General features: G+C 42.3%; 3 protein-coding genes across 3 annotated transcripts; 2 read left to right on the top strand and 1 right to left on the bottom strand.

Annotated features, from left to right (window-relative positions):
• Positions 1-1,809: 1,809 nt before the first annotated feature.
• LOC308141439 (RING finger protein 222) lies at positions 1,810-2,685 on the top strand (the record flags this gene model as incomplete). The annotated part of the gene is made up of 1 exon (XM_080511604.1): positions 1,810-2,685. The coding sequence occupies one exon, from the start codon at positions 1,810-1,812 to the stop codon at positions 2,422-2,424; it is 615 nt and encodes a 204-aa protein (XP_080367730.1). The 3' UTR covers positions 2,425-2,685.
• Positions 2,686-7,034: 4,349 nt separating this feature from the next.
• arhgap44a (Rho GTPase activating protein 44a) lies at positions 7,035-29,511 on the bottom strand (the record flags this gene model as incomplete). Its single annotated transcript, XM_080511750.1, has 22 exons — positions 7,035-7,189; positions 8,906-9,307; positions 9,410-9,555; positions 11,808-12,320; positions 13,519-13,707; positions 13,814-13,831; positions 14,704-14,887; positions 15,364-15,455; positions 15,540-15,653; positions 16,213-16,293; positions 16,469-16,550; positions 16,987-17,098; positions 17,322-17,449; positions 17,764-17,845; positions 18,015-18,083; positions 18,232-18,346; positions 18,475-18,551; positions 18,725-18,836; positions 18,966-19,042; positions 19,123-19,242; positions 19,980-20,019; positions 29,459-29,511. 22 exons carry the CDS (start codon positions 29,509-29,511, stop codon positions 7,035-7,037), a joined length of 2,961 nt encoding a protein of 986 aa, XP_080367876.1.
• Positions 29,512-39,061: 9,550 nt separating this feature from the next.
• Positions 39,062-46,384, top strand: LOC308141503 (heparan sulfate glucosamine 3-O-sulfotransferase 3A1-like). Its single transcript, XM_080511688.1, has 2 exons — positions 39,062-39,658; positions 44,696-46,384. Exons 1-2 carry the CDS (start codon positions 39,201-39,203, stop codon positions 45,315-45,317), a joined length of 1,080 nt encoding a protein of 359 aa, XP_080367814.1. The 5' UTR covers positions 39,062-39,200; the 3' UTR covers positions 45,318-46,384.
• The last annotated feature ends 15,652 nt before the right edge of the window (positions 46,385-62,036 follow it).

Raw genomic sequence — 62,036 nt, 5'->3', positions numbered from 1 at the left:
CTATTTAAATTATATGGAATGAATAAAAATCTTTTGAGAAGCATATGCAATATCCAAATCCGATCTCAGATGATGATGTGTGAAGGCACTGGTCAGGTCACTAGTCCATTACAGGGCATATACAGTACAAGGAGACAGACGACCACACACACACTTCAAATGCATATTCTTTGGACAGTGGCAAAAAACCAGGATATCTATGAGAAGATATGAAAAGAACATTCAAACACAGAAAGGCCTCCAAGCCCAACTGGGATTCCAGCTGGGGATATTCTCACTCTGAGACGAGAGTGATAAGACTTTATTTTTACACTCCTATCAAGACCAATGACCTGCAGTAACTGAAACAAATTATCACATCAATGATGTGAAAATATCTTGATACATTTCTTATTTTATTCTAACAGAAGCACAGATACATTTAGTGTAAAAATCTTATGTATTCTTCACCTTCTGTTATCCAACTCAGGGTTACAGACTTTCCCACCACAGCTCGTTGACTCATGGAAAGATAAAGTATATCCTGCCACTTGATGGACTGAGGGAATCATTACATGTCATTTCACTATGTTCTGCTAGTTTTGAGTCTAACAAGGCAAGAGAGAACAGCATCCCATGAAACATAGTCCATGACCTGCAACCTGCTGGGTCACTGTGAGTAAATCAATCCTATGTAAAAGCAGGTCTTTAATGTCTGTATCTTCACTTTCTAAGTATTTCAATTGATGTCTTTTTGCCTGTGTAAGATTGGAATGGAATTTAAGATAAGATACAGACTGTGCTTGTTCCTGCTATTCCTCAAACTAATGCCTACAATTCCAAGAAAGATTATTTCATTTGGTGTGAATGTGCTTTTCTCCTTGATAACAGGCTCTGCATTTGAATTAAATGAAGTGGATCAGCTTCCTGCTGAAGCTCTTGCTTGTTGTCCTGATGAGCATCTTTAATGAGGCTTTCATTTTACCCATACATCTTTGCTAATTCATTTATTCCTGCTCAAATATTGTTTTATGTTAAAGCTGCATTATGTTTTATGTTAATGCCCACAAGGTGGCGAGATAGAGCAAGGAGAGTGATCTTGATTTTTTGTTTTTTTGCAATGATCTCTTATCAGGATTGGTTTTAAAATATGTATTATTATGATTACTGTGATGATAATGATGATGATAATGATGATGATGATGATGATGATGATGATGACGACGATTATTATTATTATTATAATAATAATAATTATTATTATTATTATTATCAGTGAATACAAATTAAACTTACAGGCTAGGTAATTTATCCAAACAGATATGTTTAGACCTGAATTGAGATGACAATAGGAAAGACTTTTTTCATGTCAACGTTCACAATATTTACAATGGATAAGAGATGTTGAAGCACTGCTGTTTGTAACTTTATGAACATAAAAAAAGACATTTGGAAACACGTGAGTTTTACAAATGTTCAGTTGACCTGATTCATTTTGCTCTGAGATGCCTTCTGCCTGGATGAATGAGAATATACACTTATTTGAATAAATTGTCCCTTATACAGCATAACTTACTATGGGTTCATAGCTATTTTTTTTTTTTTAACAGTGAATGAACTGACAAGTTCATGTGTGTGTGAGAACAAGTATCTCTGGTGGATTTGGGGAATCAGTCATTTCTGCTGCAGGTGGAAGACCCTGTTTTACCAGGCATCAGTGAGCCTCCACCCACAGCCAAACGAAAGCCATGAGTCGGAAGGACAACTTGGAGACGACCTGAGTCCACGAAAACACAAGCAGGACTCCACCTGGACCGACTTTCCCGACACATGGAGATGTACAAGGATGAGAACCAGCAGGACGCACACGAGTGTCCGGTGTGCTACGAGAGTCTTCTGGGGACTGAGCGGACTTTGAGCTGCGGACACGTTTTCTGCCACGACTGCCTCGTAAAAACTCTGGTCAGCATCAACAGCGATGGGAATATCAGAGAGACGATCGCTTGCCCCATCTGCCGGCATCTCACGTTCATCAGGAGACAAAAAGAGTCGCTCCTGTCTCTCGTCGCAGACAAGGACCCGGGTGAAGGTCAGACCCTGGAGGTGCCGCTTCCCCTGCCGCCGGAGCCGCTCCAGAGCGCACGGCGCGCCCCCGGGAACAGGCGGAACTGGATCACCCGCTGCCTCAGAGGCGTCTCTCGACGAGTCCGCAGACAGAGGCTCGTCAGTCCCGGACACAACGCATCACAGATCTTCATCATAAGCGCCCAAGGGAGGCCGATGGTCGAGGAAGACTCGTTCAGCGTCGTGATGACCGTGGTTCATCCACAGCGCAGGCGAAGGCGCAGGGTTTGTACCACATCACAGTGCCTGCTCGTGCTGCTCTCAGCATTCACCATACTGGCTCTGGTGGCTGTGATTTTACCCTGGATTCTGCTGGGGTAACTCAGTGGAACAAACTTCTATTGGGAGATTTAAAAATGACTTTTAACCCAAATGATGAACAACTTCTCAATTCATGTTAAAATGTGTGAACAATAGTTTATTCGACTAATTGTTACAAGGAGTAGGACTGAAAGTGTTACTAAAGGTCCCATTGCATAGTTTAGATCACAAATAAGCACGAGTTTGGAGACGTGCAGACACTCATTTCCATGACTTTGTTTTGTGGACAAAAAGATTGGTTCACATGCTCATGCCGTTTAATGTGCATCACCAAGCAACTGTCCAAGGCCTTGAATACAAGGCTCTTTGTTGGACATTCCTGTCTGTGACATGTTGGACTGGTTTTATGGAAAGTACATGTTCAGAAATAAAGGAAAATGCCCATTATTGTAGGAGTAAATACTTTAAGACTTTGTAAGTTGAAAAAAGAAAAAAAAGAAAAACTGTACTAAAATGCATTGTTGATGAAGTTGTGTTGATACCGTTAAATCCTGTTTCCAGGAGATAATAATTTGGAGCAAAGCCACAGAGCTACAACCTCGAACTCCACCCTCCAAATAGTTTGTCTGCATTTGTCCCTAAAATAAAATGAATATGTTACAGTTTAAGTGCAAGTAGATGCACTCAGACTCCCTCCTCTTCCACATTAGAGGGCGACTGACACTTTAGCAATTCAAAGAGGAAATACTTGCAATATAAATAGTTGAAGTCAACGAGATATAATAAAGTCCCTTGCAATACCTTATATGGGAGATTCCCATTGTTCATAGTGTAAAAGAGCTGCCTTTAAAACTGTGAGAAATAATTGATGCGCCTAGTAGTCTGAAGGAGATAAGTATGACCTGTGTCTGGTTAATTGCTGTAATGAGAGCTGCTACTGGGCGCTCATATTAATTCACCACTAACTCTTACAGATTTAAAGTGGAGAGACAGCCTTGTTTTAAATACAGCATACAAAAACTTGCATACGCATTCAAATCAAACCAACAATTAAAGGGATTTAGTTGAAAACACAAAAGGACTGTTTTTGTTGAAGTTGATTAAGTTTAACTGTAACAGAGTTTTTGTGTCTTATTCGTGGTTGTTGACACTTTACAAATCAAAGACTTCCTTACACATCAAGCTTTGTCAGTGCCGAACTATCATAAGTTATATCATGCGTGTGTGTACACTCCCAGTTTCCTGCAGGGGCAACCCCCCCCCCCCCCCCCCCCCTATCCTGCTGAGCCAGTCACACAGGTTCCGCACCTGAGTTGTCAAATCCTTTGCACTTACCTGATTCACTAAAGTTACATACCTGTCTTTCAAGCCGTCGAGTCACTGAGGAAATAGATGTGTCTCAATTGTGACAGGATCACAAATGTTAAATAAATAATTCAGTTCCTCACATTTTACAAGTTTACATAAGCCATTGTATACATTTCCAAGGTGAGAGTAGAGTTGTACAGCATCAGAGCTGTAAATGTATTAGTGTTGAGGAGAGGAGTTGTTGAAAAGGAAAAAGTTGTAGACACAGGAGCTATACACATTTCTTTTAAAATGATGTCAGATCAGTGTAATATAGTCATCTTGCATCAGTTAAAATCTGAAGAACATGGAAATATTCACGTGTACAAACTATGCATTGAAGACGAGACTTGAAACATGCTGAAATAAAACCAACACTATCCAGATGAAGTTATTACAAATGTAGAGTTTAATATATATATTTATATATTTATTTCTGACATTCTGATTAGGATTGCAGGTAGGCTTCACAGTACACACTGTGTTCCACTTGATATGCAGAGAAGCAGAGGAGGAGAGGGTGGGCATGGTGGGCTCGAAAAGCGGCAGGTTTGAGTTTGTACATTAGTGAAAGCAGAAGGAGGCAGTACGTCCACAGGCAACTTCCACTCCTCCACCGTATTGCTCAAAAAACCCACAAAGGACCACTCGGCGTGATCCACATTCGGGAGAATCCATCTCTTCATTGTATTCATTAACCCTTCTTACAATCCCTAAAAAGACAGTGATTGACACAAAACATGGATTATCAAAAGACTATCTAAGCGCATGCATGGCTCTTTTTGATCTTAACCTTTATTTTTAACCCCCCTCCCTTACACAGAAAAATGTAAACAAGCTTGGCATTAGCACTGACCAATATATTTGGTGATGAGGCGAGTCAGAAAAAGTAAAATAGTGAATATTAAAAGCATGGTAGAAAAAGTGGTGTGTACCATTTTGTGCACAAAAAAGTAATTCCTACAACCATGTGTATGAAAATAGTTAAAGTGAATTCTAATGACTGAACTCAGATATGCCATGAAGTTATGACTTGTGTTATGGGGGAGTACAGACAACCCTTTTTTTATTTTCTCTTTTAGCAGCATAATAATCACACCTATAATGAATATGAGTGCATGCGTTAAAGTGGCGGTAAGTTCCAGTTAAGGTGGATAAAATAAATTACGGTAACACTGTGCTGTACTAGTAAAAACACATGCCAACAAGCCCCAGTTAACATTTTTAAGTCAAAATGCCAACTTTTCTGCCCTGGTAGCCTACCGTGAGAAACCTAAGTCGTCACATTCAGAGAAATGTCTGCCTCCTTGTATAAATTAATGGATCCAGCACAGAAAAAAAAACCAACCAAAAAACCTCTAACACACATTAATTATGCCTATAGTTCCAAAATAACAGCCAGTGTGAGGGCACTTGCAATTGTTGTCATATAATTACCACAACTATCGAGATAATCAACATCACTAAAATCTTCATAAACATAGTCCATTGAAAACACACACACCGAGGCATACCACGGATCACTTTTGGAAAGAAAGATTACTTAAGAACTCATTTAGTCAGCAGTTAACTCGCACAATAAACAAACTTAACAATTGTTTTGCAATGAAATGAATGGCTTGTTTTCAGTCAGGGGAACGGTGACTTTGACCATTTTTGAACTGAGGTGGATCAGTGAACGCTGTAATTGCACTTTAATTGACAAAAGTATTGTCCTAAGGAGATTTTCTGTGAAATGAAAAAGTGACACTGCAGCATTTTCTACATGAGGAATTAATTTTTTGATCAATTGTTTAGAGTGAGGATACCAGCAAAGGACACGCAGAATTTAGAGATGTGTCTGTTTTCAAATTAGGACTGCATTTATTCTCATTAGGATCAATTTGAATGGTCAAAGTGGGCTTGAACTTATCCTGAAATGCTAACAAATAGTTCAACAATAATAAGAAAATAGGGCATCAGTATTATACTAATTAGTGCTCTGGGATGTCTAAAGTCAAAGTTAAAAAAGTCCAAAAAATGTATTTCTGTGTATCTGCTGCAGCTTTGTAGTTACCTGGTGTTAATGTGGAAAAAAAAAAAGAATCTACAGTAAACCTGTTCATCGTGTGCAGGGACAAAAATAACATCAAATTTTAATCATTACATTTTCTACACGATAAATATCAGCACAAACATTATTATTATTATTATTATCATATAGTCAAGATATGCATTTTACATATACTTTTCCTCAGCTTTTATGTACATTATTTTATGTACAGTCTTCATATTTACATTTGGGTCAAAGTTCACTGAACCTGAAGCACTTGAAACAAAGTTGAGAGAGAGAATTATATGAACTTAAAGGCAGTGTCGTCATCCATCCATTGTTATCAAAGTGTAACAGCACAGGGGCGGGGTCTAAACTTCACCTACAGTAACACTCACACTAAATAAAACACTGCTGTTCTGAGGCCTTTGATTAGAAGCAGGTCGGTCCTATTGGCTTGGTCATGCAAACACGTCGTGGTGCTTTCTTTCAAACAGGATAGCAGATGCAAGTACAAAAACTTGAACTATAATAACATTCTTCTCATACTGTGCTGGTATAAAGTGAGTTAAAGTGAGCTTACCTACACAAAGGTAAATGTCAGATAAAGAACTAGAGTTGTAACTTGTGACAAACGAGAGGAAGAAAGGATGATGTGGGTGACACTAGGAAGAAAACTGCATTAAAATCTATCGTCCTCACATGCAAAGCCTCCCTCTGGGGCTCAGCATGCTCCTAATGTGCACAAAGCTTGATTACCCTGTGAGCAATATAACCAGACTGCACTCTCAGTTTGTGTCTCGGTTTCATCCTGAGGACGGGCTCTGCTCCTTAACCTCGTCAGGCTCTGAGTTTCCCTAAAATAAAAAAGTTGCACACCTTGTGAATATCATATTGCAATTTGATTGCATGTTCTAATAAGGCAAAACAAATAAATACATTGGAAAAAAGACATAAAAATAGAGAATCACAGCATTAAATACAAAGATGTACAAAGCAAAGGAAAACAATATTTCAATGGAATACTCATTTATAATCCAGTCTTTCCTCCTAAAGGCAACTGTTCCTCCTCAATGGCATTTGGTGTTTCTTTTTGTAGTAATGTACTAGCGAGCAGTTGTAAGAGGTGAGAGATTTTTGCAGCCTGTAGCAGATGTGAGGGAGGGTTCATGTTCTGGTTTCAGGTGGGCATTGTTGCGGCCGGTTTGTGTTCCCGTTAGGCCTTGGTGGCGACAGTTTAGAATATGTACAACCACATGGGTGCTGGTAACTGATGCCTTGGGGTCATAGGTCATAGAGTGGTGCTCTGGGGCTCCTCCTCAGGCCCAGCGTCCCCCTCCGGAGAGTCTGTCACTGCCAGGGACCTCCTGCAGGGGGCACCGCTGAACTCATCGATGAGGCTGTCCAGATTGACATTGATGGAGGGGATTTCATAATTGAAGATATCTAATGGTGAGCGTGATGGGGAAAAAAGTGAGTGTGATGAGCAGAATAGTGGAGATGGTGACGATGAGCAACAAGAGGAAGAGGAGAGGGCATATGATGGATGATGATGAGGTGTAAAAAAATAGAAGAGAGCAGAAATAATATTAATCGTTTTGAGTCTGGACTCCTGGTAAGTGCCATATGATGTCTACCCTGAAGGAATCAGTACATTACATCTGCTTCACATTCTACACAGGGATACTTTCAGTGTGGTTCTGGTCACACCAGCAGCTACTGTTGTATGTCACAGCTTTTCTTCGTCTTTTCAGACGACAGCAAGAGATATTTTGTCAGATAAAATACAATAACAGGTCAAGAATGACTGCACAATGACACAGTACACGTTTACAACACTGGTCAGGTAAACCAACACAGAGGCAACAAGATGTGTGTGGAACTCTGTGGAAGAAATGGCACCAAGACACCAAGTGGGCTTAAAGTAACAATGGAGGTCTCATGAGGATTGGAGATAGGATTTGTTCAAACTACACGTCTTTTTAGTGTGCTGCTCATTTGCTGGAAGCAGCAGAGACTGACTGCTACTCCTGTGTAGGAATGAGATGGAGCGTGGCAGTGTAGTAAGAGGAAGCGGAGGTTATAAGAAGCCATGAACCTGCCAAAGAAAAGAGTGGGAGGGGAGGTTACCTGCAGCCCCTTGATAGTGACGGTAAGGACATTAGAGGGAGGCGTTTGCCAATATAGGACTGAAATGGGGAACGAAAGAAGGGGGCCTTTAAGATGGACCTTTGTAAGCGATGGCATCTGCAATGTGAGCTCAGTGTGGTGCACTCTGGGAAATCCTTAAGCCATGCATTGTCGGTTGAACTGCAACATAGCGCAGAGGGACAGTTATGTCACCTCACTAAAGAGGAAATAGGGAGGTTGTCCTGATCGAGAGATATGGGTAGCTATGTTTGAGACAGGCTGCAGGAGACCCCAGAGGCATCCACAGTACGAGGCCAGGCAGTGAGATGGAGTGCATGGGGCGGGGGCGGTCTGGCTTACCCTAAAAGTCCCCCTCACACTTAGCCCACACTGAATCTCTGGCCTCACACAGCTGCAAGGTACACAATAGCAGCAGGGGGAACAAGAGAATGATAAATATAACAAAGTGACAAAATGACTGGTATATATTGACAGAACACCTCATCATCAGAACATCATACAATGTGGGGTTTGTCTGGCTACTTTCCCCACGCCTGCTACACAGACTGGCGTGAACTGTGCAAGCCTCTGACCTACCTCTGCCGACTGGGGGTCTGGGTAACACAGATAAACAGAGAGCACATGATGAATCTAATGGCAACTTCCATACAAGCAGGACGAGCTATGCTTCTCTGATGTTTCCACACATTACCCAGAAACATCACCACATAACACAAGCAATGAATACTTCGGTCAGGAGATCTACTCACTATAGTAGCACGGAAATGGTTCTGTTTACATCTGATCATTTTCAGGCATCTGTGTCTAAAAGGCAACTTTTATTCATTCGGGAATTAGTTTGGGGACGGTCATAGAGGGGAGAGGTATGTTTTACGTCTACAGTGACAAGTCCTACAGAGTCCTACACTCGTCCACCGTCTCCATTGGACAGAGCCACAGCGAGTCTGAGAGAAGGCCGCTGCAGCCCCACCTGTGGTGGCGGTGGTGGTGTTGATGCCAATGGCTGATTACCTGTAGACATGCTCTCCCCAGGAGACAGTCCATCCAGGAGGCCCTGTTCCAGGGGTTGGGGGATTGGGGCCATGACCGGTCCACCGAGTACAGGAGGAGCTGTAGGAGGCTGAGGAGGTGGCAGACTGGGTCTCTGCCTTGGCTTAGGGGCAGGTCGCGACTTGGTGAGTGTTCCACTGAGGGAGGGTGGGGACGACAGGGAGTGGGGTGCCCCGAGTGGGGTCTGCCCGGGGGAGGATGGGGGTAACTGTCCTGGAGGACAGACCAATCCATAAGGGGAAGGGGTGCTAGGAGGTGTGGGGGACAGGCTAACTGGTGACGGCTGACCTGTGGACTGGTCAGACATCCCTCCAGACTGGCCATAAGGGACCTTTGGAGGCACAGGGGCCAACTTCTTTGAACCTAGAAACAGACAACATCTTCCTATTAGAGGATCTTATGAATTGGGAACATGCTCTGAAGCTGAAGTAACTCAGTGTCGGCTCAAATGGGGCAAATACTGACCTTTGCGCAGGTTGTGCGGACTGTGCTCTGTGGAGTGGGGGGACTGGCTGCTGCTCTGAGGGCTACAGCTGAGAGGGACTGTTGGACCTGCCACTTGGATGCCTTTGTGCCCAATGACAGGGGAAAGCTCTTTACTCTTCAGTGAACTGAAAAAGACAGGCATACATTAGCACACGAACAGCAGAAGACACGGCATGTTTCTGAACGGTGAGTGTCTTGGACCTGCTTGTATACCACAAGAACATTACCTCAGTACCAAAACAGCCAGGGCCACCATCATCACCATCACGTATGAGAGTTTAAATAGGTTTCATTGCAATGTTACAAAGATGATACGATCTCAATCCATTACAAAAGAATTCAAGCAAATGCTCATTAAGGTGAACAAGTGAGATCCTCTGTAAATAATATTGAGTCCCATTTATATTATGTAATTTTAAACAACTATTCTATAACTATTCTGCAGTTTACAATGGAAAAAAAAACCCACACAAATACAAGAAGCTGCAGGCAGAAGTCTTCCTGCATGTTTGAACTTGAAAACTAGCCTCTCTCAAAAATAGAAATTCCATGACTGCATATTTCAGTATATAACATATTTACGTATCATCCTACTTAGGCAAAGTATCTGAATATCTATTAGTTTTAACAGTTGTTACATGCAAGGGATTATAGAATATTTTGCCAATATTGCAAAAGTGCAATTTGAATGTGCTCGATTACACATCCCTTCTTCTATCAAATCCTTTTTATAGCAGAGAGAGTAAAGTCGCTCTCGCTCTCATAGTGATTAAAGTCAACTTGCCAGATATCAAAAGTGTACTGGTTAAAGGATGATACTTTGCAAGTAGAAGTCTGATCGCTGCTTCCTGATAAACAGGTCTGTAACTGTTGTACCTTTCATACCAATTGTTTTTTTTAAGTACATTACATTGACAGTACAAATAGTTTTATCCTTTTAGTTATGCTTTTATCATAAAAGACTTTAGGAAATACTTCATGCCCTTCATTCCCATCCTCTCTGGTTTTCTTCACAGGTTGCACACTGTACGTTAAAGTTGTATTTGGCATTTTTTTTGTGGGGAAAAAGAAAACTATACATTTTAAATTAACGTAAATATATTGTAATCACAGAATTACATCCAGGATCACTATGTGCAAATATTTCTTTTCGCCAACAACAAACTGTAAAATGTGGGATTACCAAAATGCCTCATGAGTAAAAGGAGTCATGGATAAGTTGAATTTGGATTAAACACAAACAATGGTGAAGATACACTGAAAAGGATGACACACTGCATGCAAATGGCTAAAATGTAGTCTACCTCTATAATAAACGTTAGAAACATAAAATACAAATTGATAACAAAATACTTTAAGTGGATGTGCCATAGAGCTCCAACACCAACATCTTTACCAAGTTTTGCATATTTGAATGAATACGTTACAGGGATGGCTGTGATTACAGAAAACAAAACCCTGAGCAATATGCATTTAATAAATTATATTATGTATTGGATACTATCATTTCATACACATGGTGATACTATTTTTCAAAAATGAGTCCCAACCATCTACTGGCCATTTGTTTCTTTGCTCTTATGTCAGAGAACGTTGTCTCCAGTCTCTCCACAATACCACTCCATATCTCAGATTTTATAAATACATAACTTAATACATGACATGCATCCACTATGCAGTTATGTCAACCAATATAGCATCATGCACTGTTAAATTAACCAGAATACCCCACAGTGGGAGATCAAAAACTATAAGCTGTATGAGAGACACATCAAATTTCCAAGTTACAAGAAGCAGAATTATGAGGCGAAGTTGTCTGACCACTGACAAAGATTTGCTGCAATGATTCACACGGTCCAGTGTGGTTGTAACACCAAAGACTTATGAGTCAGGAAAACGCCGGAGTCACTCTGCACAAGCGCAGCAGTTTGGAGCGAGCTGGAAGACGCTTACACTGTATGAAGATATCTTATCATTTGCTCTTCGACTTACCACAAGCCACACTGTAAATGCTAATGGGTGCTAAATAGTAACCTTAAGCAATAAAGCATTCAAACCTATGTTTCAAGGCTGAGAAAACAATAAACATTAATAAGCTGATCGGAAGTCACGTTACTCTCTGACCATGTACTTATTGTTCGCTCAATAGCCAACCCAGCACTATGAGCGAGTAACATCACTGGTTGCTAGGCAACCCCAATGACAGACATCCCCAGAGAACCTGGATGTTACAGAATCAGAGGGGTGTATTTTGAAGGGGGAGGGGGAAAAAGAAAAAAAAAGAAGAAAAAAGAAAATATGAGCCAGCGAGCTAGAGGAGAAATACAGCTGCCACTCTGTGATGCATCCATAGTGGCTATGGGTGTGTTGTATTTACCTAGTCAGCCTGGGGGGTCCTCTCTCTCGGGCACATGGACAGGCAGCCCACGGCGGGGGTGGGGGCGCGGACGAAGGGAGGCTAGGGGGGTTGCCAAGGGTCTGGTCATGGCGGGTTAGTACCAAGGGAGTTTTGATGTAGAGCGGCGAAGCGTTAGCGTCTGGCGGGGGGGCATGCGACATGTCACCAGGTGGGCTGTGCTTGGGGAAGTGCAGACAGCTAGGTTTGGGGTTCGAATTAATATCAAGAGACGAGGAGGACGAGGAAGAGGAGGAGGAAGGTGGCGGGGCGGGGGGAGTGAAGCCAGACCAGCGCAATGGGGGTGGGGGGGAGCCGGGAGGCTGTGACTCTGGGCCCGGTGCCACAGGGCGAGCGCAAGGTGGGGGCTTGGGATAGAAATGGTGTGGGGCAGTGTGGCACGAGGAGGTAGGGTAAGGAGGGGGCGGCCGGTCCTCCCCTGGGGGTGGGTGGGCATGAGAGGTGTCCGGCCGATTGGGCGATACGTTGTCTGAGCTGTAGATATTAAGAGAATAGACAGCACAAAAGAAACATCTCTAGTGATTGAACAGGGAAACGCACTGGAGCGATATAGGAAAAGCTGCTTTGATGATCAGGGTGTGTTAGTCGGTGTGTTAGTTTGTCCGTAACCAAAACCAGGAGGGAAAAAAAAAAAAAGATAAAGAGTATTTTAGGGTGGGCGGTGGGCACCAAGCTTAGCACACAGTCATTTCAGTGCAATATATACAAAGACAAGCACAAAGAAACAGCAATGGAAAATAAAGTTTTATTGCCAAAGGAAAATAATACAGTGTGTAGGACTCCCTCTGTGAGCACCTTGTGTCTGCACACTGCATAGAGCTGTGAGGAGCTTTCTCTGGAGCCAAAGTGCTGGTCTGCAGCTTAATGCACTGTCAAGCCGAGCTGATGACTGAATATCTCCTCACTGCTTGATATGGAAATCCTATCTACCCTAATCCTATATGACTTGTATGTCTCACAGGTCCTGCAGTCAGCCCAGGGCAGTGTGAAACAGACACAAAACCCTTTCAATGGCTGAAAGAGCCACAGGAGATGAGGGGAAAGCCAGCCAAAGATAGAAGCCATATTATCTCGTGTCTGCCACACAGGCAGAGCCAGTGAACATGAGGTGATTATACACGTGTTTAACTATGATAAAGGTACCCCCCAAAAAAATTGCAAAGTCAGTCCGAGTGTCAACAGAAAGAAAATAAATCATTCATGACCAAAGCTGAGGAAAGCCAAGCCACAACAATGGAGTTTTGAATATATTAGCATGCTTGCAACAACTGGCAGATTGAAGCTTAGTGACAAAAACAAAATTACCATTCAGAATCTGGACCAAAAACTAAAAGACTGCAGTTTAAAAAAAAATGTAAAGTTTGGTCTTTAAAAAGATCTATTTTACCCACAGTAGTAAAAAACGTGACAGAAGGACACTTGGAAAGCTCAAGAAAGGCAGGAGTGTGAAATCAACAGTAACAGAATGATGCATGTTGACAAAGATAATACCCCAAAAGATATGAAAGCACTGCGGGATAATGGAAAGTATGATTAACGCAGCCGAACAGAGCCGAGAATGCCGATGATGGTGATGATGATGGTGATGGCAGTTAACAGTGAACTGGTGTGGATGCCCAAGGAGGAGGAGGAGGAGGAGGAGGAGGAAGACGAGGAGGATGCGGCGACTCACCAAATCCTTTCTCCAAGCGGCGGTGTGGCGGACGGAGAGATGACGAGCTCCCCAGGCTGCTCCGGGATGAGAGTGTCGGCAGGAGAACCGGGGCCTTGCATGCCCGGAGGAGTGGAGCAGGTCTTGCGTGCCAGAGTGGATGATCCCTTACGTGACACCCAAGACGTATCCATGACACGGACGCCCATACTGAAGGGTAACACACGTACAGAGTCACGTATGATGACACCAACACGCCATGAGAAGGAGACGCAAGGAAAGAAGTGGGTGGGGGGGGGGAGGAATGATACAGTACCTTTGTATCTTCCTAATGCTGCGTTAGTAGGGCAGAAGAGAGGCAAAAGGGGTATGAGGCCAGAAACAATGTAGACAAGGTTCACAATGACAAACTAAAAACACTTAGTCATTCAGTGTGTATGACAGGAAGATGAGATCCACAGTGGCAGGGAAGTGCAAAGGGGTGTTCAGTAGGTGAGAGGATGTCAAAACACATAACGAGTGTGTACTTATCTTCTAAATGCCCCTTAAAAGCTTGTTTTCGCTAATTAAATCTGTTCACAGTTGATAAACACAAACGGGCAGACGGCGGAGATTCTTCTTTTCCACTCTGCTCGATACATGAATCAAAAGCCATTTTCCTGTCACCTATTATTGAATCATTGCAAGATTTTGTGACAAAGTAAGCAGATTCCAAAGGATGCCTATTGAATTGCATACCCTCGGTCTTAATTCCTCCAGTGATTTTCCACTGGCTGGATGAATGACTCAGGCCAGGTGACGCGCTCGCCAGACTGTGAAGGGGGAGCTGGGGTGTGGGAGGATGGGAAGATAGTGCTGAAGAAATATTTCCCGAGAAAAAAGAGATAACCAGCAGCTCTCCATTAGAGGCCTGTTGCCATGGAGACTATGCCACTCAAGGCCCGTTTATTAAAATGGGACCCATTTACAGCAACCTCTCTATGAATCCTGACAATGGTGTAAAAATACTTTGATGCTAACCTGTGCTGCCAACTCAGCTTCGTTGTTTGTTTGAAGCAAAAGTAAACACTTCAACAAAAGTGAGGGACTTTTTTCAATCTGATATAAGGATTCAGTATCAGTTGTATGAAAAGAGGCGTGGGTGGAGAGAGAGTGCTGCAAAGAGAGTGAGAGGTGGGCAGTAAAAGATCACACTTGGCATCATACCCATCCTTCTTGTAAAACTCCAGCATCATGTTGTCAGTGGCGACACTCAGTGGGCGTCGACTCTGGTCGTGTTGCTGCTTGCGTTCCGACTGGTCCATGTCTGGTGAGGGCATGGAGCTGTAGTTGGAGTTGTGGTTGGTGTGGATTGGGCTGCCGTAGCTGCCTGTCAGGTTGAACTCGATGTCTGGGGAATTAGGGGAAATGATTGGCATTGTGTTTATTATATCAACAGTATAGTGTTTTTAATTGTGTATGGAAAATAAAGATTTGGAATGATGCCACGAATTGATACAATAAAAGTGTAATTTGTCAGACAACTGTGGACTAAGGGTGGGAACAAGTGACACTCTGGAAAGATTGACAGTTCAGATGTCAAACAGACACGGAGAAAGACAATCACACTCACATCTATGGGAAATTTAAAAGCCACAAATTAGCCTCAAATGCCTGTTCTTAGACTGTGGGAGGAAACCGGAGTACCCAGAGGAAACCCACGCACACATGCAACCAGAACGGGCCCCAAGCCCAGAATCAAACTGATGATCACACTGTGGGCTTCAAACCACGGGTCAATTTCATGAAATGTTTTTCACTGTGATAAATGACAAAAAAGCCACCAAGAAAACAGTCCCATTACAACACCATGGATGGTATCCTCACCTCCAGGGAAGAACCAGTCAGCATGCTGGATAATGGGCTCAATGACACCAACAATCTGCAGGGACAAGGTGGTCATCATCTCCGTCATGTTCCTGGGAGGAAAAGTAAAGTCAGGTACAGTCCAACATATCACGTGGCTGGTTAAAGTAATACACACAATAAGTTTCTTTTCATACGGTTCAGTGTGTGTCCAGAGCAAGTTAGGTCCAAGGACGATGGCCATGTTTCCAGGAGTCATCTTGTTTGCGTCCTGATACTCACTCAGCTTGGCTAAGAATTTGATTAAATATCTGTGGGATTGAAGTTAAGCGTGCACTTTAGAAGGTATGCAACATGCATTTTTCTACTTTTTATTGCAATACAAACTTATTTACAAAGGAAACCATTCAAATTAAGAGTGGAGTGGAATACATGCTATCTGCAGGTGATAAGCTGTATACTTACTGTCTGAACTGGATCATAAGTCTGATAATAATTCAACAACAGTTTTTCATACATCCTTTCAAACAAAATCCTGGATTGTACCTACTTACCAATGTCTACAACAACGAAATACTGAATGCCTTAAGTTTTAATTCCTGCTCTAAATTTTTTCTTAAAATGACACAAGTTGAGTTGGATATTTCTGGAATGAAAGACGTTCAGCTCGATGTTGTTGAGGCTTGTTTTTTTTGTTTTTTTTCATTTGTATCGCATATCTTCTCGTTTATCCTGTTTCAATCTGCTGCCTTCCAACATAATTCTGCATTTATATATTTTTCAGAGCTACATGTATGAATAAATAAATGAATACATAAACGAATAAACAACTAAACAAACAAATAAATAAAGTGATTGAGTGTAACTAACCTGAAGTTGTTCAAGTTGTCTGTGGGGAGTTTTTCGCAAGCTGCCATTAATGCTTGTAGCCGTTTGTCCATATCTTGGATGCTGAGGTGATTAAAAACAAAATTAGAATGTTACTTCACTTCTTCATAGATGTCACCATTTTTCATTCTGGCAGTTAAGCCCCTAATGTATGAAGACTTTGGAAGACTTTCTGCTTTTCATCATGTCTACTAGCCAGATTCAAGATGACATGTTTAATAAGGGAACAGCAACTCACTTGGATGCCTGAATCCATTCATCATAAAGTTCAGTGGTCATCAGTGGCTCGGGGAGCTCACGGAGGTATGATTTTAGGGCGCCTGTGGATCAGAAAGCATAGGAAAAGAAGCGGAGGGGTTGTTTTCTCTCGTCAGAGTGCTGGCGAGGCCGTGCCCTATATCTCTGCTCCCCTCTAGCAGGCCCGCGCTGCCAGTGCATCTGCCAGATACAGATTGCTCAACACAGATTTCATGCTAAATATGTGGAATGGCTATATCTGAACAAAGAGCCCCAAAGAAAAGAACACTGAGGCCAGCGTTGATGAAGACAATTTAGTAACTCTTATATGCTGCCCCAATGAATCATGTTAAAAATCTTATAAATGTGCAATAATAAAAAAAAAAAAAAAAAAAAAAAAAAAAAAATCCCTCCCTGTTACATACTCTGTTTTCTTTCTGACTGACAGTGACAGAGCGTACGGGGTTTGTTGTTATGGAAATGGTTTTGGAACGAGGCATTCATGTGGGTGTAGTTCACCTGCGATGGCGTGTGGGTCGGAGGAATACTCCTGCACATCCAGAACTCCACAGTCCAGGGAGGCTTTCAGCTTCTTCAGCTTGGAAGCTGACGGAGCCACTCTGAAGAGGCCCTACAGCCCCCACACAGGAAACACATAATCATGTGTAATTATCAGATCTTACATGACCTGTGCATTTGACACTGGAACAATAGCACAGGAACATAATGCTAAGTTCACATATCTTTAGTCTTTGGACTATATAAAATGCAAACCCACTTCTGGATAACAATGTGAACTCGAAATATCTAGCTGAAGAGTGTAAGTGATGGATGTCTGTGTGCGCTCCTCGTACCTCCTCCTGCATGCCACACTCTAGCAGCATGGTGACACAGGCTTCGATGGGGAAGGCGATCTCTCTCCCACTAATATTCAGGTGTTCCTCCAGAGACTTGCCAAATGATGGCTTCTCCACCCACGCCTCTGTAACACAAAACAGAAGCTAGAAAAGCACACACAGAAAAAAAAAACAAACCCCCGCACCGCAGCTGCCGTCTTCCTCTGAGTGACATGGGACCGGGAGCTGTATATCAAGTTTGGACATCGTGTGTTAACAAAGCGTAATGAGGAAACCCTCTCTGGGGCTTCAGAACTGTAAAATAACCACACATCAAATAAAATGTTGGATTATTGTCTAATTGTCGAAGTGAAACAACTTTAAATGCGCCCACTATCTTCCTGATATGAAGGGAGGTGCAGAGACACAGCACACACTCCACACACAGAGTATGACTCACCTTGGTGGGCTTTAATCTGGGGCAGGACACTGTGAAGAATCTCTAATGACTTCCTGTGGTACTCAGCTTGTGTTTCTATCAGCTTCAGAGACAGGAGGAGAGGAGATAATCATTAAGTGTATATCATTAAATGGAAGCAGAACCATTTGAGCCTCAGTGCTGTGATTTGTAAAAAAAATTAATAAAAAAAAAAAAAAATGCAGAGAACAAAGCACCAATGGTACTCACGTTTTGTGATGTAATATACTTACTGTCTGGAAGTAGTTTGCATAGTCTATTTCTTTGGCCACAAAGTTGTACATATCTGCTGACAGCTGATCCTGGAAAAAGTTGGAACAATCAAGATTATCCTATTGGAATATCATCCTCCTATATGTGTCTGATGTATGCAGGCGAGCTATACATCGAAGGGAGAGCAGGAAACTCTGGTTGGGTGTGATATATGAGTTGGGCTGATTGGTGACTCACTCGACAAATCTCCATTCGATTGGCTGACTCCTCCATCTCTTCTCTTAGGGACTCGGACTTTGCTCCAGGTTGCAGTGTGCTTGGGTGACTCGATGACTTGGATGATTGTTGAAATCTGTGGAAGATTTAAAGAAAAAATTATTTATGCCATTATAGTGTGTTTTTGCCACGCACTTTGTCAGAACGAGTGTTGACTGAAAGTAGACGTTTGTAGCCTTTATTTTGAATGGGAATGTTGTTCACCTTGTCCGCGCTGAGTCCATGTCCAACACAAGTTTAGCTAAGTGCTTTCTCTGTTTCTGGATGTTCGGTATGTCCACCTACAAAATCACATTGAGGAAATGAAAGTATTATGCAAATGAAGGCACTCCTGTGTTTATCATGTCATATTAATATTAATTAAAAAAACAAAAAAAAACGAGTACAGCTCCCATCCGGTCAGGAAATTATAATTTCCATGTTGGTGGTTTTGATAAGAGAGGTGCCTGCTCACCTCAGCGAGCACGTAAAGAGGCTCCACCACATCTCTGTCAATCTGGAACTCAAACTGAATGAGCTCTTGGGCCAACTTCTCCTCCGTCTCGCCACACAGCTTGAGCATCTTCCTGTTCGGAGATAGACCGACACAAAGTCACAGGCAATCAAGGATGATGAGGGCAGAGGGATTCAATAGCAAAATCAATAATTAAAGTCGACTCTGGATGTGTGTATGTGGCCTTTTAACCATTAGTTACCCGAGTAGCGAGTCATCCCCTAACACTGCAGCTCCTTCTTCCAAGCACTGCGCCAGGATGGTGAGTGGAAGTTTCTTCTGACAGGAGAGGGAAACATTGTTCACACAGATATTCACATTTCATAGACATTTCATCCACTTAGTGGACGTTCACTTACAGAAGGTGACTTGACAGATCTCTTCTCTACATCGGCCCCCTGCTGACCCTGCAGGCATGCGGTCAACTTCTTGTGGGTGCTGTGCGACACCTGCTTCACAAGGTCCAGACGTTTCTCCACCTGTGTGGGCACACGTGCACATCAGCGAGACGCTCGCACACAACCTCGTACTCCAAACATACGTTCAACATTAAACAACATCATAAATCATCACGTGTTATGAGCTTCTAAGTTACTTGTTTTATCATTGTTTACAGTATAAATATACATGTTTTGAGTATTTTGTGTTTCTTTTATAAAAATATACTATTACAAGGCAGAGTTTAGGGTTGTGATCATTTGATATTTGTTTGTGCATTAACTTTGATGGTGGGATACTTTTTTTTAAAGGGCTGCTCGTTTATTTTTTCCTTTAATGACTTTTATTGAAATTATGATTTTTTTTTTAGTTAGATAATCTATAAAGCAAAACCATATATGTCAGGCATGAAAGGGATTTATACAGTTGCCATAACTATAACGTCCAACGGTTATTAAAGTTAGAACCCCGTCTTCAAGCAGCGTCAATGGAATTATGACTAAATTAGCTTTCAATGTTGAACATCCACGTTACCATGGCACTCAGAACTTGATAGGTCTACGAGAACTGATGGACACGTTGTTTCACAAAGCTGAATCCATTGTGTTAAAATCACACCACTTGAGATAGAAGACATTATTTAAACATCAACTGCATAGAAACAAGAACAACCCCTTTGCTGATGTGCATCAGCATCACCATTGCTCAACTGCTGACAGATTATATTGAAATCATTTTAATGGTGTTGTGATTGACCTCCTTTGGTATGCACACTCACCTGTAGAAGGTCCTCACTCAACACCTCCGTTTTTTCTGCCCTGTAAAAAAAAAAAAAAAGAGTAAGATTAGTACAGACAGTAAGATACAGAGATATACGAGTCAAAAGCTAGATACGCTGGCTCAAAGGTGGATAGAAATGGCTTTATGTGCAGGTGATATTATCAAAGTAGCAGAGCAGCAAAATGAGTTTGCTACAGCCTCACACCTGTGCTTTTGGAGCATGAGTGCGTTCGTGTGGCTGTGTCTCTGAGTCACGATCTCAGACAATACATAGCAGCAGCCACTGATTCAAGAATGCCAGATCCCACAGCGGAGCATCAAATCCCACCGTGATTCCAGCAGATGGGGACTCAGCCAACGTCTGAAGGAAAGAGGCTGAGCAGCAATGCCAATGAAGCAGATGAAACTGCTTGAGCGGTGAATGAGCAATGCGAGCAGGAGAGAAAGTGCAAGCCGCTTGATATCACAAATACGCCGTCTCTGTGCACACAGAAAATATTTTAATATTAAATCTTTACGAGGTAGGAGATTTCCCATCGGAGTTCAGCGTGCACTTTTTTGATGCTTATGAGACAGATTGAAATTGGTGAGCTGTCTCCATCCAACCAAAAAAATGGTAGTGCACTTTTACTGCACAATAACTGTCAGGAGCATATAATATGTACTTTCTACTGGCAAAAAGGGCTTCAGATGGACAAGTCAATGGCGTTACCTCTCAATTGAGTTAAGACTACATCTGTAGACCCCTCAAACTAGCAAGTAGTAAAACACACTCATGCCCTTCCTGAGTGCCCAGCCTCTTCCTGTTATTGTGCCCAAACAATACCAACACCAGCTGTAAACAATGAGTCTGAATGTGTCTCAATCAACGATATTCAAAATACCTCAGCTTGTGCTCCATCCATTATTATATCCATTATCCAGAAATAAAGGAACAGAAATCCTCTTTTCACCACTGATTCCTTGGCCCACGTCATCCAAAATACACCAGAAAACCCAGAAAAGAAATACAGTGGGTTTGTTTGATAACTGTCATGTAGGGGTTTAAGCATGTTCCATACATTGTTGGCAACAGTGGAAAGATGAGCATTAACAATGTCAGCTATTACCAGCCATGGCCTCAGTGCCAAGATGGGAGCATAGAGCCATGGGAACTGGGTCAAATCATACCCGGGCATCTAATCACAGCCTGCCTCTCAAAAAAACTGCTCTGCTCACATAGAGCTCGGGAGGAAAAACACAGGAAATGTGTGCGTGTATACAACAGAGTGAAGAATGATAGAAAAGCAAGAGATTTCTGGCATGATTTGTGAGAACAAGTGTGATCGCAGATTGCTGATTATATGACAAAGGCAAGGGGGGAGGACAAAAATAACCCAAACAGTGCTGTAAAGTTTGGAACAGTTTGGCTTTCGCAATCTACCAGCTCAATCTCAAACACTCCATGTTCTATGATGTGTAAAGGATGTATTCAAACACATCCGGAAGCATTTAATGTCTGAATAATACTCTTTATACAGATTCAGACTGACTCCTTGTGTAACCCCCACAAGGACGGTGTGAGGCAGTAATATTGAGTTCATGAGCATTGAGATGTCTAATTTAACTGTGAATAGCAGAAGCTATAACCCAAACATCCAACCTCCTAAACATTTCAACCAAGTATAAGAGAGCAACACACACAGATTTAGTCATTTAAGTGTTTTTCCTGATATTGAATGGGGTGCAGGCATTTTATGAATAAAACAGCGAAACATTCAAAAAAATGACTTATCAAACATTGTCAGTGACCAAAACTAATGCAGCTTTTACATCCCAGATAGGAGCAAGACGTCAAAGAGTTTCATTTGATAAACTTGTTTGTTTTCAGATGATGGCAATTCCTTACAATATGGTCAAAATGAAACTGAATAAAAATATGGGGGGAAAAAAGCTGGTAATCTCGGCGTCGCCCATTCCTATAGAAACGGACGTAAAATTAGCCGGAGGGAGAGGTGATGACAGATTTTCCTCTCAGCAAATATTGTGCAGATTGAGTCCTGGGAGGAAAGTAAACACGTGTGAGAGCTGGAAGCTGTGTGGGCGGTGCACTCATGGAGGGGGAGGAAGACGTTGCCAGGTTTATGCCAACCATCTGCCACGATGCAGGCATTCCTTTACCTGGAGCTGAGAACATTCAGTAAAAGCACATGCAAGACATCCTCAGTGCAGATTATTTCACTGAAGTCAAAATCCTGCAGTACAACATGAATTTGAGACTAATCACACATCACAGTCAGTTGAACACTGACACTTTTGCTCATTTTCATGATGCACTGCTAAGAATCTGTGCAATGTAAACACAGATGACTGCAGAGACTGATGGGGGGGGGGGGGATTATTCGAGTTGAGACAATATTTACACATTGAGATCAACAGCTACACTGTGCGCGCACTACTAACCCTCCACCTCTGGTCACATCAATAACAAAGGGCCAATAAAAAGAAAATGTTGCACGTGAGGCAGAAATTCTGGCCCTCTGTTTTTACAGCTGTCAAACAAAAAACAACTGAAACAACATTGTGCAATTTTCTCAGAGATATTACACCTTCCAGGTTCTTGTTATTGCAGAAATATAAATGTAAAACAGAAAATACCCAGCTGACCGTTTCAGCTCCAAAGTCATCTTATATAATAACTACTTCTATCTTGAGCTATGTTAATGTCAGACAGCTGCATCCTCAGCCCTGCAGCACTGTGCATGGTTTATGAAAGCATGAATAATCCATCTCGACGTAATCAAAAAAAGGGAATAAAATAGCATCCATAGTCTTGAACATATTGTGTTGGGTGCAAGCCAACTGTCGACTGTTGCTGCCTTTCACTCCATTTGTGCTGTGGTTTTTCTCTCACTGCTTGCCCGTGTGACGGTTGCTAGATGCTAGGTCCTGTGCTGCTTGGGATGTAGGGTAGCAGAGCAGAATGATGGCCCCGGGCCCCAGCAGGGCACCACATGGCCTGGAGCGCTGGCATGGAAGCCACAGTTTGCCACACAAACACGCTTACGCGCACACAGCGACCTGAGATGGCCACTGAATATCTCTCCACTGAACGGTTTTTGTTTTCTTCGGACCTACACCGTGCATCCAGAGGCCCACGCACTTAAGACCCAAATGACAAGGCAGAAGGGGGGGGGGGGGGGGCTGATGGGATGCGCCGTTACTAAAACAGAAGAACCCACTTACTGTAGTTGTCCAGCAAAGTAGGTCACAGTTCTGTCAAGTATGCAAGAATAACTGCGGCGAGAGCAGTGAACACACACACATGCACACCACCATGCACGCTCACATACACATGACACACATGGGGAGAGAGGGAGAGAGAGAGGGAGAGAGAGAGAGAGAGCCTGAAGCATTCATTCATGAACATCACTTGAAACAAAGGGAATGAGTTATCTCTAAAAACATCATTCACAAAAAGGAAATTCCAAAAAGATACAGTTTACATTGTGATTTAACACTATTTCCAGCATCCATCCATCCATCCATACACACAGAGACAGACAACCACGCGCACTCACAACTCACAATTCACAACTATTCACAATTTAGGGACACCAATTAACCTCACACGCATGATTTAGGACCGTGGACTGAGAGGAAACCCACAGAGAGAACATGCAAACTCCACGCAGAGTTTGCCTGTAACCATTGCAGCACGACAAAGCCCCTAACTGTATTTTTACATCTGTAAAATGCACAAGCATATGAACAATAGACAATATCCAGCACCAAGTATTAAGTAGATAATTGACTAATAAAACAAGCTCTCAGTACAGTGATCTACCACGGCCTCATACTCCACAATGCCTTCATCTGTCACGGAAGGTGAACAATGCAGGAAAATGTTGTTAATATATTAGTGCTTCCTGTTTTGAGCCTTATTGGTGTTCCTGAAGAGAGCATGTGGAGTCTCAGAAGAACTCAGTAATTTCTAACAACAACAACACTAAATAATCCCTCCATTATGGCTCTCTTTTGTTAACTGACCAGAATCATAGTGGTTGAGACCTCAGGTTGTGCAGCAATGGGAAAACATGAGCTCAGGGGCATGCATGAGTTTTCTCCAGAGACTTCTGTTGTAGGAACAACAATTAACTCGTACAAACTACAAATAAGCGGTGACTATAAATTATCCAGCATTGTGAATGAGAGTTTGACCATCTACCTCTATATGAGGCCAGTGATGGTTTGGATGAATAGATGGATGGATGTCTTGACAATACATCCAAGTATTTTTTTAAACTTCCTTTAAGTCTAATCACTAAAACTACATGTTGCCTTTCATTCATCTTGCAAATTAGCTCATAAGCAATGGATTTGATGCTGACACCCACAATACAACATGGAAATGATCAAACGACAGAGACAGAAACAGAATCAATCGCTTCCATTTTTTGTGTGTCATGTTGTTTTGTTCACATGTGCTTTTAATAAGCTGAGGTTATAGTGGAGCTCCAGTACAGGGGCTCTTTAAGAGATTAGTCTTTTGAAGGAATCAGCCACATGGAAAGGGAGAAACGGCGCTTCTGTCTGATATTACATCATCTCTCCTTTGATGGCCAAAATGGCCCCTTGACAAAGGCTCTTTATCACTACCATACCCGGTAGTATGCTGTCTCTGAAAGGCACCGATGGAGTTATCAACGTGTAATTCGTATACTAGCACTGAGTGACACGATACAATCACAGCGATGGTTGCTGCTTGAAATACTTTGTGCTTAAGTAAATTAATGACTCACCTTTGATTGCTAATCCCCCAACTTGAGGCCTTGAGTTTTGAAAGTTGACCTCACAGTAAGACGTTGAGTCAGGGTCAAACAATGTGATCAAGCAAAATCTATGCAAAACTGCTGTAAAACACCTGCGGCTGGAAACGGAGAGAACTCAAGGCCAAGTGACACAGAGAGAGAGAGAGAGAGAGAGAGAGTGAGAGAGAGAGAGAGAGAGAGAGAGAGAGAGCGAGAGAGAGAGAGAGAGAGAGAGAGAGAGAGAGCGAGAGAGAGAGAGAGAGAGAGAGAGAGAGAGAGGCCAAATAGAGATGCTACATTAGTATGCAACAGGCTGCCTCCTATTTCTCATGTTACCTGTCGGATACCATATGCTCTTCTCAGGTCCACAAAGTCTTGCTAAGAGCTGCAGACGCGTTCATGTTGCCCTGAATGTACAAACATGCACGTTGAGTTAACATAAATTACTTTACAACATTATTATGTTCAAGCATCCATGAATGAATCATGGAAAAGTTTTTTGTTTTTTTTATCGTTTTGTTTAGTCAGCCGAACTAACTGATTTCACCGCCGCTGGTTGGCACTAGATATAGAAGATTATTTTTCTTTTATCTGTGTACAAGACCATTTAAATGACATGCTGCTAGTTATTCCAGAGATGTCAGGTAGCAGTCTATGCATAGTAGCATTGCTCGAGCAGAAGGCAGTGAGAAGTTGGAGAGATGTTTTCACACAAAACAAACAGAGTTTCCCAGTACTTTCATCTGGAAAATGAAGTTTTGTTTAAGACATAAACCGTGGCTATTAACCTGCAAAGAATGGTGGTAGTATTGGACAATTTGCTGGGAGAAACTTTAATTCCTACCCTATCTGAGAAAAATAATGCTGCACATTCCTGCTAATGAACTGGCAATATACTTCCACCGAACTTTGTTGAAGGTCAAGGCTTCAAAAACTTAAAGCAAAGTTTTGACTGATTTCGAGTTGCTGCACGTCTCATCAAAAATACTTTTACCTACTGAGTCAGAAGAGCAGCAGAAAGAGTGAGACAATCCGAGAGAGAGAAAGTATTCCCAACCCAGTCCACAAATGGCTCCCATTTTCTGGTAATTGCAGCGTGGAGTGGTAAGTGAAAGCCTGCCCTCAAGGCACAAGCTGGAAGGATGAATTCACTCCAGCGCAGGCTAGTGAACATCACACAGGTGACAGATCGCAAAGTGTGACAATGAATGTCTGTGAAAATCTTGTTGCCACAAGGATTGTGATGCAGATTGAACTGGAGCAAAGTTCAGCTATTTCTCCCTTGTTTGAAATCTTGATGCACAACACAAACTATTCTGAACACTCTTGCATCATGGAATCTATTACATAGCTGTCCTAGACCTAGATAGGACAGTGAAATGGGAATAGAGAAATAGGTCAAGAGATGGAGGGCGGAAGCTGGCTGAACCAAAGCAATGTTGTTCTGGTTTCTTCAGTACATACAAGACTGCAGTGTGATTTTTAAACACACGCAAATAATTTAATAATTGAGATCCTCAGATAAGGCTGGTGTGGTGTAGTGGATAGCACCTCCCTAGTGAGAATATGACATTCTGTGTGGAATTTGCATATTCCCCCTCTAGTGCTCCAGCCCCCCGCTGTTCAAAGATGTGTATTATGTGAATTGTGATTCTAAAATGACGTGACTTAAGTGTGTGTCGTTGTCTCTCTATATTAGGCCTGTAATTGACTGTCCAGACTCTCTTGCCTTTCTCTGGTTATAAGCTGGGAACAAATTATTTCCATCCACTTCACAGAGATGAGACTCTCTTTCTTCTGTCTGACTCTCCTGCAACACATTTCATTCGGCTATCGAGTATGCATGGCTGCATGGCTGCATGCGCTTCGGTGTGAAGTCGTGCTCCACAGAGGTGATTGGTCAAGCTGCTGATCACATGATGGGGGGGGGGCTCTCCCAGGCAGACGACAGGCAGCAGCGATGGCAGCTGCAGTAGCCTTGGAGAACCGGAGGGATGCTGACACAGCACACCTGAACGCCGACCTACCCCCCACTGAAACAAGACCTTCATTATCCACCACATACTGTACGAGAGCGTCCGCCAGCGCAGTGATGCTAATTCACGCTATAAAGAGAAGAACTTACAAGCCTGCAGTTCTAACATCTATTAAGACATACTTGTGTTAAAATGAACAGCAACACACTGAAATACTCTTATTATCTCATCTTACAATTTCACTCAGCTGTTTATTGATTTGCTGAGCTAGTTGATGAAAAAAAAAAAAATCATGCCTGACTGTGAAAAGCATTATCACACTTTTGAAAGAATACCAACAAATGTGCATATCAAATGTGGAATCTAACGAGATTGAGGAGGAGCTTGAGAATAACTCCACCAAGATCACTGAGGTCAAAGGCTCAAACCAGCTCCAGTCAGCGTCACGGCAAATCTGAAGCTTCACCAAGTTCAAAATGGAGCATCAACTCTGTAAATTATGAAGTAACATTTTCTAAACTCACTATCTCAGCCTTTTGCTGTTCACATGGCAACACCAGTGGGGGGGGATCACAAATAAAGCCCAAGTTTGAATGCATCACACAGCAAATCATCCTCACAGCAGAAAAGTAGCCCACTGTGAACACTCATGTCACGTTCGTCAAGATGATAATCTGCATATACACTGATCCACACTTCGATTCTGTGCTAAAACCTTGAGGTAAGTGTGTTGCCAGGATCCCCGCATTTATGCACGCTTTTATACAAAACATAAAAAGAAAAGCAAAGGGCAACGTGTGTTGGATTTAGCAGATTTGATCAGTTATATATGTGAGTTGCAACAGGATATAACAAGTGCTTCCTATAAGGGGGCACGGCGAGGGAATGCTTGACCCACAACAAGACTGTAGCCAGTTTTAGTCCAGAGGCATTTGTGCTCAAGAGTTTGCATGTTCTCCCTGTGCACGTGTGTGTTAATTAGTTACTTCAACATGCTACTGGGTGTGAATGTAAGTGTGTTTGCCCTGTGGTGGACTGGCGACCTGTCCAGTCTGTACTCCGAGTTCACCCAGCTGGGATCGGCTGATGTCCTCAGTTGTGCTCGATGGAGGATGGAAGGACACTACTTTTTATTTTTGGTAAGACACAGTTAATGCTCAAGGTCACCTGAGGGTCAAACTTCTTACTTCTCTCTCTGATCCAACGCACCACAGGAGCTCCTTTTATTTTGAGGCGGTGGGCAGCTGTGGATTTCTGATTTGATGTAATAGGTAGAGAGTGGGAGTCCCAGCTGTGAAGTGCATCATTAGTTCGAGGGCAGGGCTGTTTGGGCAGAGCTGTGTCGCTCATTAAAACCCTGTGGTACCGGGCAGAGCAACAGCATGTTGCTGCTTTTAGCTTTGAAACGCAGCAGCATGAGAAGAATATTTCACCCAGAGGAGCACACGCATGCAAGGCAAGCAGGGAGTAAAGGCTGCATCTCTGCACACATGTAGAAACATACTGCCCTGTCTTCTCTGGCCACATGGAGGCCCACAACCTGCCTGCTGCCCACACAAACATCTCCAGAATCACACCCACACACTCTAATGAGTCACACAGTAATGATTACAAAAAAGACTGCAGCTACAAAAAAAAAAACACCCCAGCTTGAACCGAGGAGGGGAAATGACAGTGATAGCACAAACAGAGCCCACAAGGTGTGCCCCCCACCCCCTTTCTGAGTGCACAGTGTTGTAATAATAATGGCTCATGCCTCCTGGTCCTAATCCCCTGGTGCTGAGCAGAGAACACCTTCTGGCCCGGCACTGCTTGACAAGCTGCTCTCCCTGAACACACAGGGTGGGGGAAGCGTCATAAGCCCATTGGACCTATGTGAAAGGTCATAAAGCACACAGAGAAGGTAGGGGGGGGGGTTCAGAACCACCCAGATCCGAGGAAAGTACATTGCAAAGAAAACTGTGAGGAGGAAGGTGGATAATCCTTACACAGCAAGTGAGCTGATAGAGGGATGACAGCTTATCTCTCTTTAAAAGGACATATATCTAATTATATTATTCTAATTAAAAAAGACATCCAGGGTAAATACCAGATGTGGATCACGACCTTCAGGACTTGATAACCCACGCTTCAGAGGTGTTTCCCTCCTCACAGCTGACAAAACTGCGTAATGAAAACATTGCGCCTTTTTCCAGTTCTGCCTCACGTCGCAGCCCACACCGCATCCGTCTGCATCACGTTCACCTATTGACAGTTCAGGAGCCAGAAGGTACTTTTAATCGCGACATAATCTCACAGTCTTTTTTTTTTTATATAATTTTTTTTTAGATCTTATCGTTCGGAATCGGGGTGGTTTTCTTGCGATGGTATGTGTTACTGCAATAGTCCACAGTTGCTGTATCCCCGTGGGCAGGTTGTAGCTGCTGAGGCAATGCGCCTACACGCTGCGGTAGCCGCTTCCACGGAATATTACGCATAGGCACAATTAAACGTGGGGTATTCCTCAGCTCATCTCAATGATCACGACTGACCCGGCCCATTGTTGTGGCCCATTTTTTCACCCTCACAATAAAAAACAAACAAAATAAAATAAAAAATAAATAAATAAAAAACGGGATTTCTTTATGAATGATTCACATGTTATTGGGGCCACACATCGGGCTCTCTTACCGGCGTGAAAAGCGCACTGAGAGACGTTTTTTTTTTCTTACCTTCCCACCGTTTGGTTGGCGAGCTGTCGCATCCGATTGAATTGCTTCTTCATCTTGTATTTTCTGCGTTAACACCTATCGGGGGAAATATTCCGCATTATTTCTGCTCAGTGTATCGCTCCGTCCTCCAGTGAGGCGCAACATAAAATCCAGACTGCCATGTTCTCCCTCCCTCATTGCAGGCTGCAAACACCGCACGGTCCTCCCGAGATTACATATTTTCAAACGGCTTGTGTGGATGTATAGATTGCATCTATATTCGTCCCATTGCAGGCGTATGGATGGATGCTGGTCCACTTCACCGCGGGCACCCACACGCAGAGAGCGACAGCAGTGACAAGTCGCGGCTGCGTGCGCACCGGTGCACTGTGGGAAATGTAGTGCTTTACGGTCGAAACTCATTGTTTCTGATTTCCACTGGGCTTTTAACCCCGAATCAAAATACTAGATCCCTGCGATACATTGTTACACTTTATACAACTTTGAACAGCCATTTATCAATTTCTCATTTTGCTTATTTCATTTTAATGAGCTCTCGTCAAGAGAAGATGATGATATTTCTGAGGTTTGCTTTCCATCACCAAGCTTTATATTGTTATACTGTTCCGGTATTAATATTCAATCTTGAGATTCTTCCAAGTTCAAAAATGTTTCATGAGAAGATGGTTCTCAAAGTCTTCACAATTTTATGTGAATATTTAGTTTCAGATTTTGCGAGATCAAGAAACTTGAAACGTCTTTGCTTCTCTGAATTGACCTCTCACACATTACATGTTATTGTTTTTCATATTATAAGTATTGTTCTGTTATTATCCCTTGCTACTTTTTTTAATTTTTAAATTTCAATCGCTTGCTTCTCAAACAATTTCCCCTATTGTGGAACAAATAAATTATATAATTCTCATCATATTGCTGACTTGTAACCTCAACCCGAAAAATGGCTGGTTTTGATACACGGATCCACCCATCCATCCATCATCTATAATGCCCCATCCAAAGCAAGGGTGACTGGAGACTATAGGAGCTCCATCACATGACAAAGACAAAGGAACAAACAGTCACACCCACTTGGTCACATATAGGCTCTTTTGCACTGACTAATGAAATTCAGATGAATGTTTTGGACACAATCTGGAATTAAACAAAAGGAAGAAAAATAAATAAAACAGTAAGAACATGCACACTGAACACAGAAAGGCCTTGACCATTATTGTCTTTGTTAAAGAATAAGAGTTTTAATCACCAGCCATGTGATGTAATTTTGAAATTATCATATGATGAAATGTATGATATCATTTGATGTATTTTGCATACAATCACAGCATAATTTTAATTGGAACTGGACTGGAATTCCCCATAAAGCCCTCTATTAAGTGACAATACATGTCTACAACAGCCACTGCTGTGTACGACGCATTGAGGAAACTTGGCGAACATTGCCACCTAGTGTATTTTATTTACCAGTGCAAATAAGAATGGGGCGTCAATAGAGCAAAATTTAAACTGGGACCAACCTCTAAATGTAATAACTGACCTCTAAACCTAATACTCCACCTTGACCGGTTTATTTTACATTATAAACAATACATTAATTGCACTAAATTTATTAAGCAGTATTTTCAACTGTTGAACATTGCACCATATTTTAGGATGTATGTTGTCTTATGCAATTATATATATATATATATATATATATATATATATATATATATATATATATATATATATATATATATATATATATATATATAAATTTGAAATAAAAATACAGTGTATTTAACATTTTTTGGTGTATCAAATTACTTTTTCTTCATTGTGGAGACATGACCAACCTGGCGCAGCTATTTGCTGGTAACAGCTACTGATATCAACTGTCATGTTTTCATATTGCAATGATCACCTTCAAGTGGGATACATCTGTTGATCTGTAGTACTTTCTATATTTTTTTAATCTACAATAAAAACCCTCTGTTAGTCTATTTGCACACACTTTTGAATGTTGGATTGTCATTGCTATAATGTTGTTGTTCATGTTCACACTTTGCAAGAGGTTGGACCCTGGTGGAGGACCAGTTTTGGCCTGTGGACCAAATTTGTGACCCGCTGACATAGACTTTAGAAACAGGAACTTGTTTAAAGCCTAAAATAATGATTAATTGCATTGTCATGAGTAATGTGATCATAAAATTAGCCACAATAGTAAGAATGTGTGTATATTTGTAATACAAATACTTATTTAAATTGTAACATGTGGCTAAAATAGATTTTTGAAAAATAAAGTGATAATTTAGCCTATGCGTAATGGACTCTACTGTTTTTAGTGTTTGTAGCTAAAGTGTCCAGAAGGGGACAATGCTGTCTTATAAACCCCAAACCTACCTTTTCACTTCAATATGAGGGAGCCTTTTCACTTCAGTCGTCTTTTTTTATTTTTTATTTTTTTTTTATATACTCAGATACAATGCAACACATAACTGGCTGGGACTCACTGTATTCTGTTTATTTGAGAATAACAAGATCCTTATTTATTCTTTTATTTTATCTGTCCAATCCTATACCTTCACCTGTAACACATACATTATGCACAATATTTTTTAATAGTGAAGCCCTACTGAATATAGATTCTAATCTGTATTACCAAATGACCAGGGTGCTAAGGTAAGCAGCGATGTCTCTGTTTATGCTGCAGAGCGGCGCCGTTAGGATCCCTGTCAGAAGTGACGCCCTGTGGTTCAGTGACATCAGGCCTTAATAGGCCGACAGGTGGGCCGCACGCCGCCAGAGACTTCAGAGGCCAGTAGGAGTAAATGATACATAGAAATGGCTGTTTTCTACACTCATTAATCTCCCGCATTGGAAATTGAGATGGGTGGGGGAATCCCTCAGCCTTGATCTCAACCTTTTGACCTCGTCAGATCATTTATTTTCATTTCAAAATATATAAAAAAAAAAAAGTCTGAACAATTCCTCTTGTGGCGTCCCGCTGTTGCAGTCACTGAGTGGGATGACGGAGTATTTTTCCTGCCTCTCCACCGACCCTCTGCTGGGCAGCTGGGGACTAAATGGCTCTTGCTCGGCCTAATGACGCCTCCTCTCGGGTCACAACCTCTCCACCTGATGACCCGTCGTTGCTACTGATACGTGAGCTGCACTTTGACAGTGACCTGGTCAGACACATTCTCCGTGGTTCCTGTGCTGAGGCAGCAGTGCCTTTTCCTTACGTATGTATCTGAAAATGAAATTGCTTGTGCATGGGCTTTGCTCAAATCAAGCCTGAGTCAACTACAAAGACTTTGATGGGACACAAACTCAGGTTAAAAGCTGAACAGTCAACAGACTGGGAAGATTGGTGGAGTCGTCACATTCACCCTGTTTGACATATTCATGGAGGAGGTGTGTGCAGAGCAACAGGTAAACAGAGAAAGACTCACTCAGCCAGCCTATTTTTTTTTTCTTTTTAAATACAGAGGAGTTATGTTACTTGTCACATCAGCACAATTTGTTTTGAACTCAAAAGCTTGAATGTTGAAAGGTATGTGCTGCCTTGTTGTTAATGTAGTCCTTGTTGTCACGGCTGGGAGCCGGCGTGTGGAGTGTCCTGAACCCAAAAGCAGACCTCAAGCAGGAAGTAGTTTGCAAACTGTAAGGTTTATTGTGAAAACAGGGAAAGGGGAGCTGGAACGGTGACGGGACCCGGGGGAACTCTGGGGGGCCTCTTGGAACCGGGACTGGACCCGTGAGAATCTTCAGGGGGGGCCTCTCGGGGATCTCGGGCATTGGGGCCCTGGGGAACTCGCGGGCTTCTTGGAAACGGGGACGGGGCCCGGTGAACTCGCGGGCTTCTTGGAAACGGGGACGGGGCCCGGTGAACTCGCGGGCTTCTTGGAAACGGGGACGGGGCCCGGGGAACTCGCGGGCTTCTTGGAAACGGGGACGGGACCCGGGGGAATCTCTGGGGGGGGCCTCCTGGAACCGGGACGGGACCCGGGGGAATCTCTGGGGGGGCCTCCTGGAACCGGGACGGGACCCGGGGGAATCTCTGGGGGGAACTCTTGGAACCGGGACGGGACCCGGACGGGGAACTTCTTGGAACCGGGACGGGACCCGGACGGGGAACTCTTGGAACCGGGACGGGACCCGGACGGGGAACTCTTGGAACCGGGACGGGACCCGGACGGGGAACTTCTTGGAACCGGCGTCGGAACAGGAACGGGAACCACCCCGGGCAGCGCTCTCCAGATCCGCGGAGTCCAACAAACGGCTCGCAGACCGTCACCGCACTCCTGCTCCAGACTATAAACCTGGGCAACTGGTATGGTTGTCCTCCCGAGACCTTCCCCTCCAGGTCGAGTCGCCGAAGCTGGCTCCCCGATTCATCGGTCCATTCCCGGTCGCCAAGGTGATCAACCCCACGGCTGTCCGCCTCCGGCTTCCCGACTCCCTCAAGGTACACCCTACGTTTCATGTGTCTCTCCTCAAACCAGTCTCCTCCAGCCCCCTATGTCCTCCTGCTGACCCCCCTCCACCCCCGAGGATCATCGACGACCATCCGGCCTTCACCGTGTCCAAGATCCTGGATGTGCGGCCCCGGGGTAGGGGTTTCCAGTATCTGGTGGACTGGGAGGGGTATGGTCCGGAGGAGCGGTCCTGGCTTTCCCGTCGGCTCATCCTGGACGAGACGCTCATCGCTGACTTTTACACTGAGCACCCGGACAAGCCGGGTAGGCCGCCAGGTGGCGACCGTTGAGGGGGGGTACTGTGAGGATCCACACCTCGCTCCAGCACCGGATCCGCCTTCATTGACGCTCCTGCAGGTAATCAACTGATTGATTGCTCCCACCTCTTAAACCCTGCAGGGAGGCGGGTCCGGTGCCAGAAGATTATGTCTCTTGGAGGAGTAACAGGAGTGAAGACATTCCACAACTCCCTCTCCAAGCGTCCTCGGCCAGCCTCCTCGCCGTGCAGCACCTCCCTGCTGCCATCCTTCCGCCTGCGTACTCTGCATCCTGGAGTCTCCACTTCCTCTTCTCCCCGGTCCTGGTTTACAATAAATCCACTGCTAATTGCACCTGCTCTGCTTCCTGGTCTGCTTCTGGGTTCAAGCCCCACGCACCGGCTCTCGGCCGTAACACTTGTCACCTGAAGACTGGGAGCAGACAGGCAAAGTTCAGCGTAGGCATTAAAGTCAGCCTTTCAGGTAAGCCTGGACACCGAGGCCAGACTTTGTGGTGGTCTTTAAAGGGTTATCTGGGGGCCATAATGAGCCTCAGCAAGCCTAGTGCCTGGCTTAATGAAAACACTGTGACATCTGAGGGGAGGGGGTATTACAGGTCAAAACTACAGGGGCTGTTTTAACATGCATCCAATGAAAATGATGGTTATCGTAAACACCTTTCAGACACAATAATCACGTGTCTGCTTCCCAGTCAGCCTGGACTATAGAGACACACGAGGAGCAGGATGGCTGATAGTGTATTGGACATAAGAGCAAGTGTACCGGGAAGTAAAAACACGAGAACCAAAATATTTATTGTTAGTGCAGTTAGCCAATTAAAAGCATGAGTGTGACCCAATAGGTCCATTGGTTTTAACTGATGTCGACTATTGTGGAACGTTGTCATGCTCCACTATGTGATGAAAATGAAATAATCCAACCTGAAACTGATACCAATAGGAAGTGGTGAACTACACTTATGGAATTTAAATGAAAATGTTGCGAAAACTCTTTTGGACGTACGCTGCTTCAGATCCTTTCAAGTCGCTCACAAACTGCAGTGAAAATGTTAAAGAGAATAATGTAACCAAGGGGTCCAACCTAATAAAGAAGTCAGATGTGCAGTTTTTACCCAAAAAGCTAGAATAACATTAGAAATAATTTTTGCAACAGAAAATATGACCTTTGATACGGCATTTAACAGGAAACTGCATCAATTCTATTTATAAAGGAAGGTGTGGACATACAGTAAAAGAGAGAAAATGGTGTTATCATGTAAGCAATCAGGGTGTTATCTTTCACAGCACATCATCGAGATCTACTGAAGTGTAATCAAACTGTAACAGTCGATAATTGTAGCTGACAACAAAGTAGAATGCACAAGTAAATAAATAATTAAACATCCAAACCTTTGGCACCAGAACAAAAAGTATCTTCTCGTCGCTTTCTGAAGTTAAATATACCAACTTCATTAAAAAAGAGAAAACAAGCAAAGATGTCAAAGACCTCCAGAAATGTATGGAGGTGCTAACAGTGTGGGGATGACCTGACAAGCAGAGTGATAAATATTAGCTTATATGACAGACATGATGATGTGAAGCAAGTGTCTCTACACCTACTTTGCTTACAGATAATATGCAGATAGCTATTTTTAATCCCTTTACTATTTATCTGGAAACAATTGACAGGAGAGGCTTTGAGCTTGCGTCAACAAATGAGCAATAAAATAAAATCATGTTCCTGCCATGCAACTGCTTTGCACTTAAAAAAAAAAAGTGAACTTAATGATTATGTGCTGAAATGTGATGGGCTCCAACTCAACTGTTGTGTGTTTAGGATGCATGTACAGTACATACATGCAAGCACAAGAAATACATGAGAGGTTTGGTATGGAGTGGGTGTCTGTATGAATTAGACCCACAGAATCATATTTTCAGAATCTGTATGAGCAACGATCAGTCATCTTGGGTTTTGTGTGTGTGTGTGTGTGTGTGTGTGTGTGTGTGTGTGTGTGTGTGTGTGTGTGTGTGTGTGTGTGTGTGTGTGTGTGTGTGTGTGTGTGTGTGTGTGTGATGTGTGATGTTTGTATTTTTTGAGCATACAAACAAAATAACCACCTCACATTTACTTTCACAATTTAGATGAACCTCAAGCTTTAGCGTTGTTGATGTAATTTTTTTTTACTGGCATGTATCTACAATTGAGCAGCACGTTCTCTCGCTTTGGAGAATACAGACATCTGGTTTCTATCCATTCATCTTCCACACTGACAAACCAGCTAACAGTGAGTGAAGGCAGTGCATCCTGCACACTCTCAGTATCGCCAAGAGTTCATTCAGAGTTACCAATTTAATGCCATAAAAAAAAAAAAAAAAAAATTAGCCTGTGGGAGGAAAATGAGACCACAGAGTAAATCTGACAAACAGGAATAACATGAAAACTCCCCTAAACCAGAATGAAACCTGGGATTTTTTTGTTGTTGCATCATATCACTATATCGCCACAAAATGCATTAAAACTATATATTAAAAAAAACAACAACAACAACAACAACAACAAAAAGTGAACAGACAGATTGAAACTTGGATTTTTGGACATTAATGACATTTCCTGAAATCCAGCTTTGCCTGTTGACAGTGCTCTGGAGCATCACGTCTACAGAGACGTCAGAACAGATCATGCACAAAAGCACGCCCACACACACACTCCCGTAACGGACATTTGACATGAAGCTCACACTTGGAAATCAAGGCCTTGAGGCAGCCATGGCATTTCATGGATCTGAGAGACAGATTGATCTCAGACGGTTCAGGATTTATGATGCGAGGCAAGAAACCTGAGGGACAAGCCAAGTCCTTCCTGGGCTGGCAGCTACGAGTGATAGAAAGATTTACAGTCAGGATATTACAGCTGGTTGCTCATAAGCCGTGGGAATAGTGAAATGTGTACAAGGAGGACATGAAACCTGAATTTGACTGCTGGACCACACATAACATTTAGTTTGACCTAAACCTTAAGAGACGTAACTGGCTTTGCCAAAACTGGACACAATCACTTGGTAATTTTCTGTTACAGAATGATGGATTTGGTGAAACTTGTTCATGACATTGGAAAAGTAAGTACAACAAAGATGCTTCGTGTGGCTGATTGCATCTGTCCAGCCTGCGGTGCAGCATGCACAGGAAACCTGGAAAGATTTTCGGTGGACTGTCAAAATGCTATGAAATATATATACACTAGACAGGTTTGCAGCACAGCACTGTGTTTATTCAGTGTTAATGAGCAAGGCTCGCCGTGCAGAAGGAGTTCATGATTGTCAATGTCGTGTTTTTATTGGCTTCATAACAACCTGCCCATGTTTCGTTAACATGGGTTCGGCATAATTTGATGAAAACGAATGTTTTTGAAGACTTTTAGTCGAGTTAACTTCAGTGTGCATATTTGTCTTTTTGGGGTTTCTTTTTGAAAACATTGAATGTGATATAATTGCCACGTTGTTCTCCTGCTAGTTGAAGTGTTTAGGAATGAAAGAACACCTTACTGATGCTTTCTACACAAGCTTAGGTGACAGACTGGCCTTATTTCTCTCAACCCTGAGCTGAACTCCATTACAGGCTGCCTGCAGTCTGTAATTTTACGGGCAGCCTCTTATCATGTTTGTCTTGTCTCTTCCTCCGGGTGTTGACTAGTTGCCCACAGACCGGCTTGACTTTATTTCAGCTGGCTCTCCACAATCAACAGATATGAAAACAGAGTACATAAAGAAAAAATAAAACTACAGCTGGAAATCAATTCTGTATATCTAATGAGTGCAGTCCAGAGACAAGTATCACATGTGTTTCAGCTTTTTCTTATTTATTTAGGTGCATATGCCTTTACTTATCTGTTACTTAGCAGTTGAAGTATGCATACTCTAATCTTTAAATTATGAGTTTTGTAACCCCAAGCAACAAAACCCATTTGCTATCCAGAAAGGATTAAACAGCTTTTTTTAAAAGTGACCAAACCCAGCTAAAGATAAGCCTCGGGGGGTGGAAGGCCGTTGACATGCAATGGGGGTTGAATGCGACTCTTTGTTTGTGTGAAGCTCACCGGTAAGACAACAGCCCCCCCTCAAACAGCCCCCTCAAACAATCCCCTCAAACAGCCCTCAAACAGCCCCCCCTCAAACAGCCACTGAGTTTTACCCACAGGAAGGCGGAGACTAGGAGGAGAAAGAATATAGGCAGCATTTCCGGCGCAAGCTCTCTCTCACTCTGACTCTCTCTCAGACTCTCACTCTCTCTCTCTCTCTCTCTCTCTCTCTCTCTCTCTCTCTCTCTCTCTCTCTCTCTCTCTCTCTCTCTCTGTCGCTCTCTGCTCACGTGGTTCTGAGCAAGAGCTATTCATAGTGAAATGCTCCAGAACCCGGGAATATTCTTGTAAAGGCCGGTACTTTTTCTATCTTATATAATAAACTCCTGTGTTAATCCATTCACAAGGTTTGTAGGTTTCTAACTCACTGTGTATCCTTTTCTCTCTTCTCGGGAAGAAAGATTGTCGCTTCTTGTCTGTGCGGATTCGAAGGAGACAAACAAGACACTGGCTTAGACTGCATTCCTGTCGTGACACGCGAACCGGAGCGGTTTAGACCGGTCTAGGCAGGTACTTTTTGTGCGGTGGAGACGGGGCTTATATAGACTGCATTCCTGTCGTGACACGCGAACCGGAGCGGTTTAGACCGGTCTAGGCAGGTACTTTTTGTGCGGTGGAGACGGGGCTTAAGTGCGCTCTGCGTTGCGCTGCGCTTTCACACACACATAGAACAATTGATGGGAGACAAACTCCTCTATGACGCGAGGAAATACTGATCGGAGAATAAAACGATTTGTTCACTTTTTCGAGCGACAGTTTTTTCTTTTTGATTTATGTTTACGGGGAGGGGGGGACTTGCGCACGCATTGTTCGGCATCTGTGCCATAGCACAGCAGTGAGGCGGCTTAGCCAAAAATATTGCCCCTTACCTGCAACTTTTTCAACAGTGGCCTCATGGGTTATTGTGGTATCATCGACAATTTACGTGTTTTGCCATCGTCTCACGCAAGATGGAAACTGTTCTTGATTTGCACCATGCTGTGCTTTTGTGGATATTTCATATATTACAAGTTTGGCGACCGTTTAACTGCGTTCCCGGTGAGGCGCGCAAGCCAGGGAGTCACTTCTGACAATAACATCTCCAGGGGCTTGCTGCACGACAAAAACGATGGGGACTACGCAGGGGAAGAGTTGGAAGAAGTTGAGAGTGACGATGGACTCGGGGAAGACCTTCCCCATGAGACCTTCCCCATGATGCGACGAAGGCTTCCGCAGGTGATCATCATCGGGGTGAAGAAAGGAGGGACCCAAGCGCTGCTGGACTATCTACGCTTGCATCCGGACGTCGTTACTGCGGGAGGAGAGCCGCACTTCTTCAACCGCCACTACGAGAAGGGACTGGACTGGTACAGGTAAACCCCGACCTCCGCTTATAATCAAACTTTATACCTGGACAGCCAGCGTGCACCAAAGCAGCTCAGTCTGGCAAAGACGAGTTTAATTAAATTGTACTCACATCCAACTGCTGGAGGTTTGAAATCATGTGCTGTTAGTGCACTCACTGAAGAACGTTCAGGGCATTTTCAAGACTTTGTGTGACAACTAAAAACGCTGCATGCCATTGATAGGTCACAAAATAAAATATGTGGAAATATGGAATATTACATAAGTGCGCTCACAATTAGAAAATCTGTAAATTGAAGAAAATTCTCACTGCGTTTGACAAAAGCTTTAGCCACAGGAAAATAAAAAAATATTATGCTGCTGTGATTGACATCAGAGAGAGAGAGAGAGAGAGAGAGAGAGAGAGAGAGAGAGAGAGAGCGTCATGTGCTTTTGAATTGATCTGACGCCCTTTCTGATCCTGAGCAGTCTGGGTGTCGGCAATGGGCTTTGAACCAACAAACTTCTGGTTACAAACTGCTTAGTTTTGAAAAATCAGGGGTCAGGAAGTGACCATATATGGTTGTACGGCTCACAAAGGGCTCGCAGCTAAAATGTAACTTGTTAAAATAAAATAAATTCAATTAATAAATAAACATGATTGCATTTAAATAGCAAACAGAAAGCATTATTGTGGATTATTTGGGGGAAATGAACTGTGCCAAGTTGTAATCTTCTTCTGAATATTAAGACATTTCACCTTTCGTCTTCATCTCAAACCTAATATTGCTCATTTGCCATCACTTTATCTGGATCACTCCCAGTTGACATAAACTGTAATCTGCTGTCATAATCAATAGTTCACTAAGCTGTTGGAGTCAAAAGATGATTAAAAGTGGCATTTCAGTTATTGTTTTGTTTGTTTTGCTTGATCAAAGTTAGAAGAAAAACCTATCACTGCATTAAAATAGGCTTTATTGAGCCTTATGAGATTTGTCAGTGACTTATATGTGTAAATGTTATGTTATGTAATACTTTACACACACATTTGCTGCTGAAAGTTTTGTTAAATTATGCATCTACTTGGTGAGAAAAGCACTAAAACGGTAGACGCGTCCAACATAGATTTTTTCTCTAACAGCCTTGACAATTTAAAAAACATTATGTCCTTCAAAAAGCTTTTCAATCTTGTCCTCTTATCATTTTTTTTTTTTTTGTGCAAGCATCTATTAAATTAATCAATCAGACTGTCAATACAGGTAATTGGAACCCCGCCCCTCCTTATTCTGGCTACTGGAGATTCATTTGCCACAGCAACCCCCTGGGCTTTTGCTTGAGGCAATTTGTCAAACCGCAGCACTTATCACAGCACTTTGGAAACACTGAAACAAAACAAGTTCACTCCATTATATCCCCATGAGTTGTTGACTTCCTCATTGCCCTCCTTTGTTGTATCTTCAGAGAGATTCGGTTGTTTTTCTGATATTTCCCCTTCACTCTCCTGCTGAAACTCCCTGACAGAAAGTCAGAGTGACTTTAGAAAGAAGCAGCCCTCTTTGAAAGCCCCAGTCTTTGAAATTGTGCTCAGTTTTACTGATCCCGTCAGACCAAACTGCCTCTGTGAGGAACTTGATAAATATTTGAGCCTTACATATGATAGCCAGAGGTTTTTGAACGCAATAATTTAGCAAAGCCTCCACATCATGCCTTTTTACCACAGTGCAAAAAACACGGTAGCCGGTAGCAATCAGTCTTCGTAGTTGTTAACTTACCTCTGTGATATATGCAAAACAACACAATGTGATTAGCTCCAGGCATTTGGTGTACCTGGGAAGCAACACCCTGTTTTAAAGTGCTCGCTGGCTCCATAAACCATGAAGTGAATTGTTTTGTGTGAATGCAAGGCTGACAGCTGTGTGAAGGGAGCCAGGATGCCTTATGTACCATTCCCCCATCGTCTCCTCCTCCTCTCTTCAGAATGGGCCTGTTTCCACCAGAAAGCCAGGTGGCCTTGAGTTCTGCATATTGACAGTAATGATGGAGGATGGGAAAAAGTCATTCTCTGCTCCATCCCTGTTGTTCAGGAATTCTGTGGAGAGACTGACTGCTGCTCAGCTTTATATAAGAAGGTCATTTGTGTGAGGCTGCTGCTGCTGCTGCAACTGATGATGCTGATGATGATGACTTTCACATGCCTGATAAGACGGACTGCAACAATCAGCCAACACCTTCCCTGTAGATGCCTTCCTCTTTGATTTCTTTCTGCTCTGATTATTGTAAGTGGTTGCATGCCCCCACCTATCATCCTGTCTTTGAGAAGGGGGGTGATTCTAACAGTACCTCAACCCCTCTCAGAGCTGCAGGGGAAGATTAGAATTCATCACTGCATTAGATAATTCTGAGGGTTTGAGGTTTTTCTTTTTCTTTCTTGGAGCTGTCCCTTGTCAGCGAGGTCTGAAAAACTGAAATATAGATGCCAATTAGACTCAGTCAATGCAAAATTCTGTCAGATATATCTAAAAAAAATTCTGGCAGGAGTTTCCTGCACTGTACTGGTTGTATACTTTGGTGATTTCCTGTCCTGAAGGCTTCATGTGACAGCTGAGCACAAAGCTTCATGCAGTAATTCCTACCTTTGAACCTCGACGCTTATGGCAATGAAGGTAAACAGGCAACGTATTTCAAACCGTATGAAGTGGCACTTGATAACTTGAACACGTAAAGTGGTCCTTTGTCGTCTCCATTCTCCACATGGTGCCTGGTTTAATCTAATGCTCTCTTTACCCCTTCCTCTCCGGCAGTGTCTCTTTCTCATAACCCTTTTCCTCTGTGCCGCCTCTAATTATCTCCTAATTACTGCAGTTCCTTTCTGAGTTGAGGTGAGAGGGAAAAAGATGGTGATGTTGAAAGTATCAACAACATTATAGATCTAATGCAGTAATTATAAGTAGAAACAGTTTCAAAGTGTAAAATCCACGATTTTCAGCTTTAACAATACATTTGAATCCTACTTGGATGTTTTAGAATATTTCTGTGTTTATAGATTTATGAAGTAAAATGGGAACATGCAGAATTAATTAAGGGGCAAAATGTCAATGCAGACTCAAAGAGTGGGCTGGTTTTTATGTTGTTGTCTGGAAGCTGAATGTGAATGCCTTTGCATGGCTGATTGATAGATGAAAATGCAATGGATCCTATTGGTTCCACATTGTTTATTAAACATTACAAATTGTTAAAACTTCCTACATGTACCCCCCTTGGACAACTCTTTCACTCAGTCAGGGTTGTTCTCTCATGCTTTATCTGTGCTAAGATGAATAATGCATGGACTCCGCATGCAGATTGTTTTCCTCGTTGAAAGTTTGATTGGTGTTAAGTTTTTGTTCTCTTTAAAGCCCTGAGGAAGGCTTCCACAGTGCTAATTGAGTTATTTGAGTCTTGTCCACCAATTACCTATATTGCATTCTTGATGTTCTTTTGGGCATTTTCAACTTTGGTTCCATTTGTCAGGATAACTAAACGTGAAATACAAAGGTAGCAAAGAACAGGTGACACGAGATATGAAACAGTATAACAAGCAGTACTTCTTGTGTGTTTGTATCGGTCACTGATAAATAATGAGTGACGCCTCTTCTCCCAGCGCTCTCCACTGAAAAGTTTTCTTTCTGAAGCATACATTTATATAAAAAAAACTGCCAGGGCTAAAGGGAGATGTCGAAGTGTCTGGTGTGCACACCGACTGATGGTTGGAAATGATGGTAATCACTTTAATGACATGGCTCATCTGCCTCCCCATTGTTTGATTAACCCCTCACTATCAAAAACTGACAATATTTTCTCACATCGGGGTTGTGGTGGTGGGGGTGTGTCCGAGCGCGGGCGCAGTGGAGAGCTGGAGGAGCTGATCGGGGGAGGTGGGGCCCAGATGCAGCAGGAGCAGGTTATGATGAGCTGGCGGCGTCGGAAGTCCTTCCTGTGGTAGACGGAGAGGCGGACCAGGGACTGACAGCGAACACCGTTAGAATGTGATACCTGCAGACAAAACACATCTCTTCACATCTCAAAACACCCAGTGTGTATTATTGTCAAGTAGGATTAACCCAGGCATAGATACACTAAAAGGATTTATAAACAACATGATTAAAAGGATTTTGATCCAGTTATATAGGCTTTGTGTTCACACCATGTTCACCTCGCTTCCGTGTGTGTTTATCCACAGCCTATATATTCATCACTCACTGTCATCGCCATCGCCACGTAGATATTTCCCCTTCTCTCTCTCTCTCTCTTTCTCTCTCTGGAGAAAAGGCAGCCATCCATGTAGTCAAGAAGGCAGTCATCCGACCCCTAATGCTCTATCGTGTTTTGCTCAGTCCTAATTCCCCTTGACTCACTTTTGCCATTATCCAGTCAGAGCTGCAGTTAACAGGGTGCATTGTGATCAACCTGAGCCTTCCAGGGTCAAAAAGGATATGCATTGACGAAAATGAAGAGCTAAAGCTTTTCCTTGGAAGGAATTTAAATTGTTGCAAAATCTTCAAAACATGAGGAGAAAGGTGCATAATATGTAAAACCCCAATCCTGCCTCGTCGGAGCAAAACCATCATTTATATGTTTGTATGCAGGGGTCTAAGAATTATCGGCTTCAGGTAGATTGATTGTCAGCAGAATTTATGTTTATTTATGTCTCAAGAGTTTGAACATTTTGTTAACAGTGTTTGTGTTTCACGTGTAGTTGTGGATGATTGCTAGAACTCCTGCCATAAATACCAGACACTGTCACTTATTTTCCACTCAAAGCTGCTCACAATGTCTGCAGTTGTTTTTTGGATGATGCTTTAATTATTCCAGCCTAACTTAGATTGAAATATACAATGTAAACATAATTTTTTTTTTTTAAATCCATCATTCTTTCAGAGCATTATTCTTTAGCTGTTAAAATACAAATATGTTATTTTAAAGATTAATCTCTGCAATGGTTCAAAGTGAATTAAACTGTCCAATATTGTAACCATAAACAACCATCATTGTTTTTTGTTTGTTTGTTTGTTTGTTTGTTTTTTTAGGAACTTGATGCCCAAATCGACAGAAAACCAAATAACGACTGAGAAAACCCCGGCTTACTTCATTACCAAGGAGGTTCCTGCTCGAATCCACGCCATGTCTAACTTAACAAAGCTGCTACTTCTCGTCCGGGACCCTGTCATCCGGGTTATCTCAGACTACGCTCAGGATTTGACGAAGAAATCAAATATTCCCTCCTTCGAGACCATGGCCTTCAAGAACATGTCAGCGGGCGTGGTCGACAGTGAGTGGATTAACATTCAAGTCGGCCTCTATGCTAATCACTTGGTGAACTGGATCCAGTACTTCCCCTTGAAACGGCTGCTGGTTGTTGACGGAGACCGTCTCATTAGGGAACCTGCCGCTGAATTTAGTCGTGTTCAGGACTTTCTTGGACTCAGGAAGTTGATCACAGAGAAGAACTTTGTCTTTGACACAAAAAAAGGCTTCTACTGCACCAGAAAGGCTAAAGAAGACTACAAGATCCCACATTGTCTGGGAAAAGGCAAGGGCCGAGCCCATCCAGTTGTTCGTCCAGAATTGATACAGCAGCTAAAGAAATTTTACAAACCCTTTAATAGGATGTTTTACAAAATTGTTGGTCAGGATTTTGGTTGGGATTAAGGAAAACAAAAGGGTGATAACAAAACGAAAAGAGTGATGTGGTTCCATGGTGTGTGGTTTTTATTTTATTTTACCTTTCCAGTCGGGAGAAATGGTTTTGCAGTATCTGTACAGTATTGATGGTATGTAAGATACTCAGAGCTCTATTTTAAGATAATGTATTGTTTTGATATGAACTCACTAAGGTGCCTAATCAGGGGTATTCATCCATTCTGATGAAGAATTTTTTCAAAGCAGTGTCTTTACAGGTATTGTCATCAGGGTCACACTCCCTTTTTGATGTTTTGGGGGGTTTCGGTTTAAACTTGGGTCTATCTTACTAAATTCCGGGTAATATCCTCTCAACATTTGTATGATGCTCAGAGGTCTGTGGGCCCACTTAGTCAAGTCAAAGCATGCCTCAGCTGAACCAGTACAACTTGCCAACTGGATCAATACAGTAATAGCTCCTCATCGTGTCAATTAGACCTGAAAGATGGTAATGCCTTAGTCCCTCGAGGGTTTCAATACAGCATTGAACCATTAATGGTGGCAAGTTTATGGTTGACCCTTGGGCCAAATTCAGGTTAATATAAGAATATACATTCCCATTGCAATATTGCAGCTTCACTGCTGTATTACTATTTCTATGTTAATCTGGATCCAAAACGGTTCAGTCAAAGAACATCTGGGATGTTTTTTTATCCAGATCTTTTAAGCCCTGAACAAAAAATGGATCCTCAGAAAAAAAGTAATCTCCCCAGAATGCAATGGCTCTCATCCATTAACATTCACTGCTCACTGGAAACAGGTATTGTGTCAGTTCGACTCTTTACGACACAACACTGCAATTTCTAGCGTTAAAAACAACATTCCAATGTATAATTTCAGTGATACCTGAACAAACCTTTCCATACTCAATTCTGGATTCACGTTGAAGGTTGGGTTTTATTCAACTTTCATGAACATGAAACAGCACTTGTAACATTATTCTATTATTCCATGACAAATGAACTGTAACCATGTTGTAGAGGCACTATTTTTCTGTGTACATTGCTTGGCAAACACTGAAATGAAGCGGGTTTGACTGAGACATTGATTAAATGGTTCAGTCATTTATATGAAGTAAGAATTAAAGCTGTTTTAAAGAAATAAAATATGATAGTCCTTGTAATTCTTGAATATCAGGGAAGAACTGAAAGAAAGAAGAATCTTAGTTTCCTCACTGAAATTGTTGTGTGATTGATACTCTACCACTACATCACCTGTGCATATTGTCTTGATTCCCCAGGGGAAGAAGTGTGCTGCTGTCTCTAATTCAGCATTTTGCTCATTATAGCAGTACTAGGCTAATTAACTCCTGCATTTAGCTGTCTCAGCCTACCACTACCGCCACTCGGTGTGTATGCTGCAAAGATCCACACAAACACAAACCGTAAACATAGAAGTGACATCATTCAAACAAAACAAGAAACCTTTTTTTTTTGAGCTTGGTTACTACGTAATCAGTGTTGAGCCATGGTTGCTTCTGATTTTACAACATCTTGCCTCCAACAAGGAATTAGTCTGTTGTGCGAATATGTTTTGTGTCAGATGAGATTGTTAGGCTCAAACAAAATTTTGAAGCCTTTTCTTTATTGTAAATTACCATTTTGACCAAAATAGATAGATAAATTAATGTGGTTTCTGACTTTCATTTCAAAAACAAACAAAGGTAGAGAGATGCTATGAAGGGTGGAAGTTGCATCACCATCAGTATAATCCCTGTGTTGTAATTGGAGATGCCCTTTGGGGAAGGTATGCATGGAGAAGTGCCCTCCAACCAATATAGGCAGTTTTATCGTTAATGCCCATTCTGTGGTCTCCCAGCACTATTCGTTGCAGTCGCCCGCCTGCCTGGTACCATTTCAGGCACTCCATTAGACAAAACCTCTCCAAATCCCAGTTGTATGCATCTGTAATGACTTTATCACCCTTCAGCATGGCCACTTGCTGGATAGCTACTCATCAAAAACATGTTGAATTAGCATCAGATTTCTGAAAGCCAAAAGAATATATTTTTCTTTTTAAATGCCATATTGTTTCTGTGGCATTAATTGAATATTCCTCTTTTTCCTCTGTTTTATATTAACTGTCTGGGGCCTTAAAAAAAAAACCTTTGTTCAGGTTCCACCACCTGTTACTCCACCCAGCTCTGATATGTTAGGGCTTTAACACTCTGTCCTGCTTTCTCTGTAATGAGGTGTGCACAGATGTCACCTTCACAAACCAAGATACTGACCTCGAGGGGTAAGTCATACGATGCGGAGGTTTGTCAATTCAATGAGTCCTTTGGCCTTGATTGTTGAAAAAGAGTATTTATTGAGCACAAGAGAAGGCACAATTCAGCAAGACTGTGAGGTGTGTTCTAATGCTTGGGAGAGAAAAAAAAATATCAGTACAAAAGAATGGAGAGCAGATATACAAATATGTTTGTGCGTGCCCTTGTTTTCTGAATGACAGGCATCTAACAAGTGTTGCAGGTACTGGTGACTTACTGTTAAAAGTTTTCATTTTTGTTCCTTCATGATCACACGAGGAAACACAAACCCTGCGAACAAAAGATAAAGCAAAAATACCACAATAAAGAAGAAACAACAAGTTAAAAAAACAAACAAAAACAACAACATCCTGTAACCCTTACATCAGCTATATTACACCAAAGCAAGCTGTGTAGCATGGATCCACGTTGCCCTTTCAGCCACTTACACAGAAGTATGGTTTGTCAGGAGCACCTGGAAAGGATCTTGCCACCGTTTGGATTTTCAACCACACTTCTGGAACTGATAAATGATGACCCAGTTGTGGGATGTGGGTGTGTGAAGAGGACCATCACCTGGTCTCAGGAGTGCTGCTTTCACCTGGAAAGAGATATATTGCAGTGTTGTGGGAGCGGAAGAATAAGCCAACATTGAATGGTTATAGTGGTGTTTTGCCAGAGGAGGCCATTTAGCAGGGTTGAGCCCAAGGTCTGGAGGTCAAGCAAAAAGAATCTCAAGGCTTGTCCAAGCACTGTTGCATAAGCACATATACATGAGGACAATGGGAAGACATTTTGTCTTTTGTCAATGGAAGACCCATGTCTTTGTACATTTCAAGCATTTTTTCCTCAAGTTTGCCATTTTCTCAATAAACAGCACCACCTGCTGCTGGACGGTAGGCACAGTGTGCTCGGACATGGATACCAAGGAATGTGCTAACCTGTGCAAGAGAGAACAAAGTAAGTACTGATCACAGTTGGGCCTGTGGGAAGATTCTGGTGTGACAACAAGAGAAGGCTAGTTTCTGATGAGACGTACTTCATACTTGCTTTGAGCCCAGAATGTGTCGGCCACGTTCGGGAGTGTTGGGTGTACGCCAGTGGCTGGGGTTTGTAATGCTGTGAATGAGTTTACTGAAGGTGGGAGGGTCTAGTGAAATTGATGCGTCGGTGTGAACTCTGGATGTTATAAAATGACTGTTGAGATTGTGTGAGTGAGGCTAGGTGGAGGCTTATAGCAGCATTCTACATTTGGTGTGTTCCGTGTAAGAAACCTGTATTGTGAGTCTGGCACGTTATATAATGTTTGACAGCTGTCAGTGATGAATGTGAACAATGTGACAAGATGGGTGTGTAATTAAGCAACAGAGCATGTGGATCTGATATGTGACAATCGAAGAGAATGTTCTGAGGGAATGAGGTGTGGCACAAGTTTCTGTCAAGTGTATGACAGTAATTTCAGGTCATGAGAAGTGGAGATGAGTGATGAGTGATACCTAAAGTGAGCATAAGAACTCTACCAAGCAGGTTGAATGGGCAATGCTATGAGATCAGAAAGCTATGTTTGATGGGTGTGGGATCTTTCAATTTCAATGAAAATGGAACAGAGTAAGCTTCTTTCCCAATAGCGTTGTTTGCAACTTGTGAGAGGTTGAATCTACCACTGAGCTTGATTTTTGGAGGAAAACCTTCAGACACAATGACTGAATTAGTAGGTCCTGAGTCTAAGGGAGGCAAGGGGTCGTGACTCAAGGCTCTTTCCCTATCTATTGCAGTGTTGTGGGAGCGAAAGAATGTTAGTGTGTGCGCGTGTGTGTGTGTGTGTGTGTGTGTGTGTGTGTGTGTGTGTGTGTGTGTGTGTGTGTGTGTGTGTGTGTGTGTGTGTGTGTGTGTGTGTGTGTGTGTGTGTGAAGTTTGTATTTTTAGAGCATACAAACAAAATAACCACTTAAAATTTACTTTCACGATTTAGATGAACCTCTAACTTTAGGGTTGTTGATTGATTTTTTTTTCCTGGCATGTATCTACAATTGAGCTTCACGTTCTCTCGCTTTGGAGAATGCAGACATCTGGTTTCTATGCATCACGTTCACCTATTGACAGTTCAGGAGCCAGAAGGTACTTTTAATCGTGACATAATCTCACAGTGTCTTTTTTTTTTTTTTTTTAGATCATCGTTCGGAATCGGGGTGGTTTTCTTGCGATGGTATGTGTTACTGCAATAGTCCACAGTTGCTGTATCCCCGTGGGCAGGTTGTAGCTGCTGAGGCAATGCGCCTCCACGCTGCGGTAGCCGCTTCCACGGAATATTACGCATAAGCACAATTAAACGTGGGGTATTCCTCAGCTCATCTCAATGATCACGACTGACCCGGCCCATTGTGTCGCCCATTTTTTCACCCTCACAATAAAAAACAAACAAAATAAAATAAAAAATAAATAAATAAAAAACGGGATTTCTTTATGAATGATTCCCATGTTATTGGGGCCACACATCGGGCTCTCTTACCGGCGTGAAAAGCGCACTGAGAGACGGTTTTTTTCTTACCTTCCCACCGTTTGGTTGGCGAGCTGTCGCATCCGATTTAATTGCTTCTTCATCTTGTATTTTCTGCGTTAACACCTATCGGGGGAAATATTCCGCATTATTTCTGCTCAGTGTATCGCTCCATCCCCCAGTGAGGCGCAACATAAAATCCAGACTGCCATGTTCTCCCTCCCTCATTGCAGGCTGCAAACACCGCACGGTCCTCCCGAGATTACATATTTTCAAACGGCTTGTGTGGATGTATAGATTGCATCTATATTCGTCCCATTGCAGGCGTATGGATGGATGCTGGACCACTTCACCGCGGGCACCCACACGCAGAGAGCGACAGCAGTGACAAGTCGCGGCTGCGTGCGCACCGGTGCACTGTGGGAAATGTAGTGCTTTACGGTCGAAACTCATCGTTTCTGATTTCCACTGGGCTTTTAACCCCGAATCAAAATACTAGATCCCTGTGATACATTGTTACACTTTATACAACTTTGAACAGCCATTTATCAATTTCTCATTTTGCTTATTTCATTTTAATGAGCTCTCGTCAAGAGAAGATGATGATATTTCTGAGGTTTGCTTTCCATCACCAAGCTTTATATTGTTATACTGTTCCGGTATTAATATTCAATCTTGAGATTCTTCCAAGTTCAAAAATGTTTCATGAGAAGATGGTTCTCAAAGTCTTCACAATTTTATGTGAATATTTAGTTTCAGATTTTGCGAGATCAAGAAACTTGAAACGTCTTTGCTTCTCTGAATTGACCTCTCACACATTACATGTTATTGTTTTTCATATTATAAGTATTGTTCTCTTTATTATCCCTTGCTACTTTTTTTAATTTTTAAATTTCAATCGCTTGCTTCTCAAACAATTTCCCCTATTGTGGAACAAATAAATTATATAATTCTCATCATATTGCTGACTTGTAACCTCAACCCGAAAAATGGCTGGTTTTGATACACGGATCCACCCATCCATCCATCATCTATAATGCCCCATCCAAAGCAAGGGTGACTGGAGACTATAGGAGCTCCATCACATGACAAAGACAAAGGAACAAACAGTCACACCCACTTGGTCACATATAGGCTGTTTTGCACTGACTAATGAAATTCAGATGAATGTTTTGGACTCAATCTGGAATTAAACAAAAGGAAGAAAAATAAATAAAACAGTAAGAACATGCACACTGAACACAGAAAGGCCTTGACCATTATTGTCTTTGTTAAAGAATAAGAGTTTTAATCACCAGCCATGTGATGTAATTTGGAAATTATCATATGGTGAAATGTATGATCTCATATGATGTATTTTGCATACTATCACAGCATAATTTTAATTGGAACTGGACTGGAATTCCCCATAAAGCTCTCTATTAAGTGACAATACATGTCTACAACAGCCACTGCTGTGTACGACGCATTGAGGGAACTTGGCGAACATTGCCACCTAGTGTATTTTATCTACCAGTGCAAATAAGAATGGGGCGTCAATAGAGCAAAATTTAAACTGGGCCCAACCTCTAAATTTAATAACTGACCTCTAAACCTAGTACTCCACCTTGACCGGTTTATTTTATATTACAAACAATACATTAATTGCACAAAATGTATTAAGCTAAAAATACAGTGTATTTAAAATTTCTTGGTGTATCAAATTACTTTTTCTTCATTGTGGAGACATGACCAACCTGGTGCAGCTATTTGCTGGTAACAGCTACTGATATCAACTGTCATGTTTTCATATTGCAATGATCACCTTCAAGTGGGATACATCTGTTGATCTGTAGTACTTTCTATATTTTTTTAATCTACAATAAAAACCCTCTGTTAGTCTATTTGCACACACTTTTGAATGTTGGATTGTCATTGCTATAATGTTGTTGTTCATGTTCACACTTTGCAAGAGGTTGGACCCTGGTGGAGGACCAGTTTTGGCCTGTGGACCAAATTTGTGACCCGCTGACATAGACTTTAGAAACAGGAACTTGTTTAAAGCCTAAAATAATGATTAATTGCATTGTCATGAGTAATGTGATCATAAAATTAGCCACAATAGTAAGAATTTGTGTATATTTGTAATACAAATACTTATTTAAATGGTAACATGTGGCTAAAATAGATTTTTGAAAAATAAAGTGATAATTTAGCCTATGCGTAATGGACTCTACTGTTTTTAGTGTTTGTAGCTAAAGTGTCCAGAAGGGGGCAATGCTGTCTTATAAACCCCAAACCTACCTTTTCACTTCAATATGAGGGAACAATTTTAGCCTTTTGACTTCAGCCGTCTTTTTTCTTTTTCTTTTTTTTTTTTTTAATATACTCAGATACAATGCAACACATAACTGGCTGGGACTCACTGTATTCTGTTTATTTGAGAATAACAAGATACTTATTTATTCTTTTATTTTATCTGTCCAATCCTATACCTTCACCTGTAACACATGCATTATGCACAATATTTTTTAATAGTGAAGCCCTACTGTATATAGATTCTAATCTGTATTACCAAATGACCAGGGTGCTAAGGTAAGCAGCGATGTCTCTGTTTATGCTGCAGAGCGGCGCCGTTAGGATCCCTGTCAGAAGTGACGCCCTGTGGTTCAGTGACATCAGGCCTTAATAGGCCGACAGGTGGGCCGCACGTCGCCAGAGACTTCAGAGGCCAGTGGGAGTAAATGATACATAGAAATGGTTGCTTTCTACACTCATTAATCTCCCGCATTGGAAATTGAGATGGGTGGGGGAATCCCTCAGCCTTGATCTCAACCTTTTGACCTCGTCAGATCATTTATTTTCATTAGTCCTCACGATGAAGAACTGGCCAGCCTCAATCCAGACAACCACCCTACCCCTTCCCCCTAAAACACGGAGAACGTCTCAAACATCTTCTTAATTCCACACCCAGCCCCCAAAACGTAATGCTCTGGAGTTTCTCTGGACACATCTAAATCAACATGAGTGAGTTCTTACATCTGAGTTTTCCTGTTATAAAGTTTCTCACAGCAAACTTTATGCCCACAAATATCAAAAAATACAACAAGATAAGAAGTGTGTAGTATGCGATTCTCAAGTCTTATAAAAGAGCTCTTTTATTTCCTGTCTGTTTGAAGCATACATGTCATCAATGCACAACACTTTAAAAAAAATAAATTAAAAAAAGTCTGAACAATTCCTCTTGTGGCGTCCCGCTGTTGCTGTCACTGAGTGGGATGACGGAGTATTTTTCCTGCCTCTCCACCGACTCTCTGCTGGGCAGCTGGGGACTAATTGGCTCTTGCTCGGCCTAATGACGCCTCCTCTCGGGTCACAACCTCTCCACCTGATGACCCGTTGTTGCTACTGATACGTGAGCTGCACTTTGACAGTGACCTGGTCAGACACATTCTCCGTGGTTCCTGTGCTGAGGCAGCAGTGCCTTTTCCTTACATATGTATCTAAAAATGACATTGCTTGTGCATGGGCTTTGCTCAAATCAAGCCTTTGTCACCTACAAAGACTTTGATGGGACACAAACTCAGGTTAAAAGCTGAACAGTCAACAGACTGGGAAGATTGGTGGAGTCGTCACATTCACCCTGTTTGACATATTCATGGAGGAGGTGTCTGCAGAGCAACAGGTAAACAGAGAAAGACTCACTCAGCCAGCCTATTTTTTTTTTCTTTTTAAATACAGAGGAGTTATGTTACTTGTCACATCAGCACAATTTGATTTGACCCCAAAAGCTTGAATGTTGAAAGGTATGTGCTGCCTTGTTGTTAATGTAGCCCTTGCCACCTGAAGACTGGGAGCAGACAGGCAAAGTTCAGCGTAGGCATTAAAGTCAGCCTTTCAGGTAAGCCTGGACACCGAGGCCAGACTTTGTGGTGGTCTTTAAAGGGTTTTCTGGGGGCCATAATGAGCCTCAGCAAGCCTAGTGCCTGGCTTAATGAAAACACTGTGACATCTGAAGGGAGGGGGTATTACAGGTCAAAACTACAGGGGCTGTTTTAACATGCATCCAATGAAAATGATGGTTATCGTAAACACCTTTCAGACACAATAATCACATGTCTGCTTCCCAGTCAGCCTGGACTATAGAGACACACGAGGAGCAGGATGGCTGATAGTGTATTGGACATAAGAGCAAGTGTACCGGGAAGTAAAAACACGAGAACCAAAATATTTATTGTTAGTGCAGTTAGCCAATTAAAAGCATGAGTGTGACCCAATAGGTCCATTGGTTTTAACTGATGTCGACTATTGTGGAACGTTGTCATGCTCCACTATGTGATGAAAATGAAATATTCCAACCTGAAACTGATACCAATAGGAAGTGGTGAACTACACTTATGGAATTTAAATGAAAATGTTGCAAAAACTCTTTTGGGCGTACGCTGCTTCAGATCCTTTCAAGTTGCTCACAAACTGCAGTGAAAATGTTAAAGAGAATAATGTAACCAAGGGGTCCAACCTAATAAAGAAGTCAGATGTGCAGTATTTATCCAAAAAGCTAGAATAACATTAGAAATAATTTTTGCAACAGAGAATATGACCTTTGATACGGCATTTAACAGGAAACTGCATCAATTCTATTTATAAAGGAAGGTGTGGACATACGTAAAAGAGAGAAAATGGTGTTATCATGTAAGCAATCAGGGTGTTATCTTTCACAGCACATCATCGAGATCTACTGAAGTGTAATCAAACTGTAACAGTCAATAATTGTACCTGACAACAAAGTAGAATGCACAAGTAAATAAAAAAATTAAACATCCAAACCTTTGGCACCAGAACAAAAAGTATCTTCTCGTCGCTTTCTGAAGTTAAATATACCAACTTCATAAAAAAAGGGAAAACAAGCAAAGATGTCAAAGACCTCCAGAAATGTATGGAGGTGCTAACAGCGTGGGGATGACCTGACAAGCAGAGTGATAAATATTAGCTTATATGACAGACATGATGATGTGAAGCAAGTGTCTCTACACCTACTTTGCTTACAGATAATATGCAGATAGCTATTTTTAATCCCTTTACTATTTAACTGGAAACAATTGACAGGAGAGGCTTTGAGCTTGCGTCAACAAATGAGCAATAAAATAAAATCATGTTCCTGCCATGCAACTGCTTTGCACTTAAAAAAAAAAAGTGAACTTAATGATTATGTGCTGAAATGTGATGGGCTCCAACTCAACTGTTGTGTGTTTAGGATGCATGTACAGTACATACATGCAAGCACAAGAAATACATGAGAGGTTTGGTATGGAGTGGGTGTCTGTATGAATTAGACCCACAGAATCATATTTTCAGAATCTGTATGAGCAACGATCAGTCATCTTGGGTTTTGTGTGTGTGTGTGTGTGTGTGTGTGTGTGTGTGTGTGTGTGTGTGTGTGTGTGTGTGTGTGTGTGTGTGTGTGTGTGTGTGTGTGTGTGTGTGTGTGTGTGTGTGTGTGATGTGTGATGTTTGTATTTTTTGAGCATACAAACAAAATAACCACCTCACATTTACTTTCACAATTTAGATGAACCTCAAGCTTTAGCGTTGTTGATGTAATTTTTTTTTACTGGCATGTATCTACAATTGAGCAGCACGTTCTCTCGCTTTGGAGAATACAGACATCTGGTTTCTATCCATTCATCTTCCACACTGACAAACCAGCTAACAGTGAGTGAAGGCAGTGCATCCTGCACACTCTCAGTATCGCCAAGAGTTCATTCAGAGTTACCAATTTAATGCCATAAAAAAAAAAAAAAAAAAATTAGCCTGTGGGAGGAAAATGAGACCACAGAGTAAATCTGACAAACAGGAATAACATGAAAACTCCCCTAAACCAGAATGAAACCTGGGATTTTTTTGTTGTTGCATCATATCACTATATCGCCACAAAATGCATTAAAACTATATATTTAAAAAAACAACAACAACAACAACAACAACAAAAAGTGAACAGACAGATTGAAACTTGGATTTTTGGACATTAATGACATTTCCTGAAATCCAGCTTTGCCTGTTGACAGTGCTCTGGAGCATCACGTCTACAGAGACGTCAGAACAGATCATGCACAAAAGCACGCCCACACACACACTCCCGTAACGGACATTTGACATGAAGCTCACACTTGGAAATCAAGGCCTTGAGGCAGCCATGGCATTTCATGGATCTGAGAGACAGATTGATCTCAGACGGTTCAGGATTTATGATGCGAGGCAAGAAACCTGAGGGACAAGCCAAGTCCTTCCTGGGCTGGCAGCTACGAGTGATAGAAAGATTTACAGTCAGGATATTACAGCTGGTTGCTCATAAGCCGTGGGAATAGTGAACTGTGTACAAGGAGGACATGAAACCTGAATTTGACTGCTGGACCACACATAACATTTAGTTTGACCTAAACCTTAAGAGACGTAACTGGCTTTGCCAAAACTGGACACAATCACTTGGTAATTTTCTGTTACAGAATGATGGATTTGGTGAAACTTGTTCATGACATTGGAAAAGTAAGTACAACAAAGATGCTTCGTGTGGCTGATTGCATCTGTCCAGCCTGCGGTGCAGCATGCACAGGAAACCTGGAAAGATTTTCGGTGGACTGTCAAAATGCTATGAAATATATATACACTAGACAGGTTTGCAGCACAGCACTGTGTTTATTCAGTGTTAATGAGCAAGGCTCGCCGTGCAGAAGGAGTTCATGATTGTCAATGTCGTGTTTTTATTGGCTTCATAACAACCTGCCCATGTTTCGTTAACATGGGTTCGGCATAATTTGATGAAAACGAATGTTTTTGAAGACTTTTAGTCGAGTTAACTTCAGTGTGCATATTTGTCTTTTTGGGGTTTCTTTTTGAAAACATTGAATGTGATATAATTGCCACGTTGTTCTCCTGCTAGTTGAAGTGTTTAGGAATGAAAGAACACCTTACTGATGCTTTCTACACAAGCTTAGGTGACAGACTGGCCTTATTTCTCTCAACCCTGAGCTGAACTCCATTACAGGCTGCCTGCAGTCTGTAATTTTACGGGCAGCCTCTTATCATGTTTGTCTTGTCTCTTCCTCCGGGTGTTGACTAGTTGCCCACAGACCGGCTTGACTTTATTTCAGCTGGCTCTCCACAATCAACAGATATGAAAACAGAGTACATAAAGAAAAAATAAAACTACAGCTGGAAATCAATTCTGTATATCTAATGAGTGCAGTCCAGAGACAAGTATCACATGTGTTTCAGCTTTTTCTTATTTATTTAGGTGCATATGCCTTTACTTATCTGTTACTTAGCAGTTGAAGTATGCATACTCTAATCTTTAAATTATGAGTTTTGTAACCCCAAGCAACAAAACCCATTTGCTATCCAGAAAGGATTAAACAGCTTTTTTTAAAAGTGACCAAACCCAGCTAAAGATAAGCCTCGGGGGGTGGAAGGCCGTTGACATGCAATGGGGGTTGAATGCGACTCTTTGTTTGTGTGAAGCTCACCGGTAAGACAACAGCCCCCCCTCAAACAGCCCCCTCAAACAATCCCCTCAAACAGCCCTCAAACAGCCCCCCCTCAAACAGCCACTGAGTTTTACCCACAGGAAGGCGGAGACTAGGAGGAGAAAGAATATAGGCAGCATTTCCGGCGCAAGCTCTCTCTCACTCTGACTCTCTCTCAGACTCTCACTCTCTCTCTCTCTCTCTCTCTCTCTCTCTCTCTCTCTCTCTCTCTCTCTCTCTCTCTCTCTCTCTCTCTGTCACTCTCTGCTCACGTGGTTCTGAGCAAGAGCTATTCATAGTGAAATGCTCCAGAACCCGGGAATATTCTTGTAAAGGCCGGTACTTTTTCTATCTTATATAATAAACTCCTGTGTTAATCCATTCACAAGGTTTGTAGGTTTCTAACTCACTGTGTATCCTTTTCTCTCTTCTCGGGAAGAAAGATTGTCGCTTCTTGTCTGTGCGGATTCCAAGGAGACAAACAAGACACTGGCTTAGACTGCATTCCTGTCGTGACACGCGAACCGGAGCGGTTTAGACCGGTCTAGGCAGGTACTTTTTGTGCGGTGGAGACGGGGCTTAAGTGCGCTCTGCGTTGCGCTGCGCTTTCACACACACATAGAACAATTGATGGGAGACAAACTCCTCTATGACGCGAGGAAATACTGATCGGAGAATAAAACGATTTGTTCACTTTTTCGAGCGACAGTTTTTTCTTTTTGATTTATGTTTACGGGGAGGGGGGGACTTGCGCACGCATTGTTCGGCATCTGTGCCATAGCACAGCAGTGAGGCGGCTTAGCCAAAAATATTGCCCCTTACCTGCAACTTTTTCAACAGTGGCCTCATGGGTTATTGTGGTATCATCGACAATTTACGTGTTTTGCCATCGTCTCACGCAAGATGGAAACTGTTCTTGATTTGCACCATGCTGTGCTTTTGTGGATATTTCATATATTACAAGTTTGGCGACCGTTTAACTGCGTTCCCGGTGAGGCGCGCAAGCCAGGGAGTCACTTCTGACAATAACATCTCCAGGGGCTTGCTGCACGACAAAAACGATGGGGACTACGCAGGGGAAGAGTTGGAAGAAGTTGAGAGTGACGATGGACTCGGGGAAGACCTTCCCCATGAGACCTTCCCCATGATGCGACGAAGGCTTCCGCAGGTGATCATCATCGGGGTGAAGAAAGGAGGGACCCAAGCGCTGCTGGACTATCTGCGCTTGCATCCGGACGTCGTTACTGCGGGAGGAGAGCCGCACTTCTTCAACCGCCACTACGAGAAGGGACTGGACTGGTACAGGTAAACCCCGACCTCCGCTTATAATCAAACTTTATACCTGGACAGCCAGCGTGCACCAAAGCAGCTCAGTCTGGCAAAGACGAGTTTAATTAAATTGTACTCACATCCAACTGCTGGAGGTTTGAAATCATGTGCTGTTAGTGCACTCACTGAAGAACGTTCAGGGCATTTTCAAGACTTTGTGTGACAACTAAAAACGCTGCATGCCATTGATAGGTCACAAAATAAAATATGTGGAAATATGGAATATTACATAAGTGCGCTCACAATTAGAAAATCTGTAAATTGAAGAAAATTCTCACTGCGTTTGACAAAAGCTTTAGCCACAGGAAAATAAAAAAATATTATGCTGCTGTGATTGACATCAGAGAGAGAGAGAGAGAGAGAGAGAGAGAGAGAGAGAGAGAGAGAGAGAGAGAGAGCGTCATGTGCTTTTGAATTGATCTGACGCCCTTTCTGATCCTGAGCAGTCTGGGTGTCGGCAATGGGCTTTGAACCAACAAACTTCTGGTTACAAACTGCTTAGTTTTGAAAAATCAGGGGTCAGGAAGTGACCATATATGGTTGTACGGCTCACAAAGGGCTCGCAGCTAAAATGTAACTTGTTAAAATAAAATAAATTCAATTAATAAATAAACATGATTGCATTTAAATAGCAAACAGAAAGCATTATTGTGGATTATTTGGGGGAAATGAACTGTGCCAAGTTGTAATCTTCTTCTGAATATTAAGACATTTCACCTTTCGTCTTCATCTCAAACCTAATATTGCTCATTTGCCATCACTTTATCTGGATCACTCCCAGTTGACATAAACTGTAATCTGCTGTCATAATCAATAGTTCACTAAGCTGTTGGAGTCAAAAGATGATTAAAAGTGGCATTTCAGTTATTGTTTTGTTTGTTTTGCTTGATCAAAGTTAGAAGAAAAACCTATCACTGCATTAAAATAGGCTTTATTGAGCCTTATGAGATTTGTCAGTGACTTATATGTGTAAATGTTATGTTATGTAATACTTTACACACACATTTGCTGCTGAAAGTTTTGTTAAATTATGCATCTACTTGGTGAGAAAAGCACTAAAACGGTAGACGCGTCCAACATAGATTTTTTCTCTAACAGCCTTGACAATTTAAAAAACATTATGTCCTTCAAAAAGCTTTTCAATCTTGTCCTCTTATCATTTTTTTTTTTTTTGTGCAAGCATCTATTAAATTAATCAATCAGACTGTCAATACAGGTAATTGGAACCCCGCCCCTCCTTATTCTGGCTACTGGAGATTCATTTGCCACAGCAACCCCCTGGGCTTTTGCTTGAGGCAATTTGTCAAACCGCAGCACTTATCACAGCACTTTGGAAACACTGAAACAAAACAAGTTCACTCCATTATATCCCCATGAGTTGTTGACTTCCTCATTGCCCTCCTTTGTTGTATCTTCAGAGAGATTCGGTTGTTTTTCTGATATTTCCCCTTCACTCTCCTGCTGAAACTCCCTGACAGAAAGTCAGAGTGACTTTAGAAAGAAGCAGCCCTCTTTGAAAGCCCCAGTCTTTGAAATTGTGCTCAGTTTTACTGATCCCGTCAGACCAAACTGCCTCTGTGAGGAACTTGATAAATATTTGAGCCTTACATATGATAGCCAGAGGTTTTTGAACGCAATAATTTAGCAAAGCCTCCACATCATGCCTTTTTACCACAGTGCAAAAAACACGGTAGCCGGTAGCAATCAGTCTTCGTAGTTGTTAACTTACCTCTGTGATATATGCAAAACAACACAATGTGATTAGCTCCAGGCATTTGGTGTACCTGGGAAGCAACACCCTGTTTTAAAGTGCTCGCTGGCTCCATAAACCATGAAGTGAATTGTTTTGTGTGAATGCAAGGCTGACAGCTGTGTGAAGGGAGCCAGGATGCCTTATGTACCATTCCCCCATCGTCTCCTCCTCCTCTCTTCAGAATGGGCCTCTTTCCACCAGAAAGCCAGGTGGCCTTGAGTTCTGCATATTGACAGTAATGATGGAGGATGGGAAAAAGTCATTCTCTGCTCCATCCCTGTTGTTCAGGAATTCTGTGGAGAGACTGACTGCTGCTCAGCTTTATATAAGAAGGTCATTTGTGTGAGGCTGCTGCTGCTGCTGCAACTGATGATGCTGATGATGATGACTTTCACATGCCTGATAAGACGGACTGCAACAATCAGCCAACACCTTCCCTGTAGATGCCTTCCTCTTTGATTTCTTTCTGCTCTGATTATTGTAAGTGGTTGCATGCCCCCACCTATCATCCTGTCTTTGAGAAGGGGGGTGATTCTAACAGTACCTCAACCCCTCTCAGAGCTGCAGGGGAAGATTAGAATTCATCACTGCATTAGATAATTCTGAGGGTTTGAGGTTTTTCTTTTTCTTTCTTGGAGCTGTCCCTTGTCAGCGAGGTCTGAAAAACTGAAATATAGATGCCAATTAGACTCAGTCAATGCAAAATTCTGTCAGATATATCTAAAAAAAATTCTGGCAGGAGTTTCCTGCACTGTACTGGTTGTATACTTTGGTGATTTCCTGTCCTGAAGGCTTCATGTGACAGCTGAGCACAAAGCTTCATGCAGTAATTCCTACCTTTGAACCTCGACGCTTATGGCAATGAAGGTAAACAGGCAACGTATTTCAAACCGTATGAAGTGGCACTTGATAACTTGAACACGTAAAGTGGTCCTTTGTCGTCTCCATTCTCCACATGGTGCCTGGTTTAATCTAATGCTCTCTTTACCCCTTCCTCTCCGGCAGTGTCTCTTTCTCATAACCCTTTTCCTCTGTGCCGCCTCTAATTATCTCCTAATTACTGCAGTTCCTTTCTGAGTTGAGGTGAGAGGGAAAAAGATGGTGATGTTGAAAGTATCAACAACATTATAGATCTAATGCAGTAATTATAAGTAGAAACAGTTTCAAAGTGTAAAATCCACGATTTTCAGCTTTAACAATACATTTGAATCCTACTTGGATGTTTTAGAATATTTCTGTGTTTATAGATTTATGAAGTAAAATGGGAACATGCAGAATTAATTAAGGGGCAAAATGTCAATGCAGACTCAAAGAGTGGGCTGGTTTTTATGTTGTTGTCTGGAAGCTGAATGTGAATGCCTTT

This window comes from Blennius ocellaris, assembly GCF_963422515.1.
Source record: "Blennius ocellaris genome assembly, chromosome: 16".
Lineage (NCBI taxonomy): Eukaryota > Metazoa > Chordata > Actinopteri > Blenniiformes > Blenniidae > Blennius > Blennius ocellaris.
Note: the sequence above shows the minus strand (reverse complement) of the source record. Positions and strands in the feature narration are given on the sequence as shown.

Coding starts and splice junctions, on each gene's coding strand:
- LOC308141503 (XM_080511688.1), top strand. CDS start 39,201: ATGGGTTATTGTGGTATCATCGACAATTTACGTGTTTTGCCATCGTCT. Junction 39,659..44,695: donor AAGGGACTGGACTGGTACAG/GTAAACCCCGAC, acceptor TTGTTTTTTTAG/GAACTTGATGCCCAAATCGA.